Consider the following 64,825-nt stretch of genomic DNA (forward strand, 5'->3'; position numbering starts at 1 on the left):
TCCCCAGGTCCTGTGACCTCTTGAGCCATGGGCTTTTAACTAGGTGTGCAGTACTGGGTATAAATTCTCTCCTGAAGAGCAGACCACTGCTCCACACAGAAGGAGATGGTTGCCCCCGTAGCCTTCATGCTGATTGTACTAGTGGCTGCATCTTGCCCAGCAGGGTACTATTGCGTCATCCAAGGGCCACCATTGTGTGATGCTACTGATGACTGTCCCCCCACAACAGCCTGCATAGCGTCTTCCTGCACAGCGTCTTCCCTTAAGTTTTCAGCTCAGCTACAGATTGATTTCTCTGTTCCGCAACCAAAGTCTGTTGTAACTTTTCCTTTTGTTTATTAGAGACAAGGTTTCTCTGTGTAGCTGGGTTTTTCTTTTCCCCCTTTTGGTTTTTCGAGACAAGGATGTTCTGTGTAGCCCTGGCCCGCCTGTAACTTACAGAGATCTGCCTGCCTCTACCTCCCAAGTGCTGGGATTAAAGGTGTGTGTCACATCATCCAGCAGTGTGTTGAGTCCTTAGGGATAATGTTTTATCATCTTGCAGTGGTCTATGGATCTTTCTGACCTTCCCTCCAGACACAACAGCTCTTTCCTCTGGATCACCTAACATCACTGTGCTGGCAGATGCCAAGCATGCCCAGACAGACATCTCTGCTAGACCGGGCACTCTAGAGTTTTACGGTTATTTGTAGCATGAAGTGCTAGTTGGTGTTGGATCTAAACTTCTGGACGCTGATAAAGGTCCCTTGATGCGTGATGGGGACATTTGACTCTGGGTCCCTTGGAGGTGTGAACAGTGCCACGCCTCTGTCTCCTCAGCCCATGGAATGTGCCAGAGCATTGTGGGTTCTTGATGGATTGTTAAGAATCAATGTTTGTTAGGCTGACTGTGTTGCACGCACGCACTGTAGCATGCCTTATCAATAGATCTTCTTAGTCTTCATAATCAATGCCCGTGACAGAAACTCAGAGTCTTACCAAGTGAGCCCTATAAGCTGGGATCCCTGCATATACATTAGTTCTTGACATGCAGTGGACCTCTATTAAGAGTTACTGAAAGCTGGGTGTGATGGTACCTACTTTTAATCTTAGCACTTGGGAGGCTGAGGCAGGAGGATTGCGTTGAGTTTGAGCTTAGCCTAAGCAACCAATATTTTTCTTCAGTTTAAAAAGTCATTGGATTAGTACATTTGTTAATGTATGCCTACTCTACAGAGGAGGAAGTAAGCTCAGAGAGGTCTGAGGGTCACCTAAGGCCATTCATTGAGTTAGTGAGGCACAAGAACTCACGCCCATGTTGATCTGATTCCAGCACCTATATTCTTCATTACTGAGTTCCATCAGGTGTCAGGGACAGAGCGGAGATGGGAGGATCGAGATGCACAGCCTGTACCTTTGAATCACATTCCATCTGGTGGATAAGCAGAAAGGTACACAGAGCAGAATGCATGATGGGAAGGGAACTCATGCCTGTTCCAGGAACTGGTAGAGCTGGAACCAAGACCCAAAGGAAAGAGATGACTTGTCAGGGCTTTCCGAAGTGAGTGGCTAAGCCTGGACCAGAACATGAGCTCCTGGAAACTTTTGTATGTGCTATTATTCTACTTTGCAATGGACCTGAACCAGGCTACAAGGGGGTGGAGCAGAATGGATGGGCACCAGGCTGGGTGGGCAGAGCCTGTAACCCCTACTCCTGCCTTAATCAGGACATGTTCCAGTCCCACCTACTGGCTGACTTCTCCTTGTCTAGATCCCAGTAGAATCCAGGTATGGGGGGGGGGAGAAAGAAGGGCAGAGACTCTGGGAGGTGTACATGCCTTTAATCCCAGTACTTGGCTGGCAGAGACAAGCAGATCTCTGTGAGTTCAAGACCAGCCTGGTCTACAGAGTTCCAACTATTACCCAGAGAAACCCTGTCTCAAACAACAACAACATAAGAAAGGCAAGAAGGGACAGGAGTGTGGGCCCACAATCTGCAGGCAACCCCTGCAGTGGATTGAGAGGGTCACTGCTTGCGAAGGCCCAGACTTTTCACAGACTGTGTCTGGTATATGTGCCTTGAGATGAGAAATGAGAAGACAGCAACGGACGCTCTAGCAAAGAGGGGCTGTGTCCTCACAAGCTTTACCACTTAGCTATTCTCTCTGAGGAGAAACTCTGGCTTGCAGACCACGTGGAAAGGGAGTGTCTGTTCTTCATTAAGGATGCTGAAATGAGGTCCGTAGTATGTTGGGTAGAAGCTGCGAGGAATAACAGGCTTTGGCATTTGTGGGGAGCAGACATGGATATGGGAGGGGGCTGTTAGCACAACACCCTGCCTGAACTGCCTGGACCAGCCCGGACTGTGGCTGCTCTGTTCTGTTCCTCCCCTGGCTACCCATCATTGCCCTCGAAAGCCTGGGGATGGGGTTTTTTGTCCCTCAAAAAACAAAGTGAAGAAGGAAGAGAAAGAGGAGGAGGAGAGCAAGGAGAAAAGGCACAAGCTCTCTCTCTCCTCCACCAGGGATGGCGAGGGGAGCAGGAAGTGTGTAGACTTGACAAGGGTGTGGTGCTGGGTAGTTAGGCAACCCAAAATATCTGAAGCCTTCTGACCTTTCTCTACCTGGCCCTGGCTATGTGTGCCCCCCTGGCATTGCCTTGGGTTGAGGGTCACCGGGCTGAGAACTCTCCTCACCCCAGCTTGGCCCCCAGCGAGTTGTGTTACTTTGGGTTAGTCACTCAACCTCTTGGCCTGGAACTTCCACATCTGTAAGACAAGAAGTGGCTTCTGTCCACACCTTCGTCCCCCTCCCCTCCCTGGCACTGGCCTCAAACAACCTGGCTGGGAACCTGAGCAGAAAGCAGGGTGAGCAAGCGGGGATGGGCTGCCACGGTGTGGAGCTGAAAGGAGAGGAAAGGACGCGGCTGCGATCACACCTCCTGCCTGAAATGGAGCCGGAACACACCTGCCCTCTCTCACCCAGTCAGCCTGCTGGAGATGTTGGGGGAGGGGAACTCTCCTGCCTCTGCCTGCTTTCCCCCTCCCAGGATGTCCTCATGTGTTCTGAGAGTCAGCTACTGTCTACATACTATTTAGCTAGAATCTAGAACCTTACTTCCATTCTAGACTGGCTGCCTGATGCTTCTTCTGAGCTCCGTGTCTGGACTTTAGAGCAGGAAGCAGGTGGCTTCATGCACACAAAGTGTATGGTGTCTCCCAGGCTGCACAGGAGGAGGACCTGCTAGGACCACTCTCCCACCTCTGTGAGGCTTTGTTAATGGTGGCCCAGTACCCAGCCTCCAGTTCTGCATCCCTCTGATGTCCTTTCCATCATCTTCCTTTATTGTGTACCTACTTTCCTGCCAAGTCCTGACAACCCTGTTCAGGCTCTTCCTGGTCTTAGAGAACTCGATTTCCAGTCCCCACACCTTACAGAGATGTATTAGACACTTGGCTCTGTCTGAAGCGCTTTTCCAATCTTAGCCAGCTTGGTACTCACAACCTTTCATGCGTGGATGAGAAAACAAAAATCAAGCAAGTGTATCTTGTGCAGTGCCAGCGCTGGGGGCCCCCAGAAAGCTGTTCCAGTCCCTAGGCTCTGAGCCTGCCACCAATTCCGTTACAACGTCTGCAAATCTAGCCCTGCACCTTCTTACTCCCATCTTACACCGCTTCAGACCAAGCCTGCCCCCTTCCTTGTAGAAGACAACACTCCACAATACCAGTTTCATCTTTGTGACAGCTGTCTTTGAACATGTCATTACCTTGATCAAAAACCTCAAAACACCCCCTATCTTCCCACTTCCAACAAGTGTGAGAACAATCTTCGGCTCCCCTTGCTAGTTCCTGTTCTTTCCAGCACTGGTTTCTCTCAGCTGTCCTTCCTGCTTCCTGCTCAGTGAGGGTAGACTCCAGAATGAGGTGGACGGCTCCTTGCAGAAAGGCTGATGGAGACCCTCCCAGAGTGGTTCACCCTGAAAAGGGCAGAAGCAGAGAAATGAATATCTGGTGCATAAGGTGCAGCCTGAGGATAGGAGCCAGTGATTTCTCCAAACACCATTGTGGAAGCCTTAAGGAATACCAGTGGTTAACACCAGTGGCTAACTGCACACTGGAATGTTCTTTTGGTTAAACAAATAGTTCCCAGCCTTCCTAATGCTTTAACTAACCCTTTAATATAGTTCCTTCTGTTGTGGTGACCCCCAACCCTAAAATTATTTTCCTTGCTACTGCATAACTGTTATTTTGATCCTGTTAAGAATCATAATGTAAACATCTGTGTTTTCCCCCATGAAAGGGTCACTGGACTCCCCCAAAGGGGTCGCGACCCATAGATCGAGAACCACTCTGTTAAATCCTTTCCACGCACAATCATTGAATCTTTCTGTGGACCACTAAGGTCAGTTCTAAAACTGTGCCTATTTTTAAATACTGAGGAAATGGAGACTCTGGGTGGGGTCCTCTTTTGTCACTCAGCTTTGAAATACAGTGCAAGATCTACTCTGGTTTGTGCTCTGACCATCACATCTAACTGCAGATACCGGGGTCCACACAATGTCACTGTCACTTGCACTGGTGGTGCCAAAACATCTGAAAACATGAAGATGCCCGTAACATTCCTCACTCACTTGAATGCTCTCAGGTCACTTGCCTTTAGTCCCCAAATGTTCACGTAGTATATCTGCGTCATACCCTTTTTTTAATCCTCGGGCACATAGCAATGTAAAACACCCCCAAATTACTCTGCTGATACCCTAGTGGGTGGAGATGGGGGAGAGAGAACTAAACAAAACAAATGTGAATCTGAGGTAACTGTTGCCACTGGAAACAGTGATGGTGGGTCGGAACTGAAAGAAGGGTCCAACATGCCTGGTGGGGCGCTGTGATAATAGCGTGAGGGAGAGTGCGTGAGGGAGAGTTTCTCACTAAGACCGTATCTCAGCAGCATGAAGCAAGCAAGGAATCAAGACTCACTGTGTACTGGGTAAGAGACCCTGAGCGGAGTCTGTTCTTATCCAGGAAGAGCACAGCCTACACTGCAGCTTTCAAGCTCCACGCCACGCCAGCTGTCTGAGAAATGTTACTAGTAACAATCTTGAATGCTTTTCGCACACCTGCAGTGAAAAAAAAAAAAAACCTGTTACCGTAAGATCAACGCTAAGACAGACTCCCACGGAGAAGAGAGCTGCATTGGGACACTTTGAAACTATGTAACAAGAGAAGTAAAGCCGGCACAGGAGCATCCTGGGGGAAGGATGCTAGTGCAGAGAGGGGGACATTGGCTCAGTTTGAACAGCAGTGCTGAGCCAGGGACAACCTGGCAAAGGAGGGCTTGGCCTGCAGGGGGTGGGGACCATATAATTGAAGGGTAGAAAGCTATTGGCCACCCCCTCTCCAGGGTTTATTTCCCACCTTCTCCTAAGAGATTTGCCAGTCCTGGACCTATGGGAGACAGAAGACAGGAGACAGTGTAGTCGGCTTCCTCAGCCTCTCACAGCCGCACCTTGGCAGAACTTGTGTTCAGTATGCGCTTGCCACCATTACCCATAGGGCTTTGCAACCGATGGAGATCACAGTCCTGCTCTCAGCCTCCTTCTCGTAAGAGAGAGGCTAAGAGCCTTGCCAAGGTCACACAGCCAGTAAGCTGACTAAATTGGGGCTTGAGCCCAGCTCTTGAGATCTGAATATCACAGGGGCACGGTGGGGACTGTAGAAAATGAGAGTTGGTGTTAAGGACAAGGCTAAAAGACAGCAACTACATTCTCCCAGACACTCCGTGACACGGGCTATTGCTTCCATTTTACAAGTGGGAAAACCCGAGCAAGGGAAGATGGCTGGGGGCTGGCTAAGGCCGGGGAGGGGGGTGGGGGGTGTTTGGTAGTAGGCAGAGTAACAAGCCACCCAGAACGTTCTCAGTCTATGGTGAACAATGAAATAGATGCTGAAAGGGCTGTAGAGATGGAGACAAATTGAGGCCATCCAAACAGGGAGGGAGAACAAGGCCGAGGCTGGTGGCTGCTTGCGCTGAGATGAGGCCCTTATACAAGCTCTGTACAGGCAGACAGAATCAGCTGGTCGGGTGTCAGGGAGTCCTGGTGCCTCCTCCCACCCCCGCGGACCCATCCACCTGCTGCTCCACAGTGCAATGCTCCCTGGTCCCCTGGGGTGGTTGAAGTGTGTGGGAGAAGCAGAGGAGGCCAAAGCGCATGTCTTGCCCCGCTCTCAGGTCCGCAGCTTCCAGCGTCCTCCGCAGCATCCTTTCAGGCCCTCCCCCTCCCCCGTGTGCGGATGGTACGCTCCGGTAAGCCTGGCCGGTTTGCAGTGGATGTTGCTAGAATCCACGCGGAGGAAAGAAGAGACGCAGGCAGGCTGCGGTGACCCAAGCGGCCAACCCCGCTTCAGGGACCCCTTCCTCGAGAGACGACATCATGACCCAGGGAAAGGTAGGGGCGCGTCCCCCGCCGCCTGCACCATCCTCCACTCTCTGGACCCCTACTTCCCTGCCATCCTGGGAAAGCTTTCTGGTCCACTTTAAGCATCCTCTCCTGACTCCTGTGCAAAGGTCCTTGTGGTCTTTTGCTGATGTCAAGAGGACCAAACAGCCCGTTTCAAGGAATAGGCTTAGGACTTTTCCCAACCCCCAAGGCTCTCCTCCCCGCTTCTGTCTCCCAGCCTGTGCTGTGGCATCACAGAACTCAGCACCCTGGGCTCGGTTAGGTGCCAGACTGGGTGAAAGAAGGAAGGAAGAAGGAAGAAAGGGAGGGAGAAAGAGGAGGAGCAGAAGGAGGAGAAAGAGAGAGAGAGAGAGCCCTTCTTGGGGGCCAGAGTGAGTCTTGAGGGGCAATTTGGCCTGTGGGTGTGTCTTTGGTCCCAGACCCATCCACCTTAGGGTCATCTTTCTCTCCCTCCAGACACCCCCTCCCAAGTCCTTTATTATTCCACTCTGGATATCAGTGTACATCTCCTGTGGCTGGGAGTTACTATGGCAACCCTGCAGAAGGATGCTTTGATTTTTGTTTTGGCCAGACACGGGACTGGCTGGAATAAAAAAACGTTTTCCTGCCTCTCCACATCAATATACCAATTTTAGGTCTGAACTACAGGGAAGGGCCTGGGCAGACTTGGGTGGTGCAGATGGCTTATGTAACATCAACAGCCTGTGGAATTACACAACCACCAGGGCCTAGGGTGAGGGGGAGGGTCCTCTAGCCCTCTGTTTAGAGGTGCTAAGGATTCAGCAGGGAAAACAGAAGAAGGCCCTCCCTACACCCTACTTTTTTTCTTGGATACTGGCCTCAGAACTAATGACGTCCCTCCTCAGAGCCTTCTGTGTTAAAGCTCCTCAAAGGCTGCAAAATGATGTCATTGGGTGACAGTACTTCCTGACATTGGCCATTTGGGAATGCCTTATTATGTGAGGGGTAGTGGGGTCCCAGGGGTTCTGGGGGTAGAGTGAGTGGAAAGGTGGGGGCTAAGGCAGCTTCCTTAGACATGTAATAAAGGGAGTCAGGAAGCCTGGGCTCTGGGTACCATTTCCAAGAGACAGGAGACACTGAGATGAGCCTGGGGAAATGGAGCCTCCCCTTCCACGCCCACCCCATTCTACCAGTTAGGAGCTAGCCCCTCTTTCTGTTCTGGAGGTAAGGTGCCTTAGTTCTTCAGCCCCTTCCTCCCAGAATCCCACAGGTTTTTGTTTGTTTGTTTGTTTGTTTGTTTAGGGGGTGGGTGCTATAAGGCTCCTGAGGTCCAGTTGTCTCTGGGCTCTAGAGGGAATGAAGTCAGGGGGCTCCCTGCAAGGACCACCTGTCTTTCTCAGCAGCCTGTAAGCCTCAGCAGGACCTCCTGCAGCCGGACTGAAGTTCCCCTTTCTGAGACTATGCTCTCTGTTCCTATGTTTCCTTCCATGACCCCCACCGTTTCACCAAGTGACTGTGCCCACCCAGGGGGCAAAGATTAGTGTTAATGAACTGTGTAGTTCCTAACCTGCCCCCGTACAGTTCCCCCTGGGTCCCCATTCCTCCTCTCACAGGAAAGAAGGGCCTAAACTGGAGCTGTCTCCAGCTCCTCCAGCAGTGACATTCTGCAGTCTTGTTGATGGCTGTCTCCCCAGGAGCTGCTCTCCCTCTGCCCCACAGGCTCACTGTTCCCCAGGACACTCCCCTCTGCATTTTCAACCCAACAGAAAGCAGCCAGTCCCCAGGGACTGAGCCTGAGTGCCCGGGGACCACATGTGGCCCTGGGACTTTAGACATCACTCTCTCTGATTCTGAGTTTCTTCATTTTTAAGCTGGAAGACCAGACAGGCATGATGACATGACACTCAGCTTTAATTCCAGCACTAGAGGGGCCAAGGCAGGAGGATCTCTGTGTTTGAGGCCAGACTGGTCTACAGAGCAAGTTCTAAGACAGCCGGGACTATATAGGGAGACCCTGTCTCAAACAAACAAACAATAAACAAAATAATAATAATAATGCAAAATAAAATTGGTTGAATACAGTGAGCAAGTTGGAAAGAATGAGACAGGAGAGCCTTTTGTTCAATAATAGGGTCTCCTCAGGGTCAAGCCCTTCCCAGGGTACAGGGCAATTGTAGGACCACAGGGGCACAGTCTCTTCCCCAGGTGGCCCTTTGGCCTCCATAGGCACTCTGGTGGATTTCTTGCTTACTGTCTTACCTGTCTCTTCCGTGCCTGTCCCACTCCCTAGCTCTTCGCACCTAGGTAGATTCCAGGAATCAAGGGGCGGGTGGGGAGGACTGCCCCTGGCAACTGTCTCTCTCTGCCTCTACTCTACAGCTCTCTGTGGCTAACAAGGCCCCCGGGACCGAGGGACAGCAGCAGGCAAATGGAGAGAAGAAGGATGCTCCAGCAGTGCCCTCGGCGCCACCCTCCTACGAGGAGGCCACCTCCGGAGAGGGGCTGAAGGCGGGGGCCTTCCCCCAGGGCCCCACAGCTGTACCACTCCATCCAAGCTGGGCCTATGTGGACCCCAGTAAGTCTCAGAGCCAGCAAAGGTTGGAGGGGTAGAAGGAGCAGTGGGCGCAGATGGAAAGGAAGCCTGGAGGAGGAAGTTGCTGACACCATGTTCTTGGTGTAGTTGTGCAGAACAGTAGACAGTGTGTCTTTGGAGGGTTGCTCTGAGGACAGCTAAAAGGAGAGAGGGAGGAGAGCTCAACCACTGCAGGTTGCTCTCAGCAAGAGGAGAGGAGACTTCACAAATCACTGAGCTAAGCCAACTGGGGAGGGGTGATAAGGGACGAAGCCAAGTTCGAGTCTAAAAAGGCCCTCATAGTGGTGGCGCACGCCTTTAATCACAGCACTTGGGAGTTTGAGGCCAGCCTGGTCTACAGAGTCCAGGATAGCCAGAGCTACACAGAGAAACCCTATATTAATTAACTAATTAATTAATTGAAATGGCCCTTATAGAAGGGACACAGACCAGGAGTTGGAAGAGAGCAGAGGGGTCAGGAAGAGTTAATGAAAGTTCACGCTGCAGCCATGACCTGGCTTCGCAGGTGCCCTCTGGGTGGGATCTAGCATTTTCTACGGTGACTGGTCTGAAACCTTGGTGGGATCAGACCTCTGTGAGGCCTAGGGTTATCAGAGAGTAAGGGACTAGGGGCTTCCTCCCCAGTTTCTTTCATCCTTTCCCATCCTTCCTCTGGGTTTCCGCAGGCACAGTGTGGGGTAGGTGTGTGGGAACTAGCTATGTGGCTGGCCAGTCAGAAGTCACCAACACCTTTACCAATAGTTAGAGTCCAGGATCCCAGCAGTGGCACCTTGGCTGTCTGGCTGAGCAGCAAGGAGGGGGTCCTTAGGTCCTTGCCACAGGCTGGTGAGATGGCTCAGCAGGTCACACACCTTCAAACCTGCCGACCTCAGTGCTGTCCCCGGGGCAGATGGTGTAAGAAGAGAAATGAGGCCTGAAAATTAGCCTCTGGCCTCCACTTCATAGCATGCATGACCCAAATCGGACACGCACCCGTGTGCATACACGGTCACGTGTGTACTTGCACATGATAACCGCATAACATTTTTTAAATTTAAATTTTCAGACCGTTGGCGGGGGGGGGGGGTTTCTCTGCTGTTCCTCCACTGCCCTTCCCCCAGTGGGACTCTCACTGCTTGTAAAGTTCTAGAAGGGATCTGAGGACAATACAACCTCACAGAGCTTCTGCTCATAAGGAGAGAGCGGCCACCATGGTCCGTGTCTCTTCCAAAAATGCGCCTCGGACCAGAGCACAGTTGCCTTACTCGGGTGTGGCGTACTGGAAGGCCAATGCAGGTGGGGGAGTTCCTGGCCCTCTTGACTCCCCAACTCCTGCACTGGTTGCTGGGATGGATGCTTTGTCTCAGCTGCTACAGTGGAAGAGAAGCTGATCCTTGCAGTCAGCAGGTGACAAACATTGGTACATGGCAAGTGTCACGTCTGAGCTCATTCCTGGGGATGCAGAATCCTGTCTGTGGCTCTGCTCTCGTGAGCTGACTGTCATGTGTGTCTACCTCAGTGACTCAGGTGTGGCGACAGAGAACTGGGAAGCTCCCTGTCCTGCCTGCAGGCTCTCTAGGTTTCTGAAATCTTGCTCTCCAGCCCCACTGTCAAACATCCCTTTGGCCCGCTCTCTGTCCTCCTAGTCACTTACTGTTCTCCCTGCTCTGATTCTAAGAATGAGCTATCTCCCAACCTCTCTCTCCATGTTGGTTGAGATTCCAAGGACCAAGCTCTGTTGTATAAATGTCCCTTCCCTCTGTGTCCCCATCCCCTTCCCTGGACACTCCAGCTCCTGTAACCAAGAATCAGTAAGGGACACGCAGTCCTCTCTGCCGAGCCATCCTACTAGCTGAGGACTTACGGGTCCCTTCTCACAGTCAGTGGCAATGGTCCTGCAGGCTGGTAGGATGGTTCAGCAGAGAGGACGGGAAACTGTCACTGTTGGTGAAGATGTTGGTGATTTACATCTGGCCAGCCAGTCAGGGAAGATTTCATGTATCCACGTAGAGCTCTGAAGAGTGTCTTGAGTTAGCACGGGAGGAGGGACGATGGATGTCCCTCAGAAAGCACGTGGTGGACAGGGTCCAGAAACAAGTATGCAGGTAGCTGATCAAATGTGGTCAGGCTGAGAACCTGGGAGGAAGAACCGCTCAGGATGAGGGGTGGCTGGAAAACTCTGCACACCCTGGCATCCTTAAAGGAACTTAAACTTGCCTGGCATGGTATCACATGTCTGTACCCAGCACTCAAGGGATGGAAACAGAAGAATTAGAAATTCAAAGTCATCCTCAGCCACATAGTGAGTTCAAGACTGGCCTGGTCTGCTTGAGACCATGTCACAGAAAACAAAACAAAGGAGAACTTGAACTTGAGTGGCAAACAGGAGAGGAACCACTGAAGAGCTCCGACCAGGCAGTGCATGGTTATCTCTGAGAGACTACGGCAGAGTGGTTGCTGGGGAGTAGGGAAAGATTAGCCAGACCTGACAGACATAGGTCCAGAGTAGATGCATTCAGGGCTTGAGACTGGTCCTAAGGAAGGGCCCAAGGGCAAAGACACTGTAGCCTTTGCTAGGCACAGAGCACACAGAATTTCTGTTTTATCTATGTTTGTTCTCTGTGAAGTGGACCCATTACCCAAAAGAGCCTCAGAAGGCTCAGGGTCACACAGCTTGTCCCATAGGCTGGTAGGTCCACCTGTCAGTCCATTTGGCTACAGGGTTTTTAGTCCTGCAAAGCCAGAGATTTGGGACCAGACCTGGACCCCACCCACTGTGTTCTCACTCTTTCTTGATCTCATTTCCCAGCAGCCCCTGGTCTACAGTTGAGCATCAGCTACCCAGTCTTAGGTCCCGACCCATGGGCCTTAGAGCAGCCAGACTCAGGCAGGATATTTGGTCCCAGGACACATCGTCTGGCCTGGAGAACTGGCTGTTCCTTGCTGATTCAAAGCAGCTGGGGAGGGAGATGGGGACACAAGGGGAAGGGACATTCATATTACAGAGCTTGATTCCCAGAGACCCAACTATTGTAGAAGGAGAGGTTGGGAGATAGCTTATTCCTAGAGTCAGGGAGAGCAAGAAATGACCAGGAAGACAGATGTGGGGTGGGCAGGGGCGGGTCAAAGGGGTATTTGACAGTAGGGCTGGGGAGAAAGATTTCGGAAGCCTAGAGAGCCTTTGACAATGTCATGCCATGGCACTGACATGAAGGCTGAGCTGGCAGCAAACCTCAGGTTCTCTACCACCTACCCAGGCAGCAGCTCCGGCTATGAAGGTGGCTTCCCTGCGGGACACCACGAACTTTTCACCACCTTCAGCTGGGATGACCAGAAAGTTCGCCGGCTCTTCATCAGAAAGGTAACCACTTCTCCCATGCTCTGGGTTGGAAAGAGGGCAGTGAGAGATTTGGGACCCTGTGTAGAAACCCCTGGAAAGACCTTGGCTCCGCCTCTGCCTGCATCCCTGTCTCCTGCCATCCCAGTTCATGGCTCTTCCTGGCATGTGCTTCTGAGGTCTCACCCAGGGCCCTTGCTCCTTGTCCCCTGGGCTCTGTAGGCTGCTCCACCTAAGGGTCTAGTACCTTTCCTGTCCCTCCACTTATCTGACTCTGCCCAGTGACCCTGTGAAGGAGGGCAGAGTATCCAATAGGGAGGTCTGGGGTCTCTCAGATATTTGCTGGGGCTCGAGGCTCCCTAGGCTGACCATTCCCTCCCTTAGGTCTATACCATCCTGTTGGTCCAGCTGCTGGTGACCTTGACTGTGGTAGCTCTCTTTACCTTCTGGTGAGTTAGCAATGTGGACTAATGCCTTCCAGGAGGGTCACGGTTAGGCCTGGGGCAGAGGGACTCCATCAGACCTCTGGGGAAGAATGTTGGGTGTGCATCATGTAAGAAGTTCCCCTAAAACAGTGCAGGGTGGGCCCTGCAGGTATCTGTGATGTTTCATATGGCATTGCTCCAGTCACCCATCCAGGCTCACCTAGGTCCCGGCCTGCCAATCTAGAGCCCACGTCCACCTCCTACCTCTGAGTCCATGTGGGGAAGATGCACACATTGAGCAGAAACAGACCTGGGGTAGCCTCTGACTCTGCCCATCCTTTTTCTTTACAGTGACGTTGTTAAGGACTATGTCCAGGCCAACCCAGGCTGGTACTGGGCATCCTAGTGAGTATTCCTCACCCCAGACTCCTTCCTAGAGATGCCCACCATGTTCTGTTGAAAGATCCAAGCCATGATACTCCCACATCTGAAGGGGGAGGACCTTCAAGACCCCTAGCGTGGCCAGGAGTAACTTTTAGATTGTTTAGCTCTGACAGCTGGAGGAGGGGACAGGCGGCAGGGGTAGGGCCCTGGGATGCAGAGAACTAGTGCCTTGACCCTAGGAGGGAAGGGGCTGGAATATTTTGACCTTCTTTAATGATAATGTTGCTACTCCTATTAACATTGTTATTAATGCTTATGAAATTATTAATCATAAGAGCCACCACTTAAGGAGCGCCTAATTAAGGGCTGGGCATTGTTTTGTGTGCTCCGTGTACAGTGTTGCATTTGATCCTTAAATCTACTAGGTATGATTACCTCAGAAGACCTTAAGACTCAGAGAGGTTGGGTAATTTGCCCAAGATCACACAGCGAGTCAGTGGCAGAGTTGGGTTCAAGTTAAGACTTGTGCTCTTAATCCCTCCGCCTGGCAGTCTCTCCTGCCCTCCAGCCACTCAGCTGACAGAAGTCCTGAACTCTTTAAAAAACATGGCTGGCAATTTGCAAGAAGAGTCTTAATGCTGTAGGTGACTCGGACCCTCCTTCCCGGTAACTAAGGAATAATTTGGGGTATTTCCAGGCCAGAACCATCCTAGACTCAGAAAACTCTTCTCTTCATGGTCCCCATCAGCATCCAGTATGAGCCAGCCCTGTACTGGAGCTACTGGGCAGGAGGCCTCTGCCTATAGGAGAAGGTAGTGGGTGGTGCACATGCAAAGGAGCTTTCGCAGTTGTCAGGATGACGCAGACTTCACAGGATGGACAGGGTTGGGAGCATCGCTGCAAGGGGCTAGACTGACAGACGGACAGGGCATCCCAGAGAGCTGCAGGGCCCTTGGTGGCTAAGCATCAAGACATAGCATGGCAGGGAAGCAGGCACACTGGCCCAGCCTGTTCTTGAATAGGAATCCAGTGAGGAGCTGGGCTGAGCACAAAACCCTGTGAGCCACCAGAGCCTAGAGTGGGCTTGTTGTTAGCACACGCAGGCCAGAGACTCTAACAGTGAGGAAACTTCCCAGGATTCCAGGAGTGAAGACATTCGTACACAGAGTCATTCCTAGGGCTCAGGACGGACAGCCAGCAGCCCAGGAGGAAGGTTGAGTCCTGGGGACTTGGGAGCCACTGTGTGTATATCTAATGAGGCCCCAGGGATGGCCACCTTGGCCAGCCCACACAACAGGTTGGCATGGCTCCTATCACGTCAGCACCGTCTGGTGTAGGTCCCCCTGAGACCTTGGAAATGGTGTCCTGGCTCCTCTTCTGTGACACGGTCTGTGGGACTCCATGTCCTGAGTTCCTGATGGCAGGAACGGAGTGAAGAGCAGGTGGAGAGGGGTGGGAAATGGGCGTGGCCTGTGCTCTCCTGAGACACAACAAAGTTCCTCCACCAGTGCCTCCTCTTCCTGCAGAAGGCCTACCTGAGGGTCTGCCCTGTCAGTCTCCCCATCCTGCCTCTGAGTCTCACCTCCTGTGTACCAAATGCTCCCTGAGGGCTCTCTTGTTGTCTCTTCCTGTTGGGACAGCATTCATAACAATGAGGACGACACTGCTCGTTTTAACACGTGAGGCGCCGTGCCAACTGTTTGAGTATAGTTTGAACAGCCCTGCCAAGCAGGTGCTGCTATGATCTCCATTTCACAGATGAGGAAACTGAGGTAGAGAGAAGTCCCCTGAGCATCGGAGCCAGGGTAGAAAGCTAGAACTGCCTGACGGCCACATGCTTGCCCACGTGCCCTGCTGGCTGTAGCCCCGGGGTGCTAGGGCAAGTCAGTCGGGAAAGGCCAATGGGTTTAGTACCTGGTCTTCACCTGAGTCTTAGTCCCTGTCCTGACACTAAGCAGACTGTCTCAGGCTCTGAGATTGAGGTTTCCACAGGAAGCCGACTGTTCTTGCTCACACACAACCCCTCTCTTTGGGTCCCAATGGCACTGGCTTTCTCGAGGTCCCCGTCTCTCTCCACTGGGTTTCTCTTAATCGTCTGATTGCTCCCACTGGGCACAGTGTCTGTGGCAGAGCAGAGGGGCCGGGAGCAGCAGGCAGAGGAGGGGGCATGAGGTCAGGGCTAGGGCGGGCGTGGCTGTGGAAAGGTGTCAGTAAGCAGCTCCCATCCTTGAGTCCAGCACAGCACCGAGCCTGCGCCAAGTGCTTCTGCTGAACCTCTCACCAGGACTCCCAGAGCTGGGAGGCGATCTTACTCTTCTGCAGAACAGGGGCCTGGGACTGGCTGTTAAATCCTTGTCCATGGCCACAGACTGCTGGCAAGCCTGGGGCAGGATTTCTGGCTCCAAAGCTGTACCATGGTCTTTGGACTCAATCCTGCGTCTCTCTGGCCTTCCTTCCTATGCCCGTCTTAAGGGTTAAGGAACTAAGAGAACGCAGAGAAGAGGACATAAGACCCTTGGTCCCAGGAAACTTCTGGGCTGGCCAGAGTGACAAGAGACACACAGTCAGGCGTTACTGTCTGTCACAGTTGTCAAAGTGAGCAGGTGCTAGCGTACTTCCACTAGGGACAGGAAGGGTCTGCTGGGATCTGCTGTCCTCCATGGGCAGGGTGGTCATAGCTCTGGCATCTGGCATCCGATCGCAGTGTGAGCTCCGGGGTTGTAAGCTTCACATCCCAGCGCTGCCTGCTGGGTTACTGTTTTGGTCTGGCTATTTCATTTCTGCCCTACAGAGGCAACCCTGTCAAAGAGGGAGTCACAATCCACCGGTGGAGCGATGGGCTTGCTTCGCAGGTGCAGAACAGGTTGTAGTGGGAAACGGGAGGTTGGATGAGGTATGGTGACAGGAGAGGTGAGGAGCCAGCGGTAAGCGGACTGTGCTGCGGCTTCGCCAAGTCTTCCCGGGGAATCATATGATCTAATCATCAGCCTGTAGTGTGTATGGGGGGAGGCTGGGCTGCAGGAAGGGCTATAGTCCCAGCCAGAGAGAAAAGAGAAGGAGGTGGCTGGACTTCAAAGGGAGGTGGTGTCGATGGAGGGAGACTGAAGTCTGAGTGGGAGGCTGAGCAGATGCAGGTAATTAATTGGGTGTGGCAGATGAGCAAGCGCCAGGAACTGATGCTGAGGCCTCTGACTGGTGGATGGTGGCAAGGCATCCTCCGTCCTCGGCAGTGGCGGTGGGGGGTGTGTGTGCGCAGGGGCAGTGGGAATCCAGAGCTCAGCTCTACCCCCACCTCATCTGAAAAGCTGCTGTTCCAGTCTAGTGCTAAGAGGGAAAAATGGAGATCTGAGGCATGGGTTCAGTCTGGTGAGCCAGCCTACCTGGGGAGGGCGGGGCGGGGGAAGAGTCTGCCCTGAAGAATCCAGCTCCTTTAGTGGCTCCTTAAGGGAGACTGAGGCGTGGCCAGGAAGGGAGGAGGGAACCCAAAAGTGTGTCATTGTGGAACTGGAGAAACAATAGGAGTGACCAGACATCAGGCTCAGGTAACTTAAGGACCAAGTGCCAAAATAACTCAACAGGGTCACCCTGGTGTGTCAAAGCCAGCTCTCATTACATGGGGCCGAGGCCAGGTTGTTGAGCCGGTTGAAGAGACGAAGAGACACTGAGTAGACTCTCAGGAGAACTTCTGAGGAGACAGCTCCCTGCTGGAGCTAGAATCAGGGAAGACGCTGAGTAAAGATGGGGAGAAGCCAAGGAGGTTGACATGGAGGGCCAGGTGACCCCAGGACCATTAAAGTAAGATGTCACTAGGCATTCGAGGGCCTGGGATCCAAAGCCCAGACTAGGGAAAGGGTGAGGGACAGGAAGCCTGGTATCGCTATGTGAAGTTTGCAGGTGATGCTCCAGGAGCCACAGGACCCTCCCTCATTACCTCAGATCTTTCTGGAACATAGCAGAGAGTGAGGCAGCCTGGGAGATTTGGGGAAGAAGGAGGCTGTTTGGAATTGCTGTCTTGGAGGGCGGGTGAGATTCTGAGGAAATGGAGAAAGGACTGCAAGGCCATGCCCAGGGTGGAGCCCAAGTGTTGGCGGTCTGTCCTGGGAGCTCATCCCCCATTCTCCATCACCTCATCTTTGACTCTTGCTCTCCAAAGCACTCTTAGCAGTCAACCACCTGCTAGCCACTCCCCACTGGACGCCACTGCCCAGTCCACGGGTTGACTCCACTTCCTGCGCTGCTCGGCGTGGGTAAGCCAGTCAGTGCTGAGTCCCCAGTCATACAAACAGCTAACAAGACGGCTATGGGTAGGGACGGAAGGCAGCTTCCTGCCACTGGTGCACCTCGCTTTCAGCCTTCCTGCAACAGGATAGCTTCAGGACTGTGGGGAAGTCACCTGACCTCATCTGTAAAGGAGAACGAAGCCAGCGAAGAAGGGAAGACCGTGACAATATTTATTAAACACAACCCAAAACAAATATCAACCCAGTTCCCCTGGTCCAGGCCAGCCATAGGTAATGATGAGATCTTGCCTTAAAAACTACATAAGTAAACAGATAAATATCTACCCAGCACACAAAATAATATTTTTAGGGTAACTTTTAACTTGCTTTGTAGTTACCAATTATATCTGAGGCAGGGTCTCCCCCAGAGTAGGCTAGCCTCAGACTCCATAAGTAGATCAAGATGACCCTGAATTCCTGGTTCTCAGACCTGTACTTCCTGTGTGCCAGATTGCACCACCACACCACGGTGCCCAGCATGACCTTTTTTTTTTTTTTTTTTTTTTTTTTTTGGTAATTCGTGTGTATGGGTGTGCACGTGTGTTCATGTGTATCTGTGTGGGTGTGCAAGTATACATGTGCATATGGAGATCAGAAGCCAGTTTTGGGTGTCATCCTGAGGAAAGCCACCCACCTCCTTTGAAACAGTGTCTCATTGGCCTGGGGCTCCCCAGGGAGGCTAGACAGCATGGCCATCAAGCTGAGCCCCTGAATGCCTCCTTCCTGTTTTTGATTCTCTGAGAGCTGGGACTCCAAGAGCATGCTACCATATCCAGCTTTCCACCTGGGTTCTGGGGACTGAAGGCAGGTTTCTCATGCTCGATGGCCAGGTACCTCTCCCTCTGAATTAGGTCCCCAACCCCTGTGTGTGACTGAGCTTTCAAACCACGGTCTCTTAGCCTAATGCGGTAATGAAGTCTGCAGTCTCGGGACACAGGGGGCTAAAGCAGGAGGCTCCCTGAGAGTTCAAGGCTAGCCTGGGCTACCTAGTGAGACTGTGCTTCCGAAAGCAAACTCACAAACAACACAGCAAGTCGCTGAGGTCGCTCGGGTTGGGTGATAATAGCGGAGGCCATTGCTCCTAAGATTTAATGTTGTTAGAGGTGGGCCTGTCCCATCTCACTCCACCTTCCCTCCATTGCTCAGTCTTAGGATGACCACACCCTTCCCTCCGCTCTCGCCATCCTGTCTGGTGCAGTTTGGGTAGAGGTGGCAACGTAGGATCAAGTGCTAGGTGGGTGGCCACAGGAGAGACCCTCTGACCTGCCCACCCCTCTCTCTCACAGTGCTGTGTTCTTTGCAACTTACCTGACTCTGGCTTGCTGTTCTGGACCCAGGTAAGAGCATGACTTGGTGCGGGGAGGGGAGCTGCCTGTGGGACTATTAGCAAGAATATTTAAAATCTGCTCTGAGCCCTGGCCTTTCACCAGAGTGCTATGCAGCCCAGAGAGGCCTCATCCCTCTCTGAACTGGAGTCAGATGGGCCAGCCCTTCTGCCCTTCACTTTGCGCGTCTAAGGCACATGGGCTGGCAGAAGCGTAAGACTCTGTTCAATGACAGAAGAGGCTCTGAGGAGTGCAGAGTATGTATCTGAAGCCTGTGGCTTGCCTTTCAGGAGACACTTCCCTTGGAATCTGATTCTGCTGAGTGTCTTTGTAAGTGACCTGGGTGATGGACACTGAGCAGGGAAGGAGGCAGGCCAGAGGCAGCACGGGTTTTGAAGACCAGAGAGTCTAAACGGGGGACATCCAGTGTGAGGGCCCCTGTGGAACAGCTGTTGAACCCTTCTACTGCCAGAGCACCCCATCCTCCCTCTCCACCCCCTTTGGCCCCTGTGTTCCCAGCCTCTCGTCCTTGGGAGATTGTGTGGGAGAGTTCCAACCAGAAGCAGGATAACGAAGAGTGAGGTTCCTCACTGGGAGAACAAGGCTGCCTAGGAAACAAAGCTAGCGTGAGATGCCTGCGGGCTGGCCAGGGAGATGCTGCTTAGCTAGGCCTCAGTCCTGAACAGAGAGACCCTATAGAGGGAAGCAGGCTTGGCACAAGAGTTATATGCATGGGGTAGAGGCCCTGGCTAGAACTTGAGGGCCCCTGAGTAACATCCCTTTTCCCTGCTCTCCTTGCAGACCCTGTCCATGGCCTACCTCACTGGAATGCTGTCCAGGTAAATGGGACAGGAGTGGCCTAGGTAGCTATGCAGCCAGGGTCTAGCCACACCTGAGGGAAGCTCTTCACAAACCCCATCTTTCCAGGGAGCTTTTGAATGGGGGAGGGACCAAAGCAGACTGACTGCTTTGGCTTGATGTCTCCTCCTTAGGCACTGCAGGGTCAGTGGCTCCAAGACCCAAGCAGGCTGGTGGGGCTGGGATGAGGGATGGTAGCGAGGAAGATGATGTCATCCACGAAGCTCCGGGTTCCTGCTGTTGTAAACTGCCCTCAGACACCAACATAAACTCACCCTACTCTGTCTATTGGAGCTTCACCCCGATAGTGAGTGACAGAGAAGCCTGGGGAAGCTTGAGTGAGGAGCATAGGTCATGAGGTCAGCTTCTGGCAGGAAAGGGAGGTCCTGTGAGGGGAAGAGTGGGGAGTGGGGAATCCTACTGACTGAACGCCTGCCCCTCCTCAGTTACTACAACACCACATCTGTGCTGCTGTGTCTGGGTATCACCGCTCTTGTCTGCTTCTCCGTCACCATCTTCAGTTTCCAGACCAAGGTCAGCCCTGGAACCTGTGGGCAGGGGAGGGCACGAGGGTCAGGGTCTATGTGGGGCTGAGGAGAGGCTGGGCTGGGTCTGGGCATAGTACCTGGAAGAGGGGTACACTGGGCTATGGCTGACACACTGCTGAGGCCCCGGTGCTCTGTCCCCCACTGTGTCCTGCAGTTTGACTTCACCTCCTGTCAGGGTGTGCTGTTTGTGCTGCTTATGACCCTCTTCTTCAGTGGACTCCTCCTCGCCATCCTCCTGCCCTTCCAATACGTGAGTCTCAGCCTGCCTACCCTGAGGGAGGTGGGGATAGCCCAGTGCTCAGGTGCATACTCTCCTGTGCCCTGCAGGGCAGCCCAGGGCCAAAGCCTCAGAGCCTGCCGCCCTGTCCAGCCCTCCTGGCACCTGCCCCCAGGTGTGTTGGCAGCGTACGCAGGCAAACAAGGAGGCTTTTCTTGGCAGGCCTGGGCACCTGCCCAGCTCCATGAGCCGCATCCGGCTTCACTTTCCCTGTCCTCTCCTGTAGGTGAAGGAAGGGGAGGGGGAGGGGGAATGTAGCTGAGAAAGGTACGATGGGGCTCCAGGGCCCAGCAAATTCAGGGGCCCTCCTGGGGGACCAGCTAAGTCCAAAGAAGCAGAATCGGGCTAGCCAGGCAGGAGGGGAATTAGCAACAGGGCAGGCGTAGATTCCCCACCCCATATTACAAATGCCCACCCACTGGAAGGCTCTTCCCAGGGACTCCTGCCTGCCCAAAAGAATGCCTACTGTGTAGGAGCTGAAACAACCAATACTGGGGAACAGATTGGAGACAAGACAGGTGGTTTGAATCCTAAGAACACAGGAAAGAACGTGCTGGATCTATTAGGAACTCAAAAACATTCTCTCCGGCCACATCCGGTACCTGGTCTCCCGTGCCCTCTTGTCTGCCAGGCTGGGATGGTATTCCTTATCCCCTCTAACACACTTCCAAACTGCACAGCCCCAGCCTCCGGGCAGTTGGCACCCAGTCTAGGATGTCAAGATTGATTTTGGCATTTCCTTGGCTCTTCTCAGGATCCTGTTGACAAAGGGAGGAGCCGGAGCTGGTCTGGGGGCCTCTGTGTATCTAGGATGGGGAGGGGGCTACAGGAAGGAGACCTAGAACTTCAAAGAACCCTTTATTGACCCATGTTGAGTTAATGGGATGCCTTTGTTTCCAGGAACCTTCTAGAAAGTTTTCTGAAAGGAATACACAACGGGTAATGCTAACATGGCACCTTACCGTTGAGACCGTTGCGTTCACAGTTGGGGTGAGCTCAGGCTGGAAGGGGTACCGCTCTGGCCTCCAGAGGCAGGCCCATCATGCCCCTCTGGCAGAGACTCCAGACACCTCCACTTCCATACCTACCCTAACGTTTTCCACCTGGGCCCTGTTTCCAAGGCAGAGACGGGGAGCTCTCTGTGGAGGCGCAGACAGACCCCAGATAGAACAGGGACAGCAGGAGGAGCCTAGAGCCAGACCCAAACTGAAAGAATGACTGGTAGATAGAATGCGTCGCCTTGGCCAGCCTGAGCCTGGGGCTGTGCTTTGAGGGCAGACATATGTCAGGTCTGTGGGAACCCCCTGTGGGTTTCTCCACCCAACTACTATGAGCACCCCCAGAGTCACAGGCCTCCCTTAGACTGGGGCTTCTTAGAGAGGAGTTACCCCAATTCTTCCATCCTCTGAACTGAGCGCCTCCCCCAACTTCTGGCACCTCTGCCAGCTGCCCCCTTTTACATGCTAAGCCCATCTTGCTTCTCCCACAGGTCCCCTGGCTCCACGCCGTCTATGCTGTTCTAGGAGCCGGTGTGTTCACATTGGTGAGTTTGGCCCAGCTCCTGGGGCCACCTTTTCAGCTTTGTGACTCTCTCTCCCTTCAGGCCTTTCCACCCCGTGTCTTCCTTATAGTCTCTGTGGAACCTTTCTACAGCATCTGACGGTAGGGCTGGTTCAGTGCCACATTCAGGGAATTCTGTCTCGTGTCCAAGACAAACTCTCTGAGCACGGCATAGGCATGTAAGAGCATCAGGGTAGAAGCTGGTGGCCAGAAGGGACTAGGGGATCAGGACTAAGAAGAGAGGCCTTTCGTCCCTTTGGGCAGAGCACAGGGATAGCCTGCTGTGTGGACCGGATTAGTTAAGTCCTAGGGCAGCCTGGCAAGATTCACATACCTGGCCAAAGGCTCAATCAAGGAGAACTCTTTTCTAGTCTCACCAAATTCAGTTAAGAGTGGAAGCTAATTCATTTCTTTACCTATGTATGTACTTACTGTCTTTTAAAAACAAACTGGCCTTGATCTTGCGACCCTCCCACCTCAAGACTCCAGCGTCTGGTATCACAGGCATGCACCGTAGCTGGGGCTCAGCTAATATTTACCCACCACTTGTTCTCCCACACCCGGCTCGCTCTTGTTCTTAATTCTCACACCACACCATCTCTTCCGAGGTCACAGTAAAGAGGAGGTTTGGAGATATCACATCACATTCTGAGGCATACTAGAACATGCTAGCACCAAGCTGGGAGCGTGAAGATCTGGCTCCAGAGGCCAGGTGGAAAGTGCCTAGAAGCAGATGCCTAGGCAACATGGTCAAAGATGGGCAGATACCTGCCCAAGGCAGCCCAACATACCCTTGAGTCAGGGGGACCCCGATATATGCCTCAGGTTCACCCAAGAGACAAACAGGTATCCATGACATCATGGGAAGCCATCCAAAGATATCTCTCTTGCCAGCGAATCAATGGCTGCCCCCCCCCCCACTACCCTCTCTCTGGTTTGCTCAGTGACACTAAATGGCTAGAGTCCCAAGTTTGTCACAAATCCCAGAGACAAGAACATTCAACACATCCCCGTGAGGTAGATAGCACGAGTGTAAGAATTTTCTCGTCCATCCATTCATCATGATGTAGACACCTGTAAAACTAGCATTGGGGAAGTGGAGGCAGGAGGATTAGAAGTTCAGAGTCAACCTTGGCTTCTTAGAGAGTTTGAGGCCAGCCTTGGCCACAGGATACCCTGTCTAAAAACACACAAAGCCAAGCAAAGCCCTAGGGTTAAGGAGTTGTCAGTCTCGTACGGTAAAGGTCAGATCTAGGACCAAGCCTCAGTGGCACTGTGCCTACTTAGTGTCATTCCCAGTCCCTGAGGTCCCTAAGAGAGAAGGAACTTTTCCTGGCTGGGCCATGGGCAAAGGATGGACAGAGCCCTCTAGCACATTCTTTCCTGTGTTCTTAGGATTCAAACCACCTGTTGTGTCTCCAATCTGTCTTGTATTGAGGAGAACATGACAGGTCAGAATGGTGAGGTCAGACAAGAATCAAGGCAGGGTAGAGCTGTGCTGGGCTTACGGGCTCATCCTGTTTGTGGATCTTTATTGAGCACCTACTATGTGTGAAGTGCTGTGCTACCTGCCCAGAAGCCTCGGTCAGGTGGAAGAGCACAGTGCTTGGGTGCACATATCAGGTCTGTGGGAACTCCCTGTAGGTCTATCCGTGGTTATCAGAAGCACCGGGTGAATATTGTGAAGTGATCCAAGGCCACCTAGTCTAGGAACGTGAGGACCAAAAGAGCCAGACACACCATGTCCTCTTACGGGTGTGAAAACTGACTTCTAGATAAATCAGGTGAATAGTCTTTCAGGTCATATTTTCTCAATCGAAGAGCAATCTCAGATAATTGGAGGGATTGGGATTGGAGAAAGGAAGGGAGCAAAAACCAGGGCCACCAACCCCCCCCCCCCCGGCATCAGGAGTCCTCAGAGAGCAGCCATGGCTGGGGACAGGAGAAGAATCGTGCCAGAGCAAGGTAGGCTGGTGGAGTTGGAAGACAGCATGAGGAGGCCCAGGGCGTGCACTTTGTTTCCTGAGGGTCAGGTTGTAGCAAGTGTGGCGGCTGTACTATGGGGCTCTGCAGGCAGGTAGGGCTGGGTGGATGGTAAGCCTTTAAATCTGTTTAATAATCCCTCGAGTTATCAGAATAATAAAAATAATCCCAGCCGTCTGTCCCACCCATAGCGTTCTGTAGGACACTTCCAAGCCTATTGCTTCACTGCGTCTAACCACAACCCAGGGAAGAAGCAAGGCTGGTATTGTTCTAACTGCCTTGCACACTGGAGGCCCTGGGTGTTAAGTTTTAAGGCTGGTAAAGTCTCATAGCCTGTAATGGACAGGTCCAGGCACAGGTGTCCCAGGACCAAGGTGTCCTGAAACTGGTGTCCAGTGACTCTGTGGTCACCTGGGGAGAGGATATCCCTTTCCCGTCCTCTTCGCCATCACCACCATCTGTCTTCTTCATTATGCATGTCCTGTGCCGACTTCTCTACTAGACTCTATCGTCAGCATGGAAACATACTGTGATTTCTCTCAACGTAAGGAACATAAAACCCACAAAATACTCTTAACCCACATCTCCCTAAAGCTCTTGTCCAGATACAGCAAAGCCTCCTGAGGAATATCTGTTCAACGTCCCACCCCACTCAAGTTCCCCTCCCCCCAGTTGTCCACTCCCATAGTCTCTTGTGTGCCTTTTCCAGGGCAGGGACTAAGTCTGGGCTTTGTGCATTCTGAGTGTGAGCTCTTCCCCAGAGCTTCATCCCCAGTCCTCTGGGCACTCTGCAGAGCGCTCTATTATCCAGTTCACGAGCAACCTCCATGGGGACAAACCCGGCAGGCAGGCCGACTCAGCCCTCCAGGCCTCTGGCTCCTGCTCTTTGACTGGGCAGCCCCATCATGGCCCTGGGTCCCTGAGTCTCCTCGTTGTTCTCTCTTAGGACCCCAGGCTGACCCAATACTTTGGATTTCATGCTTCATGCTGATATCTATGAATTTTCATCTCCAGCCCTAGTGTCTGAGTTCCAGACTAGAATGTCCAGTTGTGTGGTCAGCGTGCCCATTTGAAAGCTGAATGACCCTTTAACATGCAAACAACTTCTCTAGCCTGGGTCCCTCTGCCTTTGTGTTCTTCCCACAGCCTCTCTCATTGTTCCCACTCAAGGCAAGTTCCTTGGTAGCTCTCTCCCTTCCTGACACCACACCATCACATCAGACTCAGCTGGCTGCAGGTCTCAGGGCTCTACCTCTATTCTAGAGCCTAAGCTTCCTGGCCCTTCTTTCCAGAGTCACCAGGCTTGTTGAGACCCCACCCCACCCCCACCCGCAGCTTCCCCTGCTGTGCCCACTGTCTCCGGTCCAGGCAGAAGGCAGGGGTGAGAATCCTCTACTTCACATCCAGCAGATGGTTGTTCCCCACAGACCCCCCCTGGACTCCTCCAGCTCTGCTGTGTCCCTTGCTGCCTGGGCCGAGTCCCACGCCGATCTGCTCCTCTGCCCCCTGAGACCCTCCCAGCTCCCTTACTTCTCCTTGCTTTGTTCCCTTCCACACTTGAGCACTGCTTCCCCCTCCCTGGAATCCTAGCTCTGGAGACTGTGTCTCTTCCTCCGATACATTCTGAATTTTTCTCACGTCTGTTTGCTTTCCTCACTCAAGGGGAATTTAAACTCCGTGAGAGTGGACCCATCAACCACCCTGGTCTGTGCAATGATGTAGCCCCAACTCCTGGGACAATCCAGTCCACAGCAGACACAGGTGTCTGAGGAGTGAGTAGTGGCAGGGATCTGAGGTTCTGGGATGGCCAGTGTCACCGCCGACTGTGCACTGTCCCGGCTGTCTCCTGTGAGTCACAGGAAGGTGGAAAAGCTTTAGTGCCCAGTGACCCCCACAATGTCTCATTCAATTAGTGCACCAAAAAGCATTGGCTGGGATCGTCTTGAGAGTTACATAAAGAGTGGTTGAGATACATGGGCGGGCCCTTCTGCTCAGAGAAGGGAAGGCAGGCCCTTGCATGCCATGACACATGTAGGAGTCCCGTGTCTTAAGCTACCCCAGAGAAGGTCCGGTGAGGTTAAAGCAGCATTCCTAGGCATGGAACCCTGGAGCCTCAGGTTTTGCTAGAGGTAGACTGGCCCTCGGCCCCACCCTATACAGTTTCTGCCCAGCCCTACAGCCTGGCCCATGAGTTTACCTCTCAAGAAAGCACCCACGAGAGAGCACAGGGGCGGGGCGGGGGGCGAGAGCCACTTGGGGCCAACACCTTTGAGCTGACTCACCCACTTCCACTGGCATCCAGCAGAGGGTAGGGGTCAAGCTGCAAACTCAAGACTTCAGTGTTCCAAGGCTGAGTGTGGGAAAGACAGACGTAGAAGGGGCTGCTTCTCAAGGCTGGACCAGAACCCCAAGAGGCCTTGGCTCCCATGACGAGTATTCCTATCCTGAAGCTCTCAGGGTTGGAGCTGAGGGTTTTAGGAGATGTTCTTCTTGGTGTCTGTAAGGCCCAGGCTGGAATAGGGAACGGGCCATGGAGGGTCCAGGGCCTCACCCGGTACTTCCTGTTATCCCTTCCTCCTACATTGCTGATGGGACAGTAATCAGGTCAAGGCTGTGCTGAGTGTCCTTGTTTTGTCTGACTACAGCATAGAGAAAGGGTCCCATTGTGTCTAACCCACAGAAGGCTAAGTGGGAGGAGCCATCCCAAAGGCCAAAATCACCCTCTAGTTGTACAAGAGAAAACAGGGTCTGTGATGGGCCCAGTTCTGGGCACCATCCAACTAGGAAGCCTGGATTTTTCTAAGTGAAGGGCTGTGTTTGCTTCTCTTCTTTCTTCACCCTTATAGCATGCACACACACAAACACACATACACACACATACACACACAAACACACATACACACACATACACATACATATACACACATACACACACATACACATACATACACACACACATACACACACATACACATACATACACACACATGCACATACATACACACATACTTACACACATACACACATACACACACACATACACACATACACACACATAGACACCCTACTTTGCTTCTTACAGCATCTGGGGTCAGCTGTCTTCTTGGCTGTGGGATAGGGGACAAGTTGGTTATACTGTCTGTCCCTCAGTCATGTCGGCAAATGATGGGGACAGTAATGTGGTATTTGTCACAGTCACAAGACTCTGCTGGGTGGTATTTTAATCCCCGTGTTGATAAGTTGTGCTTTGTAATATATGAATACATCTATTCCTGGGTTTCAGCTTTTAAACATCTTAAGTATGAACGAAGCAAACATTTTGAGCGCACTCTTTGGCTTCCAGAGTGGCGACCATGACGGGCGGCTGCTGTTTTCCTAGACTGTTCTGTGGCCATGCTTGTCTATAGGCTCCTGAGTCACAAGTGTACTTTTGTGCAGTTGTGTGATAAGGTCATTTCCGCGGGTTGCTTTCTTCTCGTGGGTAGCAGATATCAGAGAGGTTTCCGACTCCGTTCTGCTGTCATTTTAGTTAACTGGCCGCTGGTGACAGGCTGGGTGGTTTCCAGTAAAGCTGTGTTAGGACCTGCCCTGGAAGAGCGGCCCAGGGCTCAGGGCTCCCACGCTGTGCTGCCGCTTCTGTAGGGTGAAGCCGTGTTTGAGAGAGGGACAGACAACATACACAAGTTTGAATTCCCAGTGTAGCAGGGCCAGGTCAACTATGTGGCCAGAATCTACGTATATTCCCAGTTCCCAACCTATAGGTGACAATTCATTTGGGGTAGTAGGTGTCAAATGACCTTTTCACAGGGGTCACATATCAGATATCCTGTATATCAGATGACTTATAACAGTAGCCAAATTAAAGTTATAAAATAACAACCAAATTTTGTGGTTGGGGGTCACCACAATGCAAGAAACTGTATTAAAGAGTCACAGCATTAGGAAGGTTGGGAACAACTGGTGTAGGTGCAGCCCTACTGTGTGGTGGACTAGAAGAGACACCCGCAGCTCCTCTTCAAGACCCCTGACCTTACAGGCTAAGCAGTGACATGCCCGCCTGCCAGGGCACACAGGGACAGTGAGCTAACGTGTTAGCACACACGAGGACGGTTTATCCAGTCAACATATATGACTCCTGCTCTGGCCCTGCACTGCCTCTGACCCCATCCCACACACTCATGCAGAGTCCTGTGTCCAGCTGGCCTCTAACTCGGCCAAGGGTCACCCTTCCAGGTGTCAACAGCGGTGTTCAGTCGGTGGCTAGTGTGTTAACCATAAACAAGGTAATCTGCAATCAGCTCAGGACGTTGTCAATACTGACCGTCATCTAGGGAGACGCTAGCCAGTTACTTTTCCCTTGTAATGCGTGCTTATGGTGGGATTTTTTTAAAAAAATTATGTTACGTTTAACTGTAGTGTGCTTGTGTGTGTGTGTGTGTGTGTGTGTGTGTGTGTGTGTGTGTGTCAGTGTGTGCATGGAGATTAGAGGGCAACTTCTAAAAGTCAGTTGTCTCCACCGTGTGGGTTCTGGGGATCAAATTGAGGCCATCGGTCTTGGTAGCAAGTACCCTTATCCGCTGAGCCATCTCACTGGAATTTACAATGAAATTCTGATGGTGTTTGTTCCCCGGAACACAGTAGGTACTCAGTTCCCCTGGAACACAGTAGGTGCTCATTAAATATGAGTGTGTGCAAATAAGTAGAAAGCTCCCAGCTGGTTCTCAGGAACAGCCTTGGGTGGCAGCCCCTTTGGGGTGGACCTCCCCAGCTAGCGCCCCATGTGGAGGAGAATCCTGGGCCAGGAGCCAAGAGCTCAGGCAGCAGTGGGTCCACTCTGGTTTACAGCCAGCTGGCTGCTCCGGGAGTCCACTGGGTGGGTGCTCCTTGGAAGGGTACCCCCAGACCTGATCAGGTTCAAGCCTTCTAGGTTGAAAGATTCGGTTTCATGAGCTCACCCAGGGGTGACCAGGCTCCGGGAAAGCAACCAAGCGCTGCCGATTGATAAGCCAGCTCAGCGATTTATTAACTTATGCTTGGCAGCTGTGCCTGTTAAACAGCCCGCAGCGCTTGAGCTGGCCCCTCTGCCTGCTTGTTCGCTTTGCAGAGGAAATTTCACTTAGAAAGCCAGGTCCCCTTGCCGAGCGTGACGGAGTAAAAGGATAGCTCAGAATTCGCTCTCCTGCTCTGTGAAGCGGGGGGGGGGGGGGGGGGGGGGTTTGCTATGGGGTCACGTGATTAAGTTGACTCCACCCCCCGCCTTCCAGACTCAGTCCGTGTTCCAGCGGCTCCAGCCCTTTAATGCTGCTGAGCTCAGAGGCCCGATCCGTGCCCCCACTAACCTTCCCACAGGTCGCCATTTTCCTTCTGTGAAGGCCATGCAGATTCCCCCGAGAATCTCTCTGCCTCCCCGACAAGATGTGGGAGCCACCCGAGTCTCATTAGCAGCGTCTGCCTGTTCCTGGGAGGATATTGCTCCCGCAGATGCCTCGGTAAAACCTCAGGAACAGCCACACTCATTACGGGTCGGCTGTGTGCCAGGTGTTCTGCGCACAGTCTGGTTATCACGGTCTCCGAACAGCCTCGGGAGACAAGCACCCTCACCTCTATTCAGCGCTAGGGAGTCACGGGCCAAGACGAGAACCCGAGTCTTGCTCATTCTCCCAGCTGATAGGGTGGCGTCAGACTGAGCTCAGAATCAATCTCCTCATACAGCACAGGCTGGGCTCGCTCTTTGGTGGAGTCTCTGGTCCCTGTGTTTTGTGGCGTTGGCACAGAGGGCAGGGATCCTCCCCGGGTTCTCTGTGGGTCACATCTAACACAACTCCAAGGCGTCTGGGTCCTGGGTCAAGGAGGGAGTAAGAGAAAGGGTTTGGGACACCCTTCAGCCTCGCTCCAGCCAAATGCAAGCTTCAAGGTCCAGTAACAGCCCCTTGTCACCTCCCTTTCCACAATACTCCCCCACCTCCCAAGCACTTAATTCTTCACCGTTCACAATGGTCCAGCGGGTCCCCAAGGTTTTCTAAGGGCTGCCTGGGTCTATCCAAGGCCCATGCCTCCTTCATACCTTAGGAAAAATGTCACCCCTCCTAGGACATGTTCCCCTTGAACGGTCAAGAGCTCCCACTCCACAGCCCTAATTTTAGCATAGACCCAGCTGTCACATGGTCATCTGAAAGCTCCACTCCCCCCCCCCCCATTAGGCTGTGGGCCTAGCTAAACACACAGACTTGTGTCCTTTATAGGGTCTGACTCAGCACCTGGCATGCAGCATACGTGTGACTGTGTGTGAGGGGCCCAGAAACACAGGCTTTCTGCATACATGTGGTGGGGGAGACAGGCAGAAGGGGAGGGAATCTGAAGAAATCTCACTTGCGCTGATTGGATGCCGCTTCGCCTTTTAGACCCTGGGAGACACTGGGGCCTCCTGAAGGATGTCCCCGCCTGCCTGATTTGATGTGTGGGTTTCTGCAGCCGAACCTAGAAGAAAGCTGTGGGGGAGGGGAGGGGTGTCTGTGGTCAGAGGGTAGGGCTGTTGGGTGGCTGGGGACAGAGAAGAGCTGTGGCTAAGGGAATCTCTGGAGAGTCATCTGTTAGGCCCAGAAGGTTCCCTGGGGGAGAGCAGAAAGCTCGCTGGTGACTCTAGGTGCTCCAGAGGGCGAAGGTGAGTGGATGCTGTAGCTAGCCTGCTCAAAGCCTGGGTCTGCCATCTCCCCGAGTGGGTAAACTTAGATAAGCATTTCACATTGCTGGCCTCCATTTCCTCTAGGGATGCCAATTCTATTCCGAGGAGCTTGTGTCTGTGAAGTGTATGACAAGCCCCCAACTCTCCAGGTTTCCCCTCTCAAACAACAACAACAACAAAAACCCACGTAGCAAGGCCTAGAACAACAGCATGAAGTCTGTTTCATGTGCCTCAGGAAGCCCTCCCTAACTGTGGCCGCACCCACACAGGGCAGCTCTGCTTAGCCCTCGGCACTGGGGGGAGGACGGGGGGCACTTTGTAATACTCTGGGGTTACTCTCTGCTCACTACACCTCACTACAGATCCTGCCTCTGCTCTATTTCTCCCTGGAATGGAGTAAGTGCTCCATAACCTGGGGTGGAGGTGGATGGAATTAGGGAGGAAGGTGTTGGGAAACTCCTGGCTGTTGGCAGGGTCAGTGAACAGCCAGGTAATAAGCCAGCAGCTTAGCCCCTCGCTGTCACAGACTGAATGTGTGACCTCTTGTTCTTCCCTCTCTTCCAGTTCCTGGCATTTGATACCCAGCTGCTGATGGGGAATCGTCGACACTCGCTGAGTCCTGAGGAGTATATTTTTGGAGCCCTCAACATCTACTTAGACATTATCTATATCTTCACCTTCTTCCTGCAGCTTTTTGGCACCAACCGGGAATGAGGAGCCCTCCCCGTGCCCTACCCTCCTCCAGAGAATGTCCCTTCCCTGTTCTGTGACCCTCTCCGTGTTTCTGCAAGACCAGACATAAACCGCTGCAGCCAGCTTGTGAACAGCTGCTTCCTCCTGCAGCCAGCCCTCACCTCACCCTCTGCAGCTTAGATATATGCCATCCTTGGGGCCCTGCAGATCTGAGGCCACCCCATCCCCTGTGGTGCCTCTGGTACCCAGTTGCATCTTCCAAATGGCCCAGTCCAGGCTGAGGGCTTCTCTGTGTTTGCAGACCCAAGAAATGAGTGGGAGGAGCTCAGCAGGATCTCAGAGATGGGAAGGAGACTCCAGAAAACCTAGCCGAGACTGTGACCCCCACCAAGTCATCTACAGGGCTCCCTTTTCTCTTTCAGGTCAAGCAACCATGCTTTGTAAGACGAAGAAGAAAAAAAGCAGAGGGAACATGGCTGGGACAAGAGAACAGGGCTCTGTGGCCAGTTAGTTGCTTGTTTGAGGGACCTGGACAATATAAAAGGAATAGGGATAGGAATAGGAAGCTGCTTGCCTCAGTTTACCTTCCTGGGTCATCTGGGTCATAGAATGGAGGGATGTGCTAAGTCTGTCCTGAGCGCCCAGGCAGGGAAAGGCCAGGAGAAGCTGGGAGGGCGAACCAGGAACTGTCACTCAAATCACATCCACTAGAAAGGCATGTATGAGAGACCGCAGGACTAAACCCATCTCTCTTTTTCCCCACTCTGTGCTGTTCCCACAGGCCTGAGGGGGAAATGTTGTGGAAGGTGTGGTGGGAGTGGTTCTATCTCTGCTGGACTAGCTTTACCCACAGCTGTCTGTCAGTCCCTCCCACACCTATTTCCTAAGTCTTCCCCTATTCTCTGCGACATCCTGTCATCTCTAGCCAGGCCTCCTGAGGCCGGAAGAGTAGAGGTATCCGTGTGTGTGTGTGTGTGTGTGTGTGTGTGTGTGTGTGTGTGTGTGTGTGTGTATCCCCTCCCCCAGCTTCACTGGCCACTCAGCCCGGAGTCCCTGGGCCCTTGCCCCCTTATCTCCACATCTCTGTAATTTGGAAGCTGTCCAGCTAATGGTTACAGCCAGGGCCAGTCCCTTGAGCCTGTCCCCGGTGATGAGGCCAGAACTCCTTATCAACCTCCAGGCTGCTGGGATCTCAGGCAGAGTGTGTCAGCCACCCTGCCCTGGCTGAGTGCCTGCTGGAGTGAGGACCAGGGGCCCACACCTGGGGCAGCATGCAGGCGACACATGCACTTGGCCAGCTCTAGGCCAGTGGAAAGTTACTGGGTAAAGGCACTCTAGGCTCTGAGTGGATGTAGAGGACCCTGTGTGCCCCAGGAAAGGAGACTTAGGCAGCCTGTTCATTCCTGCCCCGCTCCTGCCCCTCCCCACCCGGCCTACTCTAGCCTTCAAGAAATATTACAGAAGCATTTGAAATTTTGTTCCATCTTGGATATTTGAGGAGGGGGGTGGCGGTGAGGAGGGACAGTTGGGGTGGGTGCCGGTGTAAACTAGCTGCAGTCTGGACTGGTCTTGCCGGGTTATTGGCACATCCCCATTGCAGAGGTAAAAAGACAAGTGGTTCAGAAAGTCTTGGATAAATCTGTCATCTGGTAAACCTGAGGGACAGCCCACAGTTACCTCCCCTTGTCTGAGTCTGGGCTGGATTGAGACTTGTATTGCCCATAGATGTGTGGGTGGACCAGCACTGACATCTGGGGGGGTTGACACCCCACTTCAACCTGCCCCTATCATCCAGCCTTGGCATCCTGAGATGCCAAACTCTTAGGTTTTCTCTCCCTAGAAGTCAGCTGGGAGGCAGGACTCCTGGCTTCTGCTTCTGACCTCACTGCCAACAGACTGATTACTAAGCGAGGGCAGCCTTCTGTCTGTGACTTGGTTTTCCTATCTTCAAGATGGAAGTCCCCGACCAGTGCCAGCGTAGGGCAAGGAGAGGCGACACTTGGCTGACTCCCTCACCTAGTTGCTCCCCTTTGAGTGCCTCTTCCTAATCTCTAGCTTTGGATCTAGAAAGGTTTAAAGCCCTTCCCCCACCGGCATGTCATGCCGCCCTCAGACTGGCCAGTTTCCCAGAATCCACTTGTCCAAGTCCTCTTCTGAGACAATTTATGCAGAGACTCAGGATTGAGAAATTTTTCCAAGGCTAAATTCCAAAAAAATTGGGGGGAGGGGCAAGCCCTCAGCCATAAATAATGTGACCGGGGCACAAGTCATAGTGATCTCAAAGATGGCTGGTGAAGGTGGGGAGGCCCAATAGGGTTTCCTTCTGTCAGCTACCCAGCCCAGCGCTAAACTGGCTCCAGGGCCGGAGAAAGCCTTGATGTCTACCCCTGGTGGGGCAGTAAGGAGTCCCAGGAACACCGGGGTGGGTCTTGGCAGAAGGAAGGGTGGAGAAGCAAGAATGCAGGATTATGAGGAATGCGGGATTATGAGAAACCAAAGCTGGCCAGGTGCGGCACGGTGTGAAGGAGGAAGGGCTCCTGGCCCCTCTCATTTTTAGCTTGGGTGGGGCCGGACCTATGGCGGGGTAGATTGGATTTCATAGAGCTTGAGGGAGCCAGGAATCTGTGATGTGAGGCTAAAAGCCCTCTGAGGAATCCTGACAGGACAGGAGGTTCCCTCCGCAGCTCAAGATGGGACGAAGTAGGGACATTAAGTCTCTCATTCCCCACACCAGTTCCTGGATCCGTGCACAGCTCTTTCGGTATATAAACCACAAGACTTCCTGGGGTCTGGTATGGTTCTTCCATCCCATACCCTTTCTTCTGTGTGAGCCCTGCAGGATCCCGCAAGCACCCTTTATTCCAAAAGGCCTAGAGGGAGCAAATTGGGAACTTTACACACGGACTTTGCTGCCCCCTTCTGGCTGTTAGGGGAAAAGCGGAGTCTGGCTTGGACGGAGAATCCGTCCCTGGTGGCAGTGACTGGGAGCAAAACTCTGCTTCTCTTAGACCTGTCTTCACAGCAGAAGTCTTTCTGTACAGTGATTGTCACATCTCTCAAGACACAACTGGCCTGCCTGCCAAAACCTATCTCTACTCAATCCCCTGCCCTGAGGTTTTTCCCGAGTGTCGGACAACAGAAATCTAGCACCAGACGCAAGGACTCACCAGCCAGGCACCCAGACAGGGCTGCTTAGTGCCTCGAACTTCCGTGTGCCCATCTCTGACCTCACCTGCCCACGATCTGTGACTGATCGGAAATAAGAATAAAAGCAATTACTAAGACACCTGAACGGTTTGCTCATGACCTCAGGTGGCTTTGTGGAGTGTGTGACATGTCACTGGACCTTGGGGTGGTTTTCATGCAGGAGCTACTCGGAAATTCCCATCTTTGTTTCCCTGGGGGAAGGTGAGGAGTCCTCCTGCTCAAGGCACCTTTTTCTGGGAGCCTTCTGCAAACTGACCCAAACGTGTTGGTCAGTGAGAGCCCACTGGTAGAAGAGTCTTTATTTTGAGCAAAAGTGTTTCCTTAAAATGAAGAGGCCTGACATACCCCAAAGCAGCAGCTTTGAACCTATAAGACTAGAGTTTCCGGGGACTAGCTTGTGCATCCTAGAGCCACAGAACTTAAGGCACATGGGCAAAAGCATTATTTGAGAAGAGGGAGAAAGGGAGAGGCGGAGGGAGGAAGGGAGAGGCGGAGGGAGGAAGGGAGAGGCAAAGAGAGGGAGGGATCTACTCCGACTCTATTTTACATGAGAGGAAACTTAGAGGCAAAAGTTTCCGTGATGCAGTGGGACCAGAGGGCACATTAGTTGATGATCATGTCAACAGATTCCCACGGCGTGCTGGAGAGTTTGTCAACTCGACACAAACTAGTCATAGGAGAAGTTAAGAAAATGCCTCCATGGGCTGGAGAGATGGCCCAGCAGTTGGGAGCTGATTCCACACAACCCTCTCCCACACAGCTGAGAGAACTTTCAGTCTCATTGTTAGACCCCCACTGAGGCTGGGCAAATCCCACAACCCGACCCAACTCACACACAACCATCCATCTCTACTCAAGGCTATGTCTACTCCCAGAAAATCCAGTTGCCAACTCCAGGACCATGCGCCTCCCACACCCCACAGATGGCTAAGATACTTCCTTCCCATTCCACAGCCCCAGGTCCACGCAGTCTTCTCTTGGCTTGGACAAAACTCTGCTGAAAGAAGCCAGCTTCTTCTACCCCGTACTATAACACCTCTAGTGCCTTTGGCTAGCTTCCTTTCATTTCTTAAGCCATTCTTACATAAGAAGTCCAAGTGCCCTGGGGCCACATGCTGGAGGGGCCCACGGCTGGGTACGCTGCCCTACCCAAGAGGCTCAGTCTTCCTGCCACGCCCACCAAGGTGGCAGCCACATGAGGAACAAAAACACCTTGGAAGTGGTCGCTCAAACTTGAGAGTTCCAGGTTGAGGTTCAAGCCACCATGGCACTTGGGCAAGTCTGAATCCTGTCTAAATTCCTAATCCAGGGATCCTACAAACACAGTTAAATGGCATGGTTTTGTGGCACCAAGTCTGACCAAGTCTGAAGTCACTTGCCAGGCAGTGACAGAAACATAGAATGTGGCCTGGAAGTGATGAACCTTTATCATCAGAAAACAAACAAACACACACACAAACAAACAAAGGCACTGGGAAGGGAAACACCTAAGGGGCTCTCACAAACCACTCAGGAAAGCTGGAAGGAACTGTGCAGGCCCGGCACACCAGAACCAGGGGCAGAGATAGGTGGATTCGGGAGCCACTGGCTGGCCAGTCAGGCGGAAAGGGTAAGGGAATAAGGGAGAGACACAGAACACTGGTTCTCACCGGGAGGTCACGACCTTTGGAGGTCAGATATCCTATAGATCAGATGCTTATATTATGATTTATAAACAGTAGCAAAATTACAGTTATGATGTAGAAATGAAATAATTTTGTGGGTGGGGGTCAGCACAGCATGAGGAACTATGTTAAAGGGCCACAGTGTTAGTTAGGAACCCCTAGAGGATGACATCCAATGTCCTGAGTAGGCCTACACATGTGTAGACATCTGCACACCCATGTGTAAACACCATATATCACACACACACACACACACACACACACACACACACACACACACACTCTAGGGGATGGCTAGCTGCCTTATGTAGTTGGAGCGCGCCGGATATGTAAGGGGTGGAGACCTAGACCTACGGAAAAGACAGGCTGTTATGAAGAACCTACCATACTTGTCAAGGAAGGGAACTCAGTTCTCCAGGCAGGAGGCATATAAAAGGTGGGCAAACCGAGGCATAATGAAGTCAGATCTGTGTTTGAGAAACAACTCTGTGAGGCAATGTATTCTCCGGCTAGAAATTACATTTCCAGGTGTTTATTCTAAATAAATAACTTCCAAAAAAGGAACAGGGTTGTTCACAGAAATATTGTTCATAGGACTAAAAGTTGGAGAAAGTAAATATTAAATAATGAAGGACTGTTTAACAAATTGTGGTGTTCACTCTATTAAATATTCAGCAGCCACAAAAGGTGACGAAATGGGCAAACATTTACACAGAGTTTTATGGCTTGAATATGAAATACCCTCCAGAGGTTCCTGTGTTGAAAACCTGCTTCCTGGGTGGTGGTGATGAATTTTGGGGTGTTGCCCGAGGCTTTGAGGTCAGGTCTTGATGCAGAAAGTAGGAACTTGTGGGTGCATTGCCAGACTGTGAGGGGAATAGTGTCTGGTCTGATTTCCAACAGGGCTCTAATTTCTCAAGTCCGGAATCTTTTCTGTCTGCAGCCCCATCAGCATCCTGGTCCTCGGAGTTCTCCGATGATGCGTGAAGCACCAGTACAATATTCTAAGACACAGGGTTAGTTCCTCTTCCATTTCCTCTCTGCTTCCTGCCTGCCATGAGGTGGGTTCCTCTGCCAAGTGCTCGCACCACGGTGCTCAGCCCTACACAGGCTCACAGAAATGGAACCAGCTGACCGCGGGGCAAAGCCACGGAAGTAATGAGTGACATGTACTGTCTTCCTGTCTGGAGTCTTGTTTGATGTCGGGTATTTGACTACAGTTACAGAAAATCTAACACTGAAAATCAATAGTGGCAGTAAGACTATTCCAATGATGGCCCTAAGCCTTTACAGTTATTTTGCAGGAGGAATTTGGTAAAGCTTAACCAGGCTCAAAACAAACATACAAACAAAAACGCTGAGAATGAGAGCTGTTGAGGGCAAAAGGAGAAACTGACGCTGAACCCAGTGCAGGAGACCCCGAAATATCTGCCGTGAAGGTAAAGGTCTTATCACTGGGAGTACCCCTAAAATTATTCTGCTTAATGGGAGCAAACTGGACCCCCTGGTACTCACTGCTGGTGGGCATGTGAAGCAGTCTGTATTTGGGCTAAAAGTGAGTTCCAGAAGTTAAGTGCTCCGTAAGTTAGATGCTTCCGGAAGTTAGATGCTTTCGGATAACTTCCGGAAGTTAGGTGTGTCCTTGCCACCTGGCATAAGGCTCCTTCTCTCAAGTGTAACTGTAACTTTCTCATCACAAGATAACAAACACAGACCTTTGCAGAATCTTGGAAAGCCCACAGATCCAAGGCGCCTTCTGAGCACCACGCAAGAAAATCCACCGTAGAGAACTGAAGAAGAAGCCACTGGAAAATCTGAGAATTGCACTGACGTTGAGTCAGTGCTATGCAAAAACTGCAATAGGAAAGAAAGCATTCTTCAACAGGCCAGATACCACAAACTCTGATGAAGAAAGTCAGGCATCGGCAGCTACTGCCACCAAATCAGAGCAAAGAAGAGGGCTTCAGGCAAGAAGCGTGTGGAGAGCAGGATAGGAAAGGTGCCCGTGAATGGCAGGAAGTGGGGGTGGGGGTGGGGGGAGGCTGCAGCTACCTTGAGGCCGGCAGCAGAGAAAAAACCCGCTTCAGAAGGGAAACTGCATCAACTATGAAAACCTGCTTCATTCCATAAAGGAGCATTTTAATAAAAACCTGATGAAAGAAAAAAAAAGTGTGCAAAGTTGGCTCTAATGAAATGTGTGATGGCTGAACAGAAGATTAAGGCTGAGCAGTAGGCACCTGGGAGGCCGAGTCAGGCAGATCTCTGTGAGTTTGAGGCCAGTCTGGACTACAGAGCAAGGTCCAGGATAACAGGGCTACACAGAGAAACCCTGTCATAAAAACAAACCAATGAACAAATAATAAAAAAATAAACTAGGGCTGGAGGTGGCTCAGCGGCTAGAGCACCGACTGCTCTTCCAGAGGTCCTGAGTTCAAATCTCAGCAACCACATGGTAGCTCATGACCATCTGTCATGGGATTCGATGCCCTCTTCTGGTGTGTCTGAAGACAGCGGCAGTGTACTCATATGCATAAAATAAATAAATAAATCATTTTTTAAAAACTGCATTAAAAAAGATAAAAATAAATAAACTAAATATTTTCTATTGGGAAAATAGGAGCGATACCTTGGGTGCTTTGCAGGAACTGACCAGATCTCACCAATTGCTCTAGGATGGGAAGGCAGAAGGAGCTCTTTTTGAAAGACATTTGAAAGGAAAGCACTGCCTGGTACCTTTGTTCACGTGGTGCCACCTAGAAGGCCATTCCTCACGGATTCACTTCGCCACGCTCAGCTGACCAGGCACTCATGGTCCCAATGCATCTGGTTCCTGTCTAAGCCAGTGGCAGGCATCCACATGAGCTGTTTTTTCAGGACTGCAGAAGGCAAAAGCTACAGGATCACGGAAGCCTCCACCTGTATTTCAAAGGAAGTCCTAGGAGGCCATGCAGTGCCTGGCAAGGTCAGAGAACCTGTTGTAGCCCCAGAGAAGCAAAGCATGACTGTGAGCGGGCAGAGAGCTCTACAGCGTTCATGTCTGCCTTGCTACCTCCCCCTGAACCTCACCCAGGTTGTTGAAAATGGGGTTGCTAATTTCCCATGAGTCTGAGGCTAGGGTTCATAATATGGCCGCCCCACGTGGACAGCACACATCCACTCTGGATGTCACACGCTCAGAGCATCATCCTCCGCTCAGGCCCAAGTGTGTCTATGCTTAACCTTTTGAAGAGATGCTGAGAAATGTTACGTGCTTCCAAAGCAGCAGGACTAATTTAGCCTCCTACCAACGCTGTATTCTAATTTCCCCCAGCATCCCGGCAACTCCTTTCTGCCGCAGGCATGAAGAGGTGCCTCACTGTGGATTCTCCTTCACTAATAATTAATATTTATTTTGGGTTCAGAAATAACTCTTTCCACAGATTATTTATCTTTATATAATAGGAAATTATAACATGACAGCAACTAGATTCTACCATAACCATAAATCGAAGTTAATGTCACAAACAATGGTCACTGCACCTTCTGATCTATGTCCTGGAAAGGACATAGTAAAAACAACCGAAAGCCAGTGTGCGCCACACACCTGTTATCCCATGACCTCACATGCACAGACAGGAAGACTGTGGGTTCTAGATGGGCAACATGAAGAGACGTCTTTTAAAGAACCAAGGGTTGGGAAGGGGGCTTTTCTAATGCACTCATCTCTAGGTTCCATCCCCAGCACCGGAAAACAAACAATTCCACCAACACATGCAGAGCCTTAGTTTCACACAGCCAAATGAAGGGCACTCTGTCAACTGATTGGCTTGTAGTCCCAAAGATGTTCTAGAAGTAAACCAGTCTGAAACCCTGTCTTTTTTTTTTTTTTTGGTGCTGTCTTCAAAGAAGAATATGCCCACAGTTCCATTTGAATAATATTAAGGGTTTAATTTTTCAAAATGTCTATTGAATATGCATACATTTTATATATGTATATGTGTATGTTAATTATGAGGGCTGGAGAGAGAGCTCCAGAGCAAAGTGCTTACAAGGGGGCCTGAACCCACATAAAGAGGACAGATGTTACACAGCTGCAGGCTTGTGAGTCCACTCTGGGGGCAGCACAGGCAGACAGACTATGAGGGTCATCAGCCCAGTTAGTTCCAGGTCAGTGAGAAACCCTGTCTTATAAGTCAGGGAAGACAGTGCCTGAGAGATGGCTCAGTGGTTAAGAGCGCTGGCTGCTCTTCCAGAGGTACCGAGTTCAAATCCCAGCAACCACATGGTGGCTCACAATGGTCTGTAGCCCCAGTCCTGAGGGATTCAATGCCTTCTCCTTGCCTCCAAAGGTACAGATACCAAGCATGCATGTGGTGCAGACACACACAGGCAAAACGTCCCTACCTGTGAAACAAAAGACGCCAAGGCGGGCAGCATTTGAGAACCAAGACCTGAGGGTGCCTCCAGTCTCCATAAGCATGTGCACACCCTTGCACACACACACACACACACACACACACACACACACACCTGTGGTTATCTGCAGAAAGTGAGTAAGACTAGGTTTTTTTCTGTAGACTGCTAAGTTTCCTATACTGAATTCACAATTTTTCTGAAAGGATCTATCTACTAATGTTTCTATGCCGAGTAGCTATATAACTTGTATAATAAAGCAAACTGTAAAAAGAAAGTTTTAAAATGATATAAATACATCTGGGCGTGGTGGTTCAAACCTATAGTTCTAGTAATAGGACGTTGGAACAGGAAAATTGTGAGTTCAAGGCCAGCCTTAGCTACAGTGAGTTCCAGGTCAGCCAAGATTACAAAGCAATTACCCCCCTCCCAAACCCCTGCCCTCACTGCCATACACACACACACACACACACACACACACACACACACACACACACACACGTCAATAAAACTGAAAACATAGTAAACATCAGAGAAAAGATGAAGGACGAAGAGAGAAGACAGAGAGGTGGTCTGCCAGTACATCTCTCTACTTGGTATAGCAAGTGCCCTTCCCTGAATATTGCTTTATTTATCCCCTTTGTAAAACTGTATTTTAAAATGTGTGTGTGTATGTGTGTGTGTGTATCTCTGTATGTGTGTATGTATGTATGTGTGTATGTGTATACGTGTGTATGTATGTGTGTATGTGTGTCTTTGTGTGTGTGCTTGTCTGTCTGTATGTGTATGTATATGTGTATACATGTATATGTGTGTGTATCTACGTATATCTCTGTTTGTGTGTATGTGTATATATATATGTATATGCGTGTGTGTATATATGTGTGTATATATGTGTGTATATGTGTGTATGTATGTGTGTATGTATGTGTGTGCCTGTCTGTATGTGTGTGTGTGTGTATCTGTGTATATCTCTGTATTGTGTAAATGTGTATATGTATATGTGTGTGTATATATGTGTGTATGTATGTGTGTGCCTGTATGTGTATGCCTGTCTGTGCGTGTGTGTGTGTGTGTGTACCATTTTTGTTCAGAAGCTATGGAGGTCAGAGAGGGCATCCCATCCCCTGGAATACAGTTCTGAGCTGCTATGTGAGTGCTAGAGACTGGACCTGGGTCCTCTGCAGGTTAGCACTCCTGACCACAGAGCTGCCTTTTCATCACACACACACACACACACAACCCTGGTTTTTGAGATGGGGACTTGCTGTGTTATCCAAGCTGGTTTCAAATTCTGGGGCTCCAGTGATCTTCTGCCCAAAACTCGTGAGTAGTTGGGAGAGAAATGTGCACTCTCATGCTGAGAACCCATTCCTTTTGTGCATATAAAAAAGATGCATGGGGCAGAGAAATGGCTCAGCTACTAAGAGCACTGAGTGCTCTTCCAGAGGTCCTGAGTTCAAATCCCAGCAACCACATGGTGGCTCACAGCCATCTGTAATGGGATCTGGTGCCCTGTTCTGGTGTGTCTGATGACAGCTACAGTGTGCTTATATATATAAAAAAATTAAAAATTAAAAAATGTATCCTACTGTATGTTAGGTCATCCTGGGAGACGGAAAACCTTGTCCAACACTGTCCTCAAAATACCATCCACTCATTTAGAGGACATGTCCATAACTACCGGATACTGAGGACACTGGATATGGTCACACTCTCTGGTGAGTTCTTGAGAAATTAAAAATCCTAATATTGGGGGCTGGAGAGGTGGCTCAGTGGTTAGAGCACTGACTGCTCTTCCAGAGGTCCTGAGTTCAATTCCCAGCAACCACGTGGTGGCTCACAACCATCTGTAATGGGATCCGATGCTCTCTACATGTATATGTACTCATACATGAAATAAATAAATAAATCTTTTTTAAAAATCCTAATATTGTGTAACAGAGGCAGTAACAGACGGGTATCTAGATAAAAAGAGGGTGCGGTGGCTTGCATGCGACCTGAGTATGTCCCTCAGAGATCCATGTCCTGGAGGCCTCGGCTCCAGCATCGCGGTGTTGAATTAGCCTTAGAGACTTTAAAGGTGCAGCCTACGTGGTGTGGCTATGGAGAGCTCGCCCTTGGAGGAAATTGATATGATACAACTCCCTCAACATTAGGTCGCAGCCAGGCACGGTAGGGCTTTCTGATTCCAGCACTTGAAAGACAGAGGCAGGTGGATCTCAGTGGGTTTTGAGGCCAGCCTGGTCTACATAGCAAGTCCAGGGCAGCCAGAGCTACACAGTGAGACTCGTCTCAAAAGCTAGAAAGACAAAGAAAAGAATGGGCTGCTCTAAAGTCAGCTAAGCCCCTCAGCTGTTCATGACGCCATGCAGCGATGGAACCAGAGAGGCCTCAGCAGAGCAAAGAAAATGCTGGCGCCGTGACCCTAAACCTCCAAAACTATCAGCTAAATCACTCCCCGTATAACAATTGCCCAGCCCCTGATATTAGAAATACTCATTTAAAAAAAAAAAAAAAAAAAAAAGGAAAGTTGTTGGTTAAGTCTTCACACTTCACAAAAGAGGACATATAAGGGAAAGGAGCTGGGGGTGGGGATACAGGGAACACAACATGTATGAGACCATGGGCCTCCTGTTCAGTGAGTTCAGGAAACTGAGAGGTTCAGTCCGGCTAGAGTACAGATAGGATGGGGTCAGAGTCATGGAACCAAACAGAAACGCAAGAGTCATCTGAGGCTTCATCACTCAGAAGCGTGCGTGGGAGGAGCTCAGGCCTCCTGGGTCTACAGAACAAGAGGTCAGGTGATTTGCCTGCACGTTCCAGTTCAAAGCCTAGTTTAAGAACTTGAACTTTGTTCTGGATGTACCACAAAACCTCTGAGGACATGACAGTTTGCTCTGTCTTCTTCCCTTTCAGTGTCATTTCCCTTCTTGTTGTCTCCCTCTCCATCAGTGCCTCTCTATCACCCTCTGACCTCCAGACTCTAGTCCTCCCCATGTCTCCATCAGTGCCTCTCTATCACCCTCTGACCTCCAGACTCTAGTCCTCCCCATGTCTCCATCAGTGCCTCTCTATCACCCTCTGACCTCCAGACTCTAGTCCTCCCCATGTCTCCATCAGAGCCTCTCTATCACCCTCTGACCTCCAGACTCTAATCCTCCCCTTTCTCCATCAATGCCTCTCTAGCACACACTGGTCTCCAGACTTTAGTCCTCTTCAAGGCTACTTCCGTTCATAGACCATTTCCTAAACACACTTTACAATATTCCTGGAGACAAATCTCTTGTTCAAAAGATGAGGAATGAGGTTATAGAGAATGGTTGGGCAGTGAAGATCACTGGCTGCTCTTCCAGAGGGCACAGGTTCAATTCCCAGCACCTACATGGTGGCTCACAACCATCTGTAATTAGTCTGAGAGGGTCTGATGCCCTCTTCGGAACTCCTCGGGCACACTCAAGGTACATACACACATGTGTACAAAATGCTCACACACATTAAACAAACAAATAAGCAAGCCTGAAACCAGTCAGGTTTAGGAAACAGGACCTTGTCTTGTAAAAACAAGTGAACAAAAGAAAATCTGTCAAAATATTTCTCCAAGGGCCTGTGCCATGACATTTTCACCAACGTCTTCTCTCACCATCCGAACCACTCAAGTTGTTACTGTTGATGATTGTTTCATTTTTTGTCTTAACTGATAGTCAGGATTGTTTCAAGGAGGTCTTAATTTTATATTTCCCCCCAGACTAATATGTGTAAAGCCTTTCCATGTGTTTATGACTTAGTATATCCTCTTCAGTGAGCTGTCTCCCAATCTTTTACAATATTTTAGTTAATTTTATTGAGATTTTTATTGTAGAGGTTCAAGAATTTTGAATGTACTTTTAGATGGAGATCCTTTTGAGAGATGTGGCTTGCAAGTGCCTTCTCCCTGCTTATAGTTTATCTTTTTATTCTTTTTTATTATTGTTTTTTTCTCAAGATTTATTATTATTTTATGTATGTGAATACACTGTCTTCAGACACACCAGAAGAGGGCAGCAGATCCCATTACAGATGGTTGTGAGCCACCACGTGGTTGCTGGGAATTGAACTCAGGACCTCTGGGAGAGCAGTCAGTGCTCTAACCACTGAACCATCTCTCCTGCCCCCTTTTTATTCTCTTAATGAAGTTTTTCTTTGCTGGGGGCCCTACAGGAGGGACATCATATGGCTTTAGAACTCATGGAATGTGTCCCACGGGTCAGCACAGTCACAATGAGTGTGCCTCGGTGCAGAACGACCCCAAGGGCCATGTGTCCTGAGGACTTCGGGCTGTGGTGGAGCTCTGCTCTGTTTGCTGCCCTCACATCCCTCTGCATCTGAGAATTGTGTGAAGAGTCTAAGGGGGCTTCCAGCCTCTCACTCGGCAGTATCTCTGGCACTCACGATATTAACACGTATCTCTCCCAGGCATTGCTGCTGGGGCAGGTTAATGATTCAATCACCACCCTGGGAGAAAACTTAGAGATGTAGATTGTCAGCAATGACCACCATCCTTAGAAAGCATCTGGAAAAATTAAAATATTTGTGAAGCTAGGTTGAGATGTTTTTGCTACTGGCTCTGTTGTAGAAGATCTTAGGGAACAACTTGAAGCTCAGAGAGGCACACTCTCATTAGTTAAGCTACGACCTTTATGGTCAGGAACAAAAGCAACGGTAGCACTGGCCGACGTGACTCTCACTGAGGCTGGACTGCGGAGGATTGATTTCTTACACCCATGTTTGTCCTCAGCTTCCTGATATGATTTAATAAGAATTTCTGGTGCGAAGATGTGCATTCTGAGGACTTAAAATAGATAGGACTGATTCTTATATAAGAGTTTGGACTTGTGATTCTTTTAAGATTCTTACAAGATTACTTTTAAAGATAAATAATAAAGCAATTAATCCTTTCTTTGTAACTGCACATTGCTGCCTGTCAGTAAGAGAAACCAGCTGAGAAAACTACCTTGCTTGCCCACACCTTGTTAATGTATAACAAGTTGCTTAGCTACTAATGGATGTGGGTTCTTGGGGATAATTTGTTTTCTTTAGCTGTGCTACAGAATTTCTTGTGAAGGTATTGGGGAACACACTGTTATTTCACAATCACTCACTAGAAGAAAACTAGAATGTAATTTTTTAAAAAGATTTATTTATTATATATGAGTACACTGTAGCTGTCTTCAGACACACTGGAAGACAGCATAGGATCTCATTACAGATGGCTGTGAGCCACCATGCAGGTGCTGGGATTTGAACTCAGGATCTCTGGAAGAGCAGACAGTGTTCTTAACCACTGAGCCATCTCTCCAGCCCTAGAATATAATTATATTATAATCTTATACTTCTTGAAAGATTTTGCTGGGATATATAAGCTAGAGGAGAAAAAGAAAAGTTGTTGGGACTTCGTTCCTTCCATTCTCCAAGTGTACGTGTATATGTGCATATGTGTTAGAACCCTTTAAATATGTTTATATGTAAAGTTTGTATGAGAATATGTTGGAACTTTGTTCCATCCATCAAATTTGCATCTATGTGTGTGTATATGTATGTAAATATGTGTTTATGTTTGTGTGGGTGTTGCTGGAGCTTGCTTCATCAAATATGTGCAGATATGTGTACATGTGTATATGTATGTATATATGTATTTGTGTATATGTGTGTATGTATATATATATTTGTGTATATGTGTTTGTGTGAAATGCCTGGAGCCTGCTTGTTGAAACTCTGTTCCATTAACCTACCAGATATGTGTGTGTATGTGCATATGTATATACAAGTATATATGTGTATGTGTGAAATGCTTGGAGCCTGCTTGCTAGAGTTTTGCTCCATCCATTCAGTGTGTGAATGTGTATCAGTCTGCATGTATGTATGAATTATGTATGTGTACATGTATGCATGTGTTTACATGTATGAAGTTATTGGAATCTGTCTTTTGTTTAATCTACTGTGAGTGTGTGTGTGTGTGTGTGTGTGTGTGTGTGCGCGCGCGCACGTATGAATTTTCTCTCTTTTTTTTCCTCACTGGCCCCTAAGAGCAAAAAGAGTTCAGAGTGTTTCTCTGGCCACAGGGAGTGTCAGCCCCAGTGAATCAAGCTTGGTCCATCGAAGCAAAGTCTGCAGAGTAATTTCTCTAACTGTCATAAGCAGAGCCCCCATTAGGATCTGGACTAACCCCCATCACAGCTCTCAGAGCTGTCCCCAGGGACACCACTCCTCCATGCCCGCCTCGGGTTACCCTCCCCTGGGTGTTAAAGCTGGTCTTTTGCATCCTAGACATATTTTTAAAAAACATTTCTCGAGGTAAAATTGCTCCATTTCGATGAATTCCTATTCACTGATTTCTTTTCTTTTTTGACAGGGCCTCACTATGTTTTGGAACTCAGACGGATGGCTCATCTCTGCCTCCTACGTGCTGGGATTAAAGGAGTGTGCCACCACACCTGGCCTGCTTTTTTATTTTGTGATTCATGTTTGGTTTTACATATTACACTTCTAGTCTCTCTCTGTCTCTCTCTGTCTCTGTCTCTCTCTGTCTCTCTCTCTCTCTCTCTATCTATCTATCTATCTATCTATCTATCTATCTCTCTCTCTCTCTCTCTCTTTTCGTTTTCAAGACAGGGTTTCTTTGTGTACCGTTGGCTGTCTGGAACTCACTCTGTAGACCAGGCTGGCCTTGAACTCAGATTCATCTGCCTTGGCTCTGCTTCCTGAGTGCTAAGACCAAAAGCATACGCCCTATGTGTATTCTATTCTTGATCCAAGTAATCAGTTTATATCTGCGTGTGCTCATGTGTACGTGCAGGTGGACACAAATATGTGTGCATGTGTGTGGAGGTCAGAGGTCAAATTCAGGCGTTGTTCCTCAGGACCCTAGCTGGCCTGAAACTCACAAAAGTCCTCCTAATCCACCTGCCTCACCAGTACTGGGATTAAAGACACAAACCAGCACACTACCACCATCTTGAGGTTTGAAATGGGGTATCACACTTGAACACCCAGATCTCTTGTTTGGCTGGACTGGCTGGCCAGCAAGCCCCCGGGAACCTTCTGTCTCTGCCTCCCCAGGGCTGGGATGGCAAGTATGTTTGAATGTTTGGCCCTAGCTTAGCTACTGTCATGAAGTGTGTTGTGGCCTTGTTGGAAGAAGTATGTTGCTGGGGGTGGGCTGTGAAGTTTAAAAGTCCTACACCAGGCCCAATCTCTCTCCCTCCCTCCTTCTCTCTCTCTCCCTCCCCCTTCCCCCTTGCCTAATGGCTGTGAATCAAGATGTAATGCTCTTGGCTACTTCTCCAGCACCATGACTACCTGCCTGCTACCACACTCCCCACCATGAAAATAATGGTGTAATCCTCTGAAACGGTAAGCCAGCGACAATCCAATGATCTCCTTTGTGGGTTGCTTTGGTCATGGTGTCAATTCCGAACACAACAGTGACTAAGACAGAAACAATTCTTCTATTTTTAAGACACATTTATTCCCTACATACCAAGGAATATTGGTATCTGTTGACAAAAATCCCCCCCAATACTAAGAGTATTTTGTAGTATAAATTGTGTTGCTTGGTTTTCATTTCAGACGTCTTAAATGGCTGTCCTCTTGGTCAGCTAGGCAGGTTACCGCCTTTGTTTACTTCCTAGCCTTCAACAACATAAGTCTTTAGGGGACCTTTAATCGCCTAAACCACAATAACCCACAATATTTACACATAACTTGTGTGGTACGATTCTCTCTTACTGTATGTATATGATGCATCTTTGTGTTGAAAATATTCCGGGCTGGAGAGATGGCTCAGCGGTTAGAGCACTGACTGCTCTTCCAGAGGTCCTGAGTTCAATTCCCAGCAACCACATGGTGGCTCACAGCCATCTGTAATGAGATCTGATGCCCTCTTCTGGTGTGTCTGAAGACACCAACAGTGTACTCAGATGTATACAATAATAAATCTTAAAAGAAAAGAAAATATTCCAAGTCCCTTTGGAGCTACTTAGAAATACACAACCAAGTGCTGCTAACCACAGTCGTCCTACTTTCTACGGAACGTGAGGACACTTGACAGCAGCTGTGCACTCATTAGCCTCCCCACGCCCTCTCGCTGGTACAATGTCTAGCTCTTGTTGGCTACTAGTCTGCTCTCTGCTTCTGACATCAACCTTTCACCCTTCAGTGTAATCAAGGCTGGAACAAATGACATGACGTGACCCTTCTCAGGCCAAATAAGAATCCCACCAGGACATAAGGCACACTTTGTCTGCTCATTCTCTGATGGACACCTAAATGGAATATATAAGGAATATATGTGATGCGTGTATAAATAAATATATATAGTGCCTTTTATATGTGTGTGTATATATAACACTGCGGCAGTAACTAAGAAAGTGTAGATGTCTCAAACATTCTGATTTCCATATATATATATATGGTCTTGCTTTCTGGCCCAGGCTGGCCTCACACTTGAAGCAAACACCTTGCCTCAGGACTCTGCATGTTAGGACTTATGTAGCACTCCACCTGGCTGAGAATTCTATGACTGTTTATTTTGAGATAGGATCTCACTGTGTAGTCCTGGCTGGGCTGGAACTCAATCTGTAGACCAGGTTGGCTTCAAACTCACAGATATCCTCCTGCCTCTGACTCCCTTGTGCTGGGATTAAAAAGTGTGCACCACCACACCAGACCAAGAATTCTATTTTTAACTTTTTAAAATGTTTTTAAAATGTACGTGTGTGTGTGTGTGTGTGTGTGTGTGTGTGTGTGTGTGTGTGTGTGCCACAGCATGTGTGTGAAAGTCAGAGGACAGCTTGTGCAATTAGATTTTTCTCTCCACACAATGTTGGTCCGGGGGATCAAACTGACTTCATTGAGCTTAGAGGCAAGCACCTCAGTACCTGCTGAACCCTCTCATTGGCCCCATTTTTAATGTTTGGAGAAGCCTTGTCACTGTTTTACTTTTCTTTCTTTAAGGTTTATTTTTTTAAAAGATTTATTTATTATATATGAGTACACTGTAGCTGTCTTCAGAAAGCACCAGAAGAGGGCATCAGATCTCATTACAGATGGATATGAGCCACCATGTGGTTGCTGGGATTTGAACTCAGGACCTCTGGAAGAACAGTCAGTGCTCTAACTGCTGAGCCATCTCTCCAGCCTGCTGGTTTTTCTTTATGATGGTGCTACCTCACACTCACACTCCCACCAGTGGTGTAAGAGGCTCCTCTTCATTTAAATGGCACTCAGTGTGTATCCTGTGAGGGGCAAAACCAGGGTTCCTGTGTAGCTGAGTTCAATTCAAGCCTTGAGGTCTGTACTGTTTGAGAACTTTCCAGGAGTCTAGCAATGCACCCAAAACCCACTGAGTTTTGTAAGATTTCGGAAACCCCTATTTTATTGCAGTTGGTTATGGCGGTTTAAACCGGTCACTCACATTTCTCCCAGCGTTGGAAGGCACAGCAGTGGCCACAGGCATTTCTGGCATCCAGCGAAGGTAAGCGGAATGGGGAGTACCCTCCATGACGGAGTCTAGTCCCAGGCATAGTCACTACTCAGTGCACATGTGTAGAAACACTTTCCTGTGTACTCTGTCCACCCACCATGTGAATCACCTGGGGTTGTGGCCTGTATGTACACATCTAGGTCAGATGAGGGTTTTAAACGTGTTCAGCAGCACCTAGGGCTGGAAGTCTGTGGGAATGGAGAAGACCAAGGTTGTAGCAAACACAAAACCAGAATCTGGTCTGAAGAAAAGTTTTCCAACCATCAGCCATGGAAAGTTAAACTTTTTCATTTTTTTTCATTACAAGTATATGACACACATACACACATGCACACACACACACACACACACACACACACATACAGATAGCATGTAACATTCAGCAAAAGCTGGGGTTAAGTAACATCCTAATACAAACATTGCTGATTAAGCCCACCATTATAGGAATCGTTTATTGATGGTTCTGATAAATGCTAATGTTTAAACTATGCAATTATTACAAGTAAATTTTCTCTTCTATAGTTTGATGTTTATAACTTGGTGGTTCATTTGTTTGTTTTCTTCCCCTCACAGAGGACACACCCTCTGCCATTAGTCAGGACCCCAGACCCAGAGAAGTGCCTAATAAGAAGCCACAAAATCTAGCCGACCAAAGTTCAGAACACACTCCCAGGAGCTGCTGTAACTGTCTGAAACCAGTTCTTCACAGAACAGGAGCAGAAACCTGGGCTGGTCAGATGCCACTCAACGCAGACTGGGTCAAATTAAAACATCTTAGGTCACCAGCAGCATCTTCAGGCCAACGCCCATCTCTGCTTCTAGAAGAACCTCTGTAAATCAGGAAGACACACACACACACACCACACACCCATCCTCTTGCCTGCTGCCAAGGTCTCTTCTGGTCAACAGTGTTTTGAGAACTCAAAAGATGCATATACCTGCTAATGAGATCCAATTCCTCACCGACAAAACAAAACAAAGAACCAAGGAACCCTCAGCCAAGTACTGGAAAAGAACAGGTGTTTAGCAAAGGTGACTCGGGGACATTGAAGGCTGCCTGTGATGGGACATCTAGTGACAGTACGGGGTTAACACCCTTTATCAAACCCTGTCCAGCACAGGATGTGGTGGCTCACACAAGTCATTGCAGCTCTCCGGAGATGAGAGAAGGGTTGCTCAGAGCCAGAACGGGCTGTGTAATAAGTTCAGGTCTGACTGCAATATAGAGAAGCCCTGCCCCCAACAAACACCACCTATGTAGGACAGAGAGAAATACTATTGTTTTTCTGGGTAGATTTCTAGAAGCTTGTGTACTTTGTTTTATTCAGCCCACTGTGGGTTTTGGTCATTAACTAACTCATCTTTGAATCTTCTAAGAAAAAAAGCAAAGCTGGGGGGTGGTGGTATTGCACCCTTAATCCCAGCACTCTAGAGGCAGAGGCAGGCAGATCTCTGAGTAACAGACCAGCCTGGTCTACAGAGCAAGTTCCAGGACAGCCAGAAATACACAGAGAAACCCTGTCTCTAAGGGGAAAAAAGTGTGTGTGTGGCAGGGGGGAAGAGAATGAGCAAAAGAAAACAATTGAAATAAGAAGTCAAGCAGAGATCAAAGTACAAAGCAAAATGTGGGAATTCAAACTAGAACATTTCAGGGGCTGGAGAGATGGCTCAGTGGTTAGAGCACTGACTGCTCTTCCAGAGGTCCTGAGTTCAATTCCCAGAAACCACATGGTGGCTCACAACCATCTGTAATGGGATCTGATGCCCTCTTCTGGTGTGTCTGAAGACAGCTACAGTGTATTCATAAGAAATATATCATCTTTTTTTTTTTAAGGACATTTATTTTCAGCAGGACATGGCCTATTATAATCCTAGCATGTGGGAGGTGGAGGCAGGAAGATCAAGAATTCAAGGCCATCCTCTGCCACATAGGAAGCTCAAGAGCAACCTGGATTACCCACAATATCCCATCAAAAAGTTAAGCCAAAACACATATATATGTGCAGAGAGGGGAGGGGATGACCCTAGAGACCTATTTGGACTGTGTTGGTCCTTGTATAGATGCTTCAGCCTCTTATAAAGTTCAGCAAATCCTTGGTTTAGTAGGCTGGGAGGGCTCCATAAAATGGGCTGGTCAGAACACAATGCCACTGGCTTACTCTAGCAGGCTGGGATATCCTCACCTCTAAATGGAATTTACTGCTTAGGCTGTGTGATGGTTTGAATAAGAATGGTCCCCATAGGCTCATATATTTGAATGCTTAGTCACCAGGGAGTGGCACTATTGGAAAAGATTAGGATTAGGAGATGTAGCCTGGTTGGAGGAGGTGTATCACTGGAGGTGTACATTGAGGTTCCAAAGCCCAGGCTAAGCCCAGAGTCTCTCTCTCTCTCTCTTGCCTTCCACTTCCCATCATGATGATAATGGACTAAACCTTTGAAACTGTAGCAAGCCTCTAATTATTTTTTTTAAAAATAAGAGTTGTCGTGGTTACCTGTCTCTTTACAGCCATAGAACAGACTAAGGCAGGCTGACTCCTCAGTCTCCCTTCTCTCCAGCTTCCCCCACTCCTAGACCACATTTAAAACGTGTTAAGTGTGACTATTTCCTAGTGTGTGTACACGGGTTTGGAGTCCAGAGGTAGATGGCAGGGAGTCTTTTTCGATCATTTCCCACCCTATCTTTTGAGACAGAATCTCTCGGTGAGCCTGGAGATCACCAACGCAGCTAGGCTGGCTAGCCAGCAAACTCCGGAGATGCTCTAGCTTCTCCTTCCGAGGCTCTGGGATTACACCCCTCTCATGTGGGTGTTTGGGATCCGAACTCAGGGCCACATGTTTACCCAGCAAGCATTTCCCGACTGAACCATTTTTACAGCCCTCAGCCCACTTTTGGTCTAAGTTTATCTCAACACATCTCTTTCAATTTAACTCCTTTCTCCCTTCCATTTTATTTCTTCCCGAAACAGACAGTCACTTGTTTGCATCTTAATAAGTTTCTTTAAACAAGTATTTTCTGAACAACTGTGGGCCAGGATTTATGATAAATTTAGGAGACTCACAGGTGACAAGTTATCAATGTTGCAAGTCCATCCTCTGGAGCCAAGTCTATAGCTATGTCTGTCTGTCCCCGCTGTGGCACCTCAAGTGATCTACAGCTTCCAGCTACCTTTTACTAAATCAGACTTAAGTTCCTGTGTCACGATCACACTCCCAAAACAAGGAATTTCTCTCCTTTGGGGCTCTCTTTGCGCATCTGAAAAGAAAGGAACTTGGACCAACTTCATTTCCAAGATCCCTACAAACTCCTTGCTTTGTCAGTGGCCCAAGAGTCAACCTCAACCTGGGCAAGTCCATTAAGTAAGAGAGGAAGATCGCAGCCTCCAATAGGACACCAAAAGCCCTGAGTAGGTACTGGGGTCTCCTCTATTTAGGCTCCCGAGTTTCCGACCTCTACCCTAGGCGCACGCGCGCTGGCGCTGCACTAGCACTCTTCTGCCGCGGGTTGCAGACTTCCGGTTCCGCCCGGACCTGGGGGTGGGGGCAGAGAGTAATGGCGGCAACCGAGGAATTATCTAGAGGGGCCATGGAAGAGGCCGTGGAGGAAGAGGCTCTGGGGGCTTTGAAGCCTGGGGCCGCCCCGTTCGGAAATTTCCCTCATTATTCCCGCTTCCAGCCTCCCGAGCAAAGGCTCCGCCTTTTGTCCCCGGAGCTTCTTCGACAGCTCTTCCCTCCCGACGGTCCCGAGATGAGGCCGATCCTAGGGCTCGACGTGGGGTGTAACTCTGGGGTGAGTGACGCGGGACTGGTGCTGGCCTGGGCGTGGCATCAAAACTCGCCCAGAATGGGCTTTTGAAGTATAGCGTTGGCAGACACGTGCACGTCCCAGCCCTCCCTCTGGGGCCCTGCCACCGACTGAGAGATTTTCGAGCTGTTCATTCCAAAAGTTCCCGCCAGACCGCTGGGGAGGAGGACCGTCTGATCTGGACTTCCGGCGTTTGCCTCCTCTTCTGCTTTGCTGGTCTTGGCTGGGGGAAAGAGTCCCACATGTGGGAATCCTGGTTCCTAAAAAGATCAGAGTCACGGTGACAGAATCATGTCTGAAACTTAAGGCTCCAGATGTATAGTGCAGGACGGATCAGGAGCCAGGTCCGTATTTACTTAAACTTGTGCTAACAGAGTACAACGGTGAACAGTAGAGAGGATCAAGAAAGAAAATAGATCACTCTGCCACAGGAGGGAGGCCTTAACCACCCTTCCCACCGCAAAGTGTTTTCAGACATGTAATGATTATAGACAAACCGCAGCAAAAACAAGGAAATGCCAGTCTTACCTATCTGTAGCTAGTTAGTGGATGTCTCGGTGAAGCAGGCAGTTTTGCCCCATGATTGCAAATGGTTAAGGCCCTCCACCACTCGCTCCACATTCCCGTCAGCACAGAAAGATTTTAAAATCGTAAGCAGTGTGTATAGAAGCAAAACCGGAAGGACACAGTTGCAATTGACTAAGGCGGTTCTCACTGTGCATTTACTTATGTTTTTGTTTTACGAAAGGCCTCACCGTGTAGTCGTGCTGCCCCTCAATGTGTAGTCCGTGCCGGCCTCAAAAACACGGGGGCAGACGGGAGGGAAGCAAATCAAGCTAGGAGGAAATCGAGTGGCATGGTGTGGGTCCTTGTGCCTTCAGCTGTGACTTTGAACGACAGTGTTAGCATGCCCTTGCAGTTTATTAGAAACACAGAATCTCAGCCTTCCCCCGCCTACCAAGTCAGCATCTGTATTTTAAGAGGACCCCCTAGGTAAGTGGTACACTACTAAAGTTAGAAGGGGCTTGGGATGCAGCTTCATACTGTGCTTCTGCTCCTCCAGAGGACCTGAGTTCAGTTCCCAGCAGATCAGAAGTCCTTTTCTGTCCCCTCTGGGCACCCATACACATATGTGAGCACTAAGACACATGCCTACACATAAAAATGGTAATACAGTTAGAAAAGCTTGGTATGAACAAAAGGAACTTACTGTAGCCGAAGTCTTGTGTTAGTGGCCATGTGACTTCAGCTAAGTAAATAACCTCCGTCTATGGTTTTTAAAACGCAGTCTAATGCGGATCATTCTGCACTTTCATAAAAGTACATAGAACCTAATTCTGCCCTTTACAAACTGTAAGGCAAATACCATCAGAGCAAAAAATAAAGCGTTGTCAGTCCCCAAAGTCCTTGTATGCTGTTTTCTGTCTTCAAAGCCCCTCTACCCACAGGTAACAGTTAGCCTATGATTGTCTTGCTTTTGTTTATATCTTTGTTTTCTTTTTTTCTTTTTTTTTTTCTTTCTTTTTGATGTATTTATTTCATGTATGAGTACACTGTGGCTGTCTTCAGACACACCAGAAGAGGACATCAGATCCCATTACAGATGGTTGTGAGCCACCATGTGGTTGCTGGGCTTTGAACTCAGGACCTCTGGAAGGGCAGCCAGTGCTCTAACCACTGATCCATCTCCAGCCCTCGTTTTCTAGCCCTGAGGGATTTAGTTTAATTTTCCCCCTTTAAAAAAAAAAAAAGGAAACTTGCCATATATTTCACTGTGACTTGGTGTTCTCTTCAGCAGTATGACTTTGAAAGTATTCTAACTCTGGTACATCGAGCCAAGCCCCTCAGCTTCACGCTATTAGTGCTAACACCCCATTGCGCCAACCCAGTCACAGCTGAGGGGTTCCCACCGTGTGTTCTTCACGTGTACGAGGACTTACAGAGGTGATAGGAAGAAACTACCTAAAACCATGTGCTTGAATTAGTTACAGTTAGAGGAGAGAGATGGGTGTCTCGTTTGAGAGCCAGAAGTGTGCAAAGATGGTGGTAAGATCAGGTTGTTACACTCTGGCCAGAAAGGTGTGATGGTTTGTGTGTGCTAGGCCCAAGGAGTGGCCCTATTAGAAGGTGTGGCCCTGTTGGAGGACATGTGTGATTGTGGGTGTGGGCTTAAGACCCTCATCCTAGCTGCCTGGAAGTCAGTCTTCCACTAGCTGCCTTCAGATGAAGATGTAGAACTCTCAGCTCCTCTTGCACTGTTCCTGCCTGGATGCTGCCATATTCTCACCTTGATGATAATGGACTGAACCTCTAAGGCAGCTCCAATTAAATGTTGTCCTTACAAGACTTGCCTTGGTCATGGTCTGTTCACAGCAGTAAAACCCTAAGATAAAAGACTCACAGTGACTTTTAAGGGAGGTGGCTTCAAAGGCAGACGTGGTTTCAGGAGATGGCACAAGCTCACACCGTAGAGAAGGCTGGAAGAGAGCTTCCTAGAGCCCAGACTTTGCCAACTCCACCATCTGAGAAATGGGTTTTTACAAGATGCTACTTTATTCGCCACCTTCCTGACAAGGGATGTTACTCACTCCTCCAGATTCCCTTCCTTTGAATGTGAGACACCCAGAAAGGGATAAAGAATTTGCAAGTAGGGCTGGAGAGATGGCTCAGTGGTTAGAGCACTGTTTGCTCTTCCAGAGGTCCTGAGTTCAATTCTCAGCAACCACATGGTGGCTCACAACCATCTCTAAGATCTGGTGCCCTCTTCTGGCCTACAGACATACATGCAGGCAGAATGCTGTATATCTAATAAATCTTTTATTAAAAGATTGCCAATATATTGCTTAAGCTGGGAAACACACTGCTCTGAGCTCTTTGCTGCCTTTGCCACATTGTTTGGACTATAACTCCCAACTGTACAACTCAGTGTGTTGTCAGGGTCAGGCCAGGCATGGGTAGGAAACTCAGGAGTCCAGGGCTACCCTCAGCTATATAGTGAGTTTAGAGTGGAGACACTTAAGAGCACCGACTGATCTTCCAGAGGTCCTGAGTTCAAATCCCAACAACCACCTGGTGGCTCACAACCATCTTATGAAATCTGATGCCCTCTTCTGGTGTGTCTGAAGACAGCTATACATGAAATAAATAAATCTTTAATAAAGAAATAAAACCCGAAAATAAGGTACAGGGTGGGTACATTATATCCTGCAGCCCCTAGGGGGCGCTAAGCCTCTGCTCATGGGGGGAAAATGTATCCTCAATAGATTATGTTAAGAGCCTCTGGGGGAAATGTTAAGAGCCTCACATCGGTACCCGCAGAGGTTAGTGGCGGTCTTGAAGGATGAGAGATTTCTTTTCCATTTACTGTTAGAGCTACAATGACAAGGCTCTTTTGGATTCCTCTAGGATCTGAGTGTGGCTCTGTACAAACATTTCCTTTCCCCAAATGATACGGAGACCTGCTCCGGCGCGCCCAGAGAACTCCGCCTCCTCTGCTGTGATATAGATCCAGTCCTTGTGAAGCGAGCCGAAAAAGACTGTCCCTTTCCTGATGCTTTGACCTTCATCACCCTGGACATCATGGATCAAGAGAGTAGGACGGTCCCCTTGAACTCTTTCTTAAGCCAGTTTGGGCGTTCCATTTTTGACATTGTGTTCTGTATGTCGGTGACCATGTGGATTCATCTGAACCACGGGGACCGTGGTCTGTGCGAGTTCCTGGCCCATGTCTCCTCTCTCTGCAGCTACCTCCTCGTGGAGCCACAGCCCTGGAAGTGTTACCGAGCGGCTGCAAGGCGCCTGCGCAAGCTGGGACTCCACAATTTTGATCACTTCCGGTCCTTGGCCATCCGAGGTGATATGGCCAGCCAGATCGTGAGAATCTTGACGCAGGACCACGGCATGGAGTTAGCGTGCTGTTTTGGCAACACCAGTTGGGACCGAAGCCTTCTGCTCTTCAGAGCAAAGCACACCAAAGGAATCCCTGAATCGTCCACAAAAGAGACAGGGAATGTGGCAGACCAGCAAAGAGATGCTGTGGAGTGTCTATACTGAGAACTGTGTTTGCATCCTGGAGCTGCCGGGTGTCTGAAGCAAGCAGCTGAAAGACACTGTCCGTGTTCCCGGCTGTTTGGAATGGCCCCTGTGGGGAATGAGTTCACAGAACAGCGAACGAGGCAGCTGGATGGAGACTGTTCCTGAGGAGTAAAACTGCTTTCCGAAGTTGTTTTGCTTCCTGCGGATCCTTAGGGTATCGGGTGTGCTCGGCATCGATTCTATGACCGAACCTCATCTCTAGCTCTAAGGGGTTATTTATTAAAAAAAAGAAAAAGAAAAGAAAAGAAAAGGGGGGCTGGAGAGATGGCTCAGCGGTGAAGAGCACTGACTGCTCTTCTGAAGGTCCTGAGTTCAAATCCCAGCAACCACATGGTGGCTCACAACCATCTCTGAAGACAGCTACAGTGTACTCATATAAATAAAAAATAAATATAAAAAAAAAAAGAAAAGAAAAAAGACTGTCATTTCTTTGAGCTCCTTAAAAATCTGATCTGGTTTCTTCAGCCTTGAGGCAAAGCCTCACAGTGAAATCTGTGTGTGATGATGAGGTGCTGGACTGGCCAACTGGCATTTAAAAACTACTTAGGAGCTGAGTGTAGTGGCAGATACCTGAATCTAGGCACTTGGCAGGTGGGGACAGGAGGGTCAGGGAATTCAAGGACAGCTTCGGCTACGTAGTTTGAGGCTAGTCTAGGAGTCCCTGTCTTCTAAAAAAAAGTAATGACAACAGATATTTATGGCTCAGAGTAGAGTTTAACTGCAGAGTGTTCACCAAATACTTACAAAGTTTGATCCCCAGTCTTCTCATCCCCCACAATAAAATGGAATTTAAATTACGAACCCTAAGGTAGATACCGATTTGGTCTGCGATATAGCTCTAGTAGTCTCACTTTTCCTCCGCCCCCCCCCCCCCTAGTTTTCAGGACTAAGCACAGCACAGAACTTTGCAGGTGCTTGGCAGTCATTCTGCCAGTGAGCAGCATCCCCAGCCTGGCTCTGCAGTGGTTTTGTTTCTTTAAGACATGGCATCTCCATGTAGCCTTGGCTGTCTTGGAGTGTATTGACCAGGCTGGCTTTGAACTGAGATCTTCCTGCCTCTGCCTCCCAAGTGTCCCGATTAAAGGCTCCCACTGTCCTGCCCAGCCTTGCTTTCTTTCTTTGCAATGCCAGCAACTTTAAAATTTTAATTTACTTTCTGTGTTCTTTGTTTCCTCTGCAGGAATATCTACGCACCATGCGCATGCAGTCCCCAAAGAGTCCAGAAGAGGGCATCAGATCCCCTTGGACTGGAGTTAACTGGTTGGGAGCCATCTCTCCAGCCCGCATGCTGGCCATTTTTAAGTTCTATAGCATTAAGTACATTCACAGTGAAGGTCCTGTTTGTGGCAGAAAATCTTACTGGGTCTCATCATTTGTTTGCTCAGGATAAGGAAGTGTCTCTGTGAGCTCCAAGTCAGGGCCACCGAACATTTTAGATGCTGGGGACAGTGGAACTGGAAGGAAGGGAAAAGAGGCCAACTTTGGGCAGCCACAAATTGATCACAGTGGGAGACGGAGCTAAGTCTATGTTCTCTGCACCTTGAAACTCTGCCTCATGGCTCTGCTGGGCTCCCTTCTCCCTTCACCAAGACGGTGCAAAGGCTATATTAGCATCATGACGGGCCATATAAGCAACTCCCAAGAGGTCCACATACCATCCCGATAACAGAGGGGCTTTACTGATGGGACTAAGGATGCTGAGACAGGGAGGGTAGCTGCAATCCCTTTTAAAAGGGAGATCTAACCACAGCAGTTGTAATAACAGAAGTTTGGGTGGTAATGAGGACTGCAAACCAAGGAATGCAGGCAAGAAAACACATCCCACCCCCACCCCACGCTAGAAGGAGTGCAGCTCTGATACCGTAAGTTTTGATTCGATTTCTGGCTGCTGTGATTCTAAAAATAAGTGTACGTTGTTCCAAACCACTAGGTTTGTGATCTGTCACAGCAACAAAGCAGTGACTAACAGGAGCTTCTCACTACAGGACTGGCTCAGAGGGCCTCAAATGGAACCTGGCCCAAACAACTGTTTTGGTTTTGTTTTTGTTTCTGTAGCCCTGGCTTTCCTGAAACTCACTCTTTAGACCAGGCTGGCCTCCAACCCACAGAGATCCACCCCACAGCTTCTGCCTCCAGAGGGCTGGGATTCAAGGCGTGTGCCACCACGCCCAGCTGTCCCAAACAACCCAAAAGCAGAAAATGGCCCCAGTGACCAAAGATATGTGGAGGCTTCACTTCCACACATACAATGAGAACAAGTCAACCATGAAAGCCTTTAGGTCTGAGTCGGACCTGTTTGCTAGTGGCGAGCAACTGAGTGAGTAGCTGGGTAGGAGGAACCATTCGATGCATTTCCATTACAGTCGGTGTGACAGTCAGAAGAAAATGTGCAATTAGTACTCAAAGGGGAGGCCCTGGAAGCAAACAGACAGTGGCTGCTCGAGTCCCTGTGAGAGCCCCAAGACCACAAGAACATCATCTTTATGTCAAACCAGCATAACTAAGGCTCCAGCGCCAAGTACATCAAACTTTTTTAGGGCTCACGACAGACATAGAGAATGAGCCTGGACAAACCTCAATGCTTACGAAATCGTGAGCTGGGCGTAATCTCAGACCTTAGGAGGCTGAGTTTGGGGACTGCATGAACTGTACAGCTGAGTTCCAGGCCAACCCATGCTATGTGTTGAGACCCTGCATCCAAAAGCAGATGCTGACTAGCTAACGTGATCACAGAGCTTTGGAAAAGGGCCAGACCTCTGCAGCACATACAGGAGACTCGGGATGACAGGTAAGATGTTCCTGGAGGGATGTGGAATGACGGGCAAGGAGCAGGCCCTGTGAGCCCAGAGAAAGGGACCACGTGTCCAGAGCACACGGCACAGAGCACACAAAATGGGCTCCTAACAGGCAGGTGTCAGAACAGAGGCAAGTGTTAAGTTCGGAGTCCTTTCCACACAACAAAGTACTCAGAAACCACAGGCTAAAGCAACATATTTGACTAAAGGGGGAGAACAATTTCATGAGAACCAACTAAAATTATTTTAATGCGTATGGCAAAGAAGTGATCTCATACAGAATTTTTGGATCTATCAGAAAAAAAATATAGAAAACAATAGCAGGCCAGGCACTGTGGCTCATCCCTTCAATCCCAGCACTGGGAGGCAGAGGCAGGGGGATCTCTGTTTTACATGAGTTCCAGGACAGCTAGGACTACACAGAGAGACTTGTTTCAAAAATAAAAAGGGGGTAGAGGAGGGCTGGAGAGATGGCTCAGCAGTAAAGAGCACTGACTACTCTTCTAGAGACCCTGAGTTCAATTCCCAGCAACCACATGGTGGCTCACAGCTATCTATAATGGGATCTGATGCCCTCTTCTGGTGTGTCTGAAGACAGCTACAGTGTACTCATACATAAAATAAATAATTGAAGGAAGAAAGAAAACAGGCAGATTGACACTTGAGATGATGCTTATTCTGAAGCAGGGCCTGTGGCTGGCCTTGACCTTAAAGCCGTCCCCCTACTTCGGTCTCCCAAATGCTAAGGTTAAAGTGTGAACTGGGAAGCCTGACTGGAAACCTGCTTAACCTTGTTAATGACATCTTAATAAAGCAGCGAGTCCATTTTTGGATTAGTCCAGTACTGACAGGCTTCTGGATTTCACTGTTGTTTCTTACATGACTGAAAGGGGGCTAGGGAGATGGCTCAGTGATTTATGAGTGCTGGCTGCCCTTCAGAGGACCTGGGTTCAATTCTCAGCACCCACGTGTCGCTTTCACAACTTTCTGCAACCCCAGCCCTGGGGATCCGAAGCCCTTTTCTGAGCTTCATGGGTACCAGGCATGTCTGTGGTGTACGTACACACAAGCAAAATACCCATGTGCATAAGAAGAAAACAGAGTCTTTGCACCCTGTCAGTGGGGATGCTATTCTGGAAGACAGTTATCAATATTTATTAAAAAGGTATAGTATTCTTACAAATTATATGGTAAAGAGTTTATCCTGTGGATATCCTCACATAAGTAAGCCAGGGTATATGTGTAAAGTTAAAAAGTTACAATTACCTGAACAATCGGAAACAAAGTATGGGAGAACCAGAAGTATAGTTGTAAGAAGAAAAAGAATACACTAGGGCAGAAAACTGCCTGCCAGACAAGCAAGGAGAACCACCCTTGATCCTCAAAAACCACTGAACAAAACAAAACAAAAAACCTGATGGTGCCACACACTTGTGATCCTAGTGCTGCAGAGGAGACAACAGATCTCCAGGGCATGACTGTTGAAAGCACTGGCAATACCAGCCTAGTGCTCAGTTCAGTCACCAGGACCATGAAAAGTCCTATACGTTCCCACAACCTAGGAAGCAAGATGTCCGGGAGTCTGAAGGACACAGCGGAGCAGAATCAAGAGAAATCCTGTCTCGACAAAGTGGGAGGACAGAGCCAACTCCTGAAAGTTGTCCTCTGACCTCTACATGTACCAATGGCATAGTGTTGGTGTGAGTGTGTGCACATGTGCGCACATGTGTGCACTTATACGCGCTCGTGCACGTGCACACACACACGTTTAAAATTAAAAATAAAGGCAAGGTTGCAATGCAGGGCTGGAGACATAGTTCAGTGGTTAGAGCACTGACTTCTCTTCTGGAAGTCCTGAGTTCAAGTCCCAGCACAAGCATGGTGGCTCACACCCATGGGTTCCAATGTCCTCTTCTGATGTGCAAAACGCAACATGCAAACAAATGTCCGTTTACATAAAATACACTAAAAATAAATAGTAAACACAAAACAACGTTGCAACAACCAGTGGCCTATATACCTGGGAGGCAAAGGCAGGTAGATTTCTCTGAGTTTGATTCTAACCTGGTCTACCAGAGTCACCAGCCTACAAGGTAAGAACGGTACGATTCTGCTTTTGGTCAGGCAGCAGTGACACACTGCACACCTTTAGTCCTAGCACATGGGAGGCAGCGGCAGCTGGATCTCTGAGTCTGAGACGAGCCTGGAGCAAGTCCCAGGACAGCCAGGGTTACAGAGTCCTGGCCCCCAAGGAACCTAGCTTGTCTTGCCAAACAAGGAAAGGATGTGATTAGTGATGCACAATAAGAACGGAGAATAATCAACTCTAGGCTTCAAAGTTTTAATTAACTGTTTAGTAAAATGAAATCAAAATGTAGCAAGCCTCATCTGAGAGAATAACCTGGGGAACTGCTTACAGGTTCAGGACTCCTCTCTAAGGATGAAGGTGTGCGGAGCGTAAGTCTGCCACGTACAAATGATCTGCCTGTGTTTGTTACATAAAGGTGAGCACGCACGTCCACGAAACAAAAATAAAACACTCTAAGCTGTGTGCACGCCTTCAATCCCAGCACTCGGGAGGCAAAGGCTGGTGGATCTCTGAGTTTAAGGCCAGCCTGGTCTAGAGGGAATTCCAGTACACCCAATCTCAAAAACCCAACCAAGGTGGTAGAGTTCTTGTCCCCCGTATGCAAGGTCCAGAACTAGCCTCAGTATTGGAAAAACAAAACGAGCAAAACCAATGAACTAATTGATTACTGACTATTAACTAGTCACCCAAATAAAGTCTGTATAGAGGTTGTTTGTTTAAAAACAAAAAAAACAAAAACAAAAACAAAAAAAAACCTGTGTGTAAGGTCCAGGGTTCTAGCCTCAGTATTGGAAAAACAAAACGAGCAAAACCAATGAACTTATTGATTACTGACTATTAACTAGTCACCCAAATAAAGTCTGTGTAGAGGTTTATTGTTTGTTTAAAAACAACAACAACAAAACCAAATCTAGATGTTGTTTGCTTCCAAAAATTCAGTTACTTACAAACATTCCAAATGGTTAGAAATGCCTGACAGACTTAAGATTTCCATTCCAGGGCGCAAGGACAGCAAATACATCATTCATGTTGGGCTTCAAAGTGCTTTGAGGACAGAATGTGTCTAGTTAGTGTTATACTCCACGGGCCAGCCCATTAATCCCTATTCAGTCAATATTGGATGACTCGGCAAGGATCAATCAATCCTGTAGTGTCCAAAGGCGCCATAATCGAACATCAAGACACAGGGTGAAGAGGGAGTGGAAGTCCGTGGATTTGACTCCCAGACAGAGTGCGTGCTTGGCGTGTGTAAAGCTCCAGGCCTGAGGACACTCCTGCAGTCCTAACACCCAGAGCATGAGACAGGACAGCGTCGGAAGTCAGCCTGAATTACAGTGACACCTGAGGTTTTTCTGTTGTTTATTTATCCTTTATCTACACACACATTCTGCATCCAGACAAAACTTCTTGCATTAACTCCCCCCCCACCCCCTTTCAGGGGCTGGAGAGATGGCTCAGTGGTTAGAGCACTGACTGCTCTTCCAGAGGTCCTGAGTTCAATTCCCAGCAACCACATGGTGGCTCACAACCATCTGTCATGGGATCTGATGCCCTCTTCTGATGTGTCTGAAGAAAGACAGCAACAGTGTACTCATAACATTTAAATCTTTAAAAAAACAAAAACAAAACAAAAACCGTTCTCCCCCTTCTACCAAGGGGATTTGCTTGCCATCCCACACTGGCAATTAGCTCCTTGTCAATCACTTGTCTTTATTCCTGCCTGGATCCTATTCAAGTTCTTCAACCTTCAGACTCCAATCCTAGCCAACCTGAGCAACCTATATTCCCTTACGGCTTATGTTCTTTTACTGCACTAATTTCGCCTTAAGTCTCATTTGTACACCCATAACAGAAGCAATATTAATAAAATACACATTGTGTCCAAAGATACCTTTGAATTCCCCTGTGTGGATTTCAGAACCTGCCCATCCAGGT

General features: G+C 49.5%; 2 protein-coding genes and 1 long non-coding RNA gene across 4 annotated transcripts; 2 read left to right on the forward strand and 1 right to left on the reverse strand.

Annotated features, from left to right (window-relative positions):
- Positions 1-6,408: 6,408 nt before the first annotated feature.
- Positions 6,409-31,341, forward strand: FAIM2 (Fas apoptotic inhibitory molecule 2; the record flags this gene model as incomplete). Of its 2 annotated transcripts, none has more annotated exons than XM_080939133.1 (12): positions 6,409-6,423; positions 8,776-8,975; positions 12,233-12,329; positions 12,690-12,754; positions 13,082-13,135; positions 18,681-18,731; positions 19,010-19,049; positions 19,521-19,558; positions 20,024-20,111; positions 20,280-20,375; positions 21,892-21,945; positions 31,192-31,341. In XM_080939133.1, 12 exons carry the CDS (start codon positions 6,409-6,411, stop codon positions 31,339-31,341), a joined length of 948 nt encoding a protein of 315 aa, XP_080795259.1. The 2 variants fall into 2 exon arrangements, with proteins under 2 accessions (XP_080795259.1, XP_080795258.1); XM_080939132.1 differs by having other exon boundaries at positions 8,776-8,971; positions 12,226-12,329.
- On the reverse strand, positions 27,201-30,067 carry LOC308437916. Its single transcript, XR_013975572.1, has 3 exons — positions 30,010-30,067; positions 29,285-29,784; positions 27,201-27,581 (listed from the first exon to the last, which is right to left on the reverse strand). It is a non-coding gene; the product is annotated as an uncharacterized lncRNA (long non-coding RNA).
- Positions 31,342-53,563: 22,222 nt separating the features above from the next.
- Positions 53,564-58,151, forward strand: BCDIN3D (BCDIN3 domain containing RNA methyltransferase). Its single transcript, XM_080939131.1, has 2 exons — positions 53,564-53,896; positions 57,317-58,151. Exons 1-2 carry the CDS (start codon positions 53,660-53,662, stop codon positions 57,962-57,964), a joined length of 885 nt encoding a protein of 294 aa, XP_080795257.1. The 5' UTR covers positions 53,564-53,659; the 3' UTR covers positions 57,965-58,151.
- The last annotated feature ends 6,674 nt before the right edge of the window (positions 58,152-64,825 follow it).

This window comes from Micromys minutus (assembly GCF_963924665.1).
Source record: "Micromys minutus genome assembly, chromosome: 27".
Taxonomy (NCBI): domain Eukaryota; kingdom Metazoa; phylum Chordata; class Mammalia; order Rodentia; family Muridae; genus Micromys; species Micromys minutus.

Bases quoted from the DNA above. Each gene is read 5' to 3' on its own strand.
- BCDIN3D (XM_080939131.1), top strand. From the start codon at position 53,660: ATGGCGGCAACCGAGGAATTATCTAGAGGGGCCATGGAAGAGGCCGTG. The intron at 53,897-57,316 runs GTGAGTGACGCG...GGATTCCTCTAG, and splicing joins ACGTGGGGTGTAACTCTGGG to GATCTGAGTGTGGCTCTGTA.